General features: G+C 38.5%; 1 pseudogene; it reads right to left on the bottom strand.

Moving 5' to 3' along the window:
* Positions 1–19,299: 19,299 nt before the first annotated feature.
* Positions 19,300–71,085, bottom strand: LOC132481479 (heat shock-related 70 kDa protein 2-like; annotated as a pseudogene).
* Between the last annotated feature and the right edge of the window lie 1,004 nt (positions 71,086–72,089).

The raw sequence follows: 72,089 nt of genomic DNA, 5'->3' as shown, positions 1-72,089 counted from the left end.
GACAAGGACACTGGCAGCAGAAGTTCTGGGAAGTACTCCTTGGTGTGAGCCCTCCCAGAGTCTGCCATTAGTCCCAGCAAAGAGCCCAGTTATGCTCCAGTGTTGGGTTACCTCAGACCAAACAACCAACAGGGAGGGAACCCAGCCCCACCCATCAGCAGTCAAGTGGATTAAAGTTTTACTGAGCTCTGCCCACCAGAGCAACAGTCAGCTCTACCCACCACCAGTCCCTCCCATCAAGCTGCTTAGATAACCTCATCCACCAGAGGGCAGACAGCAGAAGCAAGAAGAACTACAATCCTGCAGCCTGTGGAACAAAAACCACATTCACAGAAGGAAAGACAAGATGAAAAGGCAGAGGGCTATGTACCAGATGAAGGAACAAGATAAAACCACAGAAAAACAACTAAATGAAGTGGAGATAGGAAACCTTCCAGAAAAAGAATTCAGAATAATGATAGTGAAGACAATCTAGGACCTTGGAAAAAGAATGGAGGCAAAGATCGAGAAGATGCAAGAAATGTTTAACAAAGACCTAGAAGAATTAAAGAACAAACAAACAGAGATGAACAATACAATAACTGAAATGAAAACTACACTAGAAGGAATCAATAGCAGAATAACTGAGGCAGAAGAACGGATAAGTGACCTGGAAGACAGAATGGTGGAATTCACTGCTGAGGAACAGAATAAAGAAAAAAGAATGAAAATAAATCAAGACAGCCTAAGAGACCTCTGAGTCAACATTAAACACAACAACATTCGCATTATAGGGGTCCCAGAAGGAGAAGAGAGAGGGAAAGGACCAGAGGAAATATTTGAAGAGATTATAGTTGAAAACTTCCCTAACATGGGAAAGGAAATAGCCACCCAAGTCCAGGAAGTGCAGTGAGTCCCATACAGGATAAACCCAAGGAGAAACACGCCGAGACACATAGTAATCAAATTGGCAAAACTTAAAGACAAAGAAAAATTATTGAAAGCAGTAAGGGAAAAATGAAAAATAACATACAAGGGAACTCCCATAAGGTTAACAGCTGATTTCTCAGCAGAAACTCTACAAGCCAGAAGGGAGTGGCATGATATACTTAAAGTGATGAAAGGGAAGAACCTACAACCAAGATTACTCTAACCAGCAAGGATCTCATTCAGATTTGATGGAGAAATCAAAAGCTTTACAGACAAGCAAAGGCTAAGAGAATTCAGCATCACCAAACCAGTTCTACAACAAATGCTAAAGGAACTTCTCTAAGTGGGAAAAACAAGAGAAGAAAAAGACCTACAAAAACAAACCCAAAACAATTAAGAAAATGGTCACAGGAACATACATATCAATAATTACCTTAAATGTGAATGGATTAAAAGCTCCAACCAAAAGACACAGGTTTGCTGAATGGATACAAAAACAAGACCCATATATATACTGTCTACAAGAGACCCACTTCAGACCTAGGGACACATACAGACTGAAAGTGAGGGGATGGAAAAAGATATTCCATGCAAATGGAAATCAAAAGAAAGCTGGAGTAGCTATACTTATATCAGATAAAATAGACTTTAAAATAAAGAAAGGTACAAGAGACAAGGAAGGACACTACATAATGACCAAGGGATCAATCCAAGAAGAAGATATAACAATTATAAATATATATGCACCCAACATAGGAGCACCTCAATACATACGGCAACTGCTAACAGCTATAAAAGAGGAAATTGATAGTAACACAATAATAGTGGGCGACTTTAGCACCTCACTTACACTAATGGACAGATCATCCAAAATGAAAATAAATAAGGAAACAGAAGCTTTAAATGACACAATAGACCAGATAGATTTAATTGATATTTATAGGACATTCCATCCAAAAACAGCAGATTACACTTTCTTCTCAAGTGCACACAGAACACTCTCCAGGATAGAGCACATCTTGGGTCATAAATCAAGCCTCGGTAAATTTAAGAAAATTGAAATCATATCAAGCATCTTTTCTGACCACAATGCTATGAGATTAGAAATGAATTACAGGGAAAATAACGTGAAAAACACAAACACATGGAGGCTAAACAATACGTTACTGAATAACCAAGAGATCACTGAAGAAATCAAAAAATACTCAGAGACAAATGACAATGAAAACATGACGATCCAAAACCTATGGGATGCAGCAAAAGCAGTTCTAAGAGGGAAGTTTATAGCTATACAAGCCTACCTCAAGAAACAAGAAAAATCTCAAGTAAACAATCTAACCTTACACCTAAAGGAACTAGAGAAAGAAGAACAAACAGAGCCCAAAGTTAGCAGAAGGAAAGAAATCATAAAGATCAGAGCAGAAATATATGAAATAGAAACAAAGAAAACAATAGCAAGAATCAATAAAACTAAAAGCTGGTCCTTTGAGAAGATAAACAAAATTGATAAACCATTAGCCAGACTCATCAAGAGGTTGTTTGCTTTTTGTATTTGGTTTGTATTAGAAATCTATGACTATTCCCACTGCCACCCTTAAGTAAAATAAACCACCCTTAATAAAATAAAATAAATCTCATAAGTAAAAAAAAAAAAAAAAAAAATCAGGTGAAGACTGGGAGTGAGTGAAAGTATAGATGAAACAAGAATGGTAGAATGTCGATAATTGTTGAAGCTAGGAGATGGATATACCAGGGCTCATTATATTATTCTGTTTACTTTGTATATGCTTGAAAATCCCAAACTTAGAAGCTGAAAAACTAAAATCAAACTGTTTTGTGTAATAAGCTTCCAATTCCTTTGTGTAAAAGTTTATCGCTTCTTTTGTTTTACAGTGCTAATTATAAGAGCATTTGTGTCGTGTGAAGGCTGCATTATGAATTGCACACTAAGTCATCTTAGCAACCCTGATTATAACTGGGAACACAAAAATCTGGTTGTGGGAGGTGGGCAGTGAGAAAAATATTCCAGGAGTAAATTTTAACCTGTCATTATGTAAAAATTGGTGAGAGCCATCCAGTTCTTAAGGAAAGTGGGACAGCAAGTATGACACAAACATGGCTCAAAGATATTTCCTGTCAAGCCAGTTGATTTTTCTCTTCTTCTACCAGATGGAAGCCCAGCAGAGACCATGGTGATCTGGATATTTAGACAGTGCCTCCTACTTTTTGTAATAGCTCTTGTTTCTTCCCTCAAAGGCTCTAAAGGTAGGAATTTGGGGGTGGGAATATGAGGTGGAAATTAAGTAAAAGAGTAAAGGAATTTGGAAAGTGGACACAGAGGTTAATTTCCATAATCCTATCACTCAAGGATCTAATTTATCATGTGGAAGTACATATGTCTTCTCACAGATGCCAGTGAACTTCCTGCCAGAACAGAAGCAAGAACCCTCTAGTAAGAATGTGTGGAATAACATGGAGATATCAAAAAGCATAAGATATATTCTGGGACTATTAATAGTCCAGATGGCCCAGATGCATGAAGCATGAGTAGGGAAATAACCGTTAATAAGTCTAAACAGCATAGGGAGACTTGTACTTACTATTAGGCACCCATTATCTCATTAGGAGAAAAATCATCCCAAAAGTTTAAGAATGAGGTTTTGGTTAATAGATTTTGATGTAAAAAAGCATACTTTTCTTCTCTCTTGCAAAATGAATTACGTAAACCCAGTCCAGTCATATAATATTGGGAGTTATCTTTTTCATAGAATAATAACAATAATACCAAATATAAAAGTAGAAGCAACTTGCATTTGCATGGCACTTTAGATGTGTCAAATAGTAATGGTAACATTTATGGACTGCATATTATATGCTAGGGACTGTGCTAGGTATGTCAGAAGACTGAACTCATTTGATCCTCACAGCAACGAAAGCCCCATTTTATGGATGAAGAATCTGAGACACAGAGAGGTTAAGTAAACAGCATCATGCAGCTAGTGAGTGGCAGAGCTAGGATTTGAACCCAGGCAGTCTAGCTCCGAGCCTGTGCTGCATTATGCTGTCTTTCAAAGCTGACACGGTCTATTAGTTCTGTGGCTGCTGAAAAAATTATCACAAACTTAATGACTTAAAACAACACAGATTTATTACCTTACGGTTCCGAAGGTCAGAAGTACTAAAATCAAGGCGTCAGCAGGGCTACATTCCTTTCTGGAGGCTCTAGGGAAGAACACGTTCCCTTGCCTTTTCCAGCTTCTAGAGGCTGCCCACATTCCTTGGCTTGTGGCCCACTTCATCCATCTTCAAAACCAGCATCTCTCTGACCCTTCTTCTGTTGTTACATCTCTTTCTTTGATCACAGCCAGGCAAGGTTTTCCACTTTTGAGGACGCCTGTGAGAAGATTGGATCCACCTGGATAATCCAGGATAATCTCCTGCCCTCAAGGCTCCTAAGCTTAATCACGTCTGCAAGCCTCCTTTGCCAGGTATGGTTGTCACAAACTCCAAAGATTGGGACATGGACATCTTCTGGGGACCATTATTCTGCCTACAACACATGGTTTCTTCAAAGGTTTTTCACTTACATTGACTGATTTGATATCAACTATATGTGAAAGTATGTATATTAACCCCATTTTCCATACAGAAAGACTATGTTTTGCCCCAAGGTCATAGAGCTAGCATTAGGGCCCTCTACAAATGGATCTCAAACTACCTTTCTAGTCTCATTTCATACAACTTCCCTCTACCTAATCTCTAGTCACAGTGAACTTTATTTTCCCCTCAAAAATGTCACACCCTTTGCAATTCAGTATTTGGATGTCTTGTCATACCCTCTGGGAGGGAGTCCCCACCATCTTGACTTGGCAAACTTTTACTCATCTTGTCATGTCCCACTTAGTGTTCTCTGCCAGGTGTTCCCACATCACCCAAGCAGTTAGTGGCAGGATTCTCACTGCCTTTGTCATACTCTTGCTATACACTAGCCACACATCATAACATATGTGAACACATGGCGTTAGGATGCAAATGATTCTAACTGCCTGATTTTGATGCAGATGCTACTAGGATTGACATCAGGAGACTAAAATGAGGATAACACACACACCCGTCCATAGAGAACCTGAGAACCTGTTGCATAACTCCTAGACTCCTCAGCCAGACCAGAGTTATAAAATGGGGCCAGAGAAGAGAAAGCTTCTATGAGGAGAGTAGTGAAAAGTTTCTTTAGAGGGAGTGGTAGCCGGGCTGTGAGTCCCCAACCTGGGGACGAAACTCCAAGTGCACCTTTGTGTTTTTTTTTTTTTTTTTTGCGGTACGCGGGCCTCTCACTGTTGTGGCCTTTCCCATTGCGGAGCACAGGCTCCAGACGTGCAGGCTCAGCAACCAAGGCTCACGGGCCTAGCCGCTCTACGGCATGTGGGATCTTCCCAGACCGGGGCACGAACCCGTGTCCCCTGCATCGGCAGGCGGACTCTCAACCACTGCGCCACCAGGGAAGCCCCCAAGTGCACCTTTGGACAGTGTTTCCTTTAGTTGAGAGAGAGAGAGAGAGAGATGGCCCGTGCCTGACTCATGCCTGAGAAAGTTAAAGCCAACATTCATCCTGGGGACTGACTCCTGCCTGGGACTCCAGGGGGCAAGAAAGTGCCTGACTCCTCTTTGATGGTAAAGCCAGAGATTGCACTGGGATTGGCTAGCACTTTTAGGGGTTGTCAAAGCAAGGGGATTTTCCCCATGAAGCACATGAAGTTCACCTGGTGAAACCTTATCATGACGTTGTCTTGAACCCTATCCAATACGGTTACCTGAGAGGTGAGAACACCATAGCGGAAAGAGGCTAGATGACCAGGACCTGAAAAGTAACAGTGGTAGTTTGTTAGAATAATGGCCCCCAATGCATCACATCTGTCACCTTTCTCCTTTACAGTGTGACTCTACTACTCTTTCCATGATGAGGTGGAGTACATTTCCCCACCCCTTGAATCTAAGTAGCCTTTTAATTTTTTGGACCAATAATTGCAGCAGAAATGATATCATGAGACTTCTAAGGCTAGGCCTTGAGAGAACTTGCATCTCCTACTTTATCTTTCTTGGAACGCCTGTGTCATCAAGTAAAGAAGCCTACTGGAGGATGACAGATGGGTCATGTAAGCCCAGCCAAGAGTCAGCATCAAAGTGCCAGTCATACAAATGAGGCCATCAAAACTAGCCCCCCAGCTGACCTGTCAACTGACTGCAAACATGGGTGAGTGAGCCCAGCTGACATCACTTAAAATCGAATTGCCCAGCTGAGCCCAACCCAAACAGCCAGCCACAAACTGTGAGAAAATAAATGGTTTTTGCTGTAAGCCACTAAGTTTTGGGGTGGTCTGTGTTAATAGATAACTGATGCAAGCAACCATTTGAACTAGAGGTGCATCTGCTGGTGTAAGAAGAACTGTAAAAGAGGGGCTCAGCAGGAAACCTCCAAATAGCCCACAAAAGCACCCCCCAAGCTAATACCAATTTTAACCTTCTATACCAGACTCATCCAATAACACCAGCTTTTGCCATCTGCCATGCCTGGACAGCCAAGAGTATCATTACAGATTTATCTTCTTCCTGCCTCTATCTCCCTTCCCACTTCTACAGCAGTGTCTTAGTCTGTTCCAACTGCTATAACAAAAATACCAGAGACTGGGTGACTTATAAGCAACAGAAATTTATTCCTCACAGTTCTGGAGGCTAGAAGTCCAAGATCAGGGTGCTAGCAAGGTCAGATTCTGTGAGGGCCCTCTTCTGGGTTGCAGATGGCCATTGTCTCAAGTGTCCTCACATGGTGGAGAGGACAAGCGAGCTCTCTGGGGTTCCTTTTTTTTTTTTTTTTTTTGCGGTATGCGGGCCTCTCACTGCTGTGGCCTCTCCTGCCGCAGAGCACAGGCTCCGGACGTGTAGGCTCAGCAGCCATGGCTCACGGGCCCAGCCGCTCCGCGGCATGTGGGATCTTCCCGGACTGGGGCACGAACCTGTGTCCCCTGCATCGGCAGGCAGACTCTCAACCACTGCACCACCAGGGAAGCCCTTTGGGGTTTCTTTTATAAAGCACTGATCCCATTCATGAGGGCTCCACCTCATGACCTAATCACCTCCCAAAGGTCCCCATCTCCTAACACCATCACATTGGGGGGTTAGGATTTCAACATATGAATTTTGGGGGCAAACAGTCAACCAGCATCAGCAAAATTTTAGTTTATTAAGAGTCTCAATTCAGCATTTAGAATAGACAAACCTGGGTTAAAAAACAAAAGCCAAAAAAACCCAAACCCAAAACCAAAAAAACCCCAATTCCCAACCCTCAACTTGGACGTGCTTTAGCTGGAAGCCTGCAGTGGGAAAGAGGAACACGCTTCTCTGCTCTTTCACAGTTCACCTACTCTCCTACCTGTTTCTAAGAATAAGAAGAAATGTTCACGGCTTGCTGGAGATTTTATACAAGGTTATGGGAAGTTTAAAGGGCCAGTAGAAGACAAAAATAAAGTCAGTTTAAAAAAAAACAAAAAACAATGTACAGGCTACTTAAAGAGACATGTTACAAGTAAAACAACACAAAGTTTGAAGATAAAGCAAAACTATGAAAAGGAAATACCAAAAAAGCTGCAAAAATATAAATACCAAATGCAAATAATTTATAGAAACAAAGACACAACATAATGATAAAAGGAACAATTCACTAAGAATTAATAGATTCATGCATGTTTATGTCCCTGACAGAATAGCCTAGTTTCCTAAAGATGGCCTGGTCTCTGTTTTCTGATAACATCACGTACTCTCTGTGACTCTCCAGACCTAGAGATCACACAGCTCCTGCCAATCTCTCAACTATTTCACCTTCCCATTTGGTTTCCTGGCATTAATATCACCTGTTAACTAATTCTCTGTATTAAATTTGCTCTTTGTGAAAGACTTCAAGTGATTTCTGTTTTCCTAGTTATACCATGACTGATACAATATATTGTTTTTTGAGCAAAAATAGAACACATACAAATTATGTCATGTCATGTCTCACAAAATGTTCTGGTTCTGTTCCATTTCCTCCCCCTCACCATTCATTCTCTGCTTTTCTCTCCTTTGTTCCATGTCCTAAGTGGTTAACCCCTACAAATTGCATTATCTGGACTCCTTAGACTCTGCCTTCCAGTTAGGTATGGCTAATGGGAGGGTCTACAGGAGACTGGAGAGCACAAAGAAGGAGAGGTCAAGGTAGTTTCCTCTTGCTCCCTCCCTGGCTGGATGGGTGCCATGGTTCTGGCATTAGCAGGGCCCTTCTATAACTTCAGCTTCTGCATCTGCATCTTCATACAGAGCATCCTTGTTTCCATAGCTCTACATCTCACTGGGTTCCCATAATACTGTTTCCTCTCTTTTTTCCTTAAAGCTTGGAGATCGTAATAGTCCTTTCTCACTGTTGACAGTCCCCAGCTGTTGTAACCTCCCCCAACATATTTGTAAATAAATTTTCATCACAATTCCAACTGAGTGTGCCTTCTCTTTCCTAGATCTTGAGTGCTGCTGAAGCTGATACACAAACTGAAACTGATACCTAAAGGAAGCTTTCACAATTTTCAAAAAATTAATATCAGACAGATGAAAATCTCATAAAACAATTAGATTAGAAATCAACAATAAAAGTTAAGTATATATATATATGCAAAAACATACTCCTAAATAACTATTGAGATAAAGGAGAAAGCATAATGCAACTTATGACTAAATGGTAATAAAATTATTATGTATCAAATATTTTATAGTTATATTTGATGGTGTTTTATACAGATACCTTTTAGTTAGTTTTATCTATTTGTCTAATTATTTCTATTTGTCTAAACCATTCTTTCCTGCATCTCAGACCTTTCTTCAGGAGTCTATCTTTCTTCTTCCTGAATAATTTATTTAGAAGTTTCTTCAATGAAGGCCATTTTTAAGTATGTACTCTCAGTTTTGTTTATCTTAAATGTCTTAATTTTTCCCACACTCAAGACAGTTTGGCTAGGTATACATAATTCTATGTTGATGATTATTTTCTTTTAACTTTCTGAGAAATATTCCATATCATTTTCTTGGTAGTTGATTTTGAGTTCATTGTCTTTGGTTCTGTAGGTTCACAACAATGTGAATATTTCTTTTTATATCTCCTGCTGTATATACCTGGTATCTCCTATATTCAAGGATTCTAGACTTTCATCAGTTCTGAAAAATGTTCAGGCCTTATAATCCTCAAAAATTACTCCTCTCTTCTCTTTATCCCATACTTCTTGGTCCTTGATTTGATAACATTAAAATATTTCTCTCATATAACAAAATGACAGCAGGTTAAATCTGCATGATAGGTAGATGGGTATTTCAGTATATTTGAACTATTTGATAATAAAAAAGAATAGCTGCCCATGGCTAAGGATTATCAAGTGCTTAAATGTTTCTGAACTGATGAACATAACACAAGAGCAGAAAATGTAAACAAACTTATTAAAAAGATAAAACCTAAACACTTTTCTTCCAAATCATTACAAGCATTTGAACTACTTCTGAAGACAAATTCAGCTCTATTAAAAAGCTATACACACGGAAACAAATGTTTGCTTTAGATGCTAAGGAAAGATTCCCATGTTTCCCTGGAAAATTCTGGAATATATCTTGATTTTTAGTATTGGAGTCATGGAACACCTAGCAGTAAAGCATTACATCCTAGCTGACAATTTCATCCCCTTGTGGCTTGCCTCTCATACAGGAGGTTTTCATTTAGGTGTTATTGTTCGGCCAGCAGGGGTTGAAACTATACCTCATTCAACTCAACTCTATATTTCCAGTGTCCAACACAGAAGCTGACAGCAAAGAGGCACCTGATAAATGTTTAATGCAGTGCTTCTTAAGCTTTAATGAGCATTAAGAATTCCCTTGGAGAGACGGTTAAAACAGTTTCTTGGATCCCATCACAAGAAATTTGGATTCAGTGGTTCAGGTTGGGGAGCGTGAATTTGTATTTCTAATATGCTCCCAAGTGAAGCCTATGCTGCTGGTCTGAGGACCACACTATGAGTAATACTGGTTTAATGAATGAAAAATGTATGTGAAGATATGTTGATTGGGGAAAACACTGAAATTTACTCATGGTATTATCTGATTCTTTTTTTGAGTGATTTATATAACGAGTATTCTGCTTTTCCTTCTTATGGAGAGGCCCTTAAGGTGATGAAGCTCTCACAATCTTGCTCATGACTGACTTTTCAAGCCACACCAACCTACTCTACTTTCACCTAACTCACATGCACCTCCACACCCAAGTGCCATCATGTATGCTTTTTACCCTCTGTCTTGAAAGTCCTACTTTCAATCAAACCTTCATCCTTCAAGGCTTAGCTCAAACATTTCAAGTCTTTCATAATCCTCCCTCCTCCATCCCAAATTTGAATCACAATTTTTCACCTCTGCTATACCCCCAGAGAACTCATATCTTTGCTACCATCCAAATTATAGTAGGAGTGCTCACTGATGTCCCTGTCCATCCAGTTTTGTGCTTATCCTCCAGTACTGAACCCATCCTCCAATACTGTACACAACATACATCACAGAACCTAGCACAAGGTAGATGGTTAATAAATGCTGGTTGAACTAGAACAAAGAGAAATGGCAATTTCTAGTACATGTTAATTTAGCATTAAAATTCTGATATAGCAAACAGTATTTTCATGGTGATGTCCATGAGACAGTGTGATCCTATGTTCACGTTCATGCCTGCTATACCAGCATCATTATTAAGACATACTGCTTTCACTCTCAAAAGGATCTAGGAGGGTAAATTATATGGTTACTTTATCATTAGCCCAGGTATACTTCTTAAGGTTCATTTATAGCAGGATCTGGCAAAATGTTGCCTCTGGCTTTCATTTTACCCCACTGGTCTCATCATATAGCCAGTCAGATGTCATTTGATACACATCAGATTCAAATGGACAAATTACAAAGTTCATTTTCCCATTTAAAAAACCATTTCTCACTTACCTTCTTAATGTGAAAAAGATGGAGCTTATGAGGAAGAGGTTTCACAAGATCAATCCAAGCAACTATGTGCCACATATCCTTGAACAACTTAGCAGACTTGCAAAATAAAAAGTGCTATTCATGAGAGGGAAAAAAATGGTACCTGACATCCAGAAAGGGATTAAGCCAACCATTCATTTTTAATACAGATTTCTAAAAGCAGACATGAGAATTACTATTTATTTTATCAGCTAAAAAGAGCACCATATGGAAAAATATTAACAAAATATGTGACAAGGCATGGTGTTTGACAACTTTGAAATAATCTATAGTTATGTAATTTTAAATGATAAGCATATTAGCTTGGCTACTAATTGAGTTTTTTTGCACAACAAAATAATGAATAAAGCGGCATAATATAATGTGGCATAATAAAAATAATACATCCTTAGAGTCAAGCAGATTTAGGTTTAAATTTCAGTTTTGCCACTTACTAGCTGTGTGGCCTCTGAGCCCTACTTTCTTCATCTATAAATATAGAATAACAGTACCTAACAAACAGCGTGGCTGAAAAGAATAAATGAGATTATATTTACTTGGAATATAGCACGTAGGAAGTATTCAGTGAATACCTATTATTTTATTGATTTTCAAAAACACAGAGTATTGTACAGATGCACAGAATTAAAACAAAGTTTTAAAATTCATACCAATTTTTTAAAATATAGTAACTTATGGTGTTTTCAATAGTCTCCTAGCTGTTCTTGGTGGGAGACAATGATAATGGAATAATTAAGCTTATTATAATTTCTAGTTTTATTTCACAACAGCCACAACCACCCAGTAAAAATGCAACTTGAAACGTTGATGAATTGTGTTGACTTGAAACAAACAGACTGCCAGACATTTCTCTAACAAAGATAAGTTTATTCGGGGTCAGCAGAGAATGACAATTTGGGGTCTGCAATCATGATAAGCCACATACAAGACCCCACATAGCAACGGAAGGGGAGTACGTTTTTTATTATTATTGAAGTGCAGTTGATTTTCAATGTTGTGTTAATTTCTGCTGTACAGCAAAGTGATTCAGTTGTAAATATATATACATTCTTTTTTATATTCTTTTCTGTCATGGTTTATCACAGGATATTGAATATAGTTCCCTGTACTATACAGTAGAACCTTGTTTATCCATTCTATATATAAGTTTTCATCTGCTAGCCCCCAAACTCCCAAGCCATCCCTCCCCCCTCTCCCCCTTGGCAACCACAAGTCTACTCTCTATGTCAGTGAGACTGTTTCTGTTTCATAGATACATTCATTTGTGCCATATTTTAGATTCCGCATGTAAGTGATATCATATGGTATTTGTCTTTCTCTTTCTGACTTATTTCACCTAGTATGATAATCTCTAGGTTCATCCATGTTTCTGCAAATGGCATTGTTTCTTTGCTGAGTGAGAATACTTTGGTAGAGAGGAAAAGGAAGTTAGCAAGGCTATAGTAAACAAGGAATCTATGGCTTTTCCTTGGCTGGGTCATTGCCAGGAAAGAAGAGGAGTCTTTCTTCTTCTTGTTGAGCTTTGCTGTCATTGCAGGACAAGAGACCTCCCTCTTCTGGTCTCCCAATTCTATTTAATTGAGGTTTCTGTTTATTAAATTTTTACATGTCCCCCTTTTGATCAAGATCTTTCTTTGAAACCATCACTGATCTAGTTAGGTTTTCTAGTTGCAGTGGCTTTTTATCCCTCAATGTTAGAGGTCTTTCCTTTCCTGGGTGCAGTATCTCACATCGTAGGGAAAGTGCACAGATTGGAAACCTATCAAGGTCACATTTGAGTAACAAGGAGGGGTAGGATGGAGAATTTTTAGGCACTTTTTATCTAAAGTCCATATGTTGTCAAGATCATAGACATTGGAAATCATGTGAAGTGTTATGTCATCATCAAAGGTTTGGCAACAAACTTCCACAGGTCTTGTCCAAAAATCTTGGGAAAGCTGTCTCAACAGATGACATCAGCTTCAATTCCAGGAAATCTTTACTTTCAAGTCACCAGGTGATGTGCATGTCCAGTCAGAGTTTAGCACTTTCTTTAGGTGTGTCACATGAATCCAAGATCTATTTCTTGGAGTTTGACAGCTCAAAGGTTGATTAGCAGTACTTGTTGGGGGCCTTTCCAGCTGAGGTGAAGAGAGTTCTTCTGGAGGTGTCTTTTCCAATAGATGAAATCACCAGGTTGTCAGGTGTGATGCTTAAGGTCTATGTCTCCCAAGGGTACACTGTGAAGACTGCTCTACCAAAACATGATTATTTTTAATGGAAGCAATTAGGCCTTTGCAATATTGTAGTATATCTCCTTTTATCAGTTGTGGGTCAAAAGAAGTAGAACCCAAGTGCGTCGGGTATCCTGTCACTACCTCAAAGGGTGAGAGTCTATAAGTTCCAAAAGGGGTGGATCTGAGATTTAGAAAAACCAATGGCAATGCTTTTCGCCAAGGTATTTGGAGAGCCTCTACAAATTTTGCCAATTGAGTCTTAATACTGCTGTTAGTACATTCAACTAAACAGAGGATTGAGGATGGTAAGCACAGTGAAAGTGTTGTAAAACCAGTCAAACAGCACAGACTTGTCGAAGAACCTAACCAGTAAAATGGGTGCCCAATAACTATGAAGTTCAAGAGGAGTTTCCCAGGTAGGGATAATCTTTTCCAAAAGAACTTTAACCAGCATTGGTAGTATAGTGGTAAGCATAGCTGCCTTCCAAAAGAACTTTAGCCACAGAAGAGGCAGTAGCCTGTCTGTAAGGGAGGGCTTCAGTCCAGTGTAAAAACATAAAGACCATGACTAAAAAATATTTATATCAGTTAAACAGAGGAAGTTGTATGGAATGCATTTGCCAGACCTCAAATGGTCCATTAGGCAGTTTAAAATGTCCAGGAGCAGTACAAACAGGCTTCCCTGGATTGTACTTTGGACAAGTGGGACAAGTGAGATTGGTACTTTTGCAGTCTTATTAATGTTTCCCCACCAATATTGATCCACGAAGCCTATCATTTTGTCAGGAGCCCAATGTTTTGATGCATATACAGTGGCCAGGAGTGGGAATTTTGGAGTCTCTGGTAGGACAGAGTTGTTATTTGGTCCAAACCAGAGCTTTCTCTTTTTATAAAACCAACAGTTGTTGAATTTCCAATCTTGCGTTTCCTTTTCTAAGGCCAATTGTTGGGCCTCTCTAGACAGTTTTTCTATATTATCATTTGGAGAAATATTCCTTTGGACCATAACAGAGGTTTGGCTACTGTTGGTCCCTTTAAGGGCAGCATTCCTTGCAGTAATATCAGTTAGGTGATTTCCCCTAGCTTCCAGAGAATCAAGTTTAGAATGCCCCAGAATCTTAATAATAGCTAAAGTGGCCGATAAAAGTATTGTATTCAATAATTCCTGTACATAGGAGCCAATTTTAATTTCATTTCCACTGGAAGTACGGAAGCCACGTGGCTTTCACAATATTCCAAAATCATGAGCTACTCCAAAAGCATATCTACTCTCAGTACAAATATTGGCAGTTTTGTCTTTAGCTAAACCACAAGCCCATGTAAGAGCATATAATTCAGCCTGTTGGGCCAAAGTACCCATAGGTAAAGATGCTGCCTCAACATCAAAAGGAGTTGTAATAGCATACCCAGGACAATATTTGCCATTGTTACCTTTTAAGTGTGAACCTCGAGAAGTCAACGTTACCCAATGGAATATCCTGTAGATCATTATGAGGAGACAGGTGGTGGCCCATCAGTCTTAAGCAGTCATGAGGGACTTTGTCAGCAATGGAGCAGAGAAAAGTAGCTGGGTTAAGGTTATTACAACATAAAGAGTTATGTGAGAGGCAGCTGGCCAAAGGACTTCATAGGAGGTGAGGCAGATGGTTGAGAAATGTTGAGTGTGATGAGAATTCACGAGAGCTTGTACTGCATGAGGTACCAAAGTGGTTAAAGGAGATCCCACAAAAACTTTCCTAGTGGTTCTAATGGAAGGGCAGTGACCATGATGGCTCTAAGGCAAGGCGCATTTCCCCACACCACAGGGTCAAGTTGCTAGCTATAATACCTTATGCATTGATATTGGTTCCTGTGTTTTGGGGTGAGTACCCCAAGAACATGCCCGTCCTTTTCATATACAAAAGGAAAAAAGGGAATCTGATAACAGGGATGTCCAAGGGCAGGTAGGTTCATCAAACTCTCCCTAAGTTCTTGAAAGCTAGGTTGTCCAGATCTTCCCATAAAACTGGGTCCAAGTTGTTATTGTTTAGTAAAACATACAGAAGTTTGGCCGTAAGAGACAAATTTGGAATCCTATTTCAGCAATAACCAATTAGCCTGAGAAAACCTCGCAGTTAGCACTTAGTTTTGGGTTTTGGGAAACTTAGGACACCATGAAGTATATCTGGATCTATGTTCTGATATCAGGTGCCCTAAATATCGAACCTGAATTTGGGCAAACTGCAAATTTTCTTTGGTGACCTTTTGTCCCTTTAAGGCTAAAAGCTTTAGCAACTGGATGCTGTCTTCCTGTGAGGAGGCTTGAGGGGAGCAAAGAAGCAAATCATCCACATAGTGCAACACATTCATACCTCTAGGGAACTTTATGTCATCCAGATCAGCCTTCAGGGTTTGAAAGAAATAAGAAGGACTCTTAGAAAACTCTGAGGTATTGCTGTCCAGGTGAATCGTTTTTCTTCCCAAGTGAAGGCAAAAATGTATTGGCTAGCTTCATCAATTGGAATGCACTACATGTGTCAATTATAGTAAAGAATTTGCTTCCAGTAGAAATGGATGTTAGTAAAGTATGAGGATTAGGAACAAGGGATGTTGAGGGATAACAATGTTGTTTATTGCTTGGAGGTCCTGGACAAACCTCCACCCTTGGCCCTTAGCTTCTTCACCAGTAAAGGGGGAGTGTTACAGGGGCTACTACAAAGGATAATGAAGCCTTGAGCCTTGTAATCTACTATGGGCTTTATGCCTTGAAGGGCTTCTTTACTTACAGGGTATTGATTAATTCTGGGAAGAGGTTTCGAGGGAGCTACTGGGTTGGCCAAAAAGTTCATTTGGGTTTTTCTGTAACCGCTGGAAAAACCGAAAGGAACTTTTTTGCCAACCCAATATTTGAATCCTGATGGGAGGTGCACTGTGAATTTTGCCAGTATCAGTTGAAGATCTTGGCCATAAGGAAAGTGGTGGCTGATTCAATAGGAAAAATGACCAGTGTTTCCGGAATTAGCTCTAGTACCGTCAGAGATGGAACAAATAAGAGATGTCAAAGGGTTACTTAATTTACCTGCTTGGTTACTTTGATGACTACTGTCAAATTCTAGGATTATTTCCCCCTTTTGGGAGAAAAAAATTCTGGCATGATATTTCTCTGAGAAGTCTCAGCCTACAAGATGGATAGGGTCAGAGGAATAAGAAAAGAGTGTGTATCCCTCAAAAGGTCTAAAAAAAAGGAAACAGGTTCAGAGACATGAACATCTTGAGACACATTAGAGATGCCCACTATTTCAACTGTTTTAGTACTGTGAGGTGGCTGCTGCTTCACAGTAGTAAGGTTGAGTACCAAGGGTATGGTTCTGGTGTGAATTAGGACTGGGAGAGATTCAGCCCCAAGTTGGGGAAATGTTTCACCAAGCCAATTAAGAGGGAGGATTGGGAAAAAGCCCTTGTATTTCCTCAGAACCTTGTCATTGAGAATTGAGAGGACATCAGAGAGGCAATTAGAAGGCTGAAGATGCCTAAAATGCTTAAATTTGTAACAATCTATTTCCCAATGTCTTAGCTCTTTGCAATAATAGAAGAAACTAGGAGGGGTTTGGTTTCATTTAGGAGCCTTCAGTTGCTGGATTGAATGTTAAGAATTTTGATGGTCTTCCATGGAAGAGACTCATCTAAAGTGTAAGACAACCTAAATGTAAGACTGGATACTATAAAACTCTTAGAGGAAAACATAGGCAGAACACTCTTTGACATAAATCACAGCAAGATCTTTTTTGACCCACCTCCTAGAGTAATAAAAATAAAAACAAAAAAAAAAACAAATGGGACCTAATTAAACTTAAAAGCTTTTGCGCAGCAAAGGATACCATAGACAAGATGAAAAGACAACCCTCAGAATGGGAGAAAATATTTGCAAACAAAGCAACGGACAAAGGATTAATCTCCAAAATATACAAGCAGCTCATGCGGCTCAATATCAAAAAAACAAACAACCCAATCCAAAAATGGGCAGAAGACGTAAATAGACATTTCTCCAAAGAAGACATACAGATGGCCAACAAACACATGAAAAGATGTTCAACATCACTAATTATTAGAGAAATGAAAATCAAAACTACAATGAGCTATCACCTCACACCAGTCAGAATGGTCATCATCAAAAAATGTACAAACAATAAATGCTGGAGAGGGTGTGGAGAAAAGGGAACCCTCTTGCACTGTTAGTGGGAATGTAAATTGATACAGCCACTATGGAGAACAGTATGGAGGTTCCTTAAAAAACTACAAATAGAACTACCATACAACCCAGCAATCCCACTACTGGGCATATACCCTGAGAAAACCATAATTCAAAAAGAGACATGTACCAGAATGTTCATAGCAGCCCTATTTACAGTAGCCAGGACATGGAAGCAACCTAATTGTCCATCGACAGATGAATGGATAAAGAAGCTGTGGCATATATATACAATGGAATATTACTCAGCCATACTCACTTCATCCCAGCTTACCCTTCCCCTTCCCCATGTCCTCAGGTTCATTCTCTACGTCTGTGTCTTTATTCCTGTCCTGCCCCTAGGTTCTTCAGAACCATTTTTTTTTAGATTCCATATATATGTGTTAGCATACGGTATTTGTTTTTCTCTTTCTGACTTACTTCACTCTGTAAGACAGACTCTAGGTCCATCCACCTCACTACAAATAACTCAATTTCGTTTCTTTTCATGGCTGAGTAATATTCCATTGTATATATGTGCCACATATGATGTCTTCTTTCATGGTATGTCCCCTCTTCTCAAAGGCACTGCACTCTTCAGAAGGCCTCCTTGGTACCTCCTGATGGAATTTGTTCTCAACTTATAGGAAGTGACAAGGGCTCAATATTCTTTATTAACTAGGAGCTCAGTGAACGCAATGTTTATAATGTAAAACCAACAATGATATTGACACAGTTGTCCTCCGTCTCTGGCTTTCCTGAAACCAATGTTAAGGCAACTTTCCATCTCAGAAGTCGGTCCATCAAGTGTATGGGGAAGAGACTAAGTGGGGAGGTCAGGCAGCCCCAAAGCACAAGCAGGCCATTGTGAGTCACAATGACAATAATCCACGTCACGCTGAATCCCATGTAATTCTACAGAGTTGGCCTGAATGCTGAAAACAACAATTCTTCTCCCTTAGGTCTCAACCTACCCTTAAGAACGACAGTAAAACTATGGTACCATAACTGTGATACACAAAGAAATATTTCTTTTCTAAAACTCACAAATACTATAAGATTCAGTGATAAGTTGTGATTCCAACCATAGTTTCATGGAAATTGTGTTGAGTTTATGAAGGGTGAGAAACAGATCTCTTCCTCCTTAAATCAACAGAATATGTCTTCTATGTTTTTACATAGAAGTCAATGTATGAACCATCAGCAGCAACACAGAACATTCCAGCCCTTGTTAGGCAATGTACAATGAGAAGACTTAAAACGTCAAAGGGCAACTTGGACCTGAGAAGGACTGTAGTTTTTCTGTAGATTGAGAGACACAGACACCAGTGGGTTATGAAGCCCTTTTGAAGAAATACACAGAAAATGTGACTACAAGTAGTAAACTCTACTGTAGTACACAGATGAGTAGGGCACAGTGTTTATACAAGTTTACAGACACAATATTTGCTTATAAGTGGTCATTGTTATTAAAGTGGTGAGACTGTGATATGGTAATACAACCTCTTCCTTACTACCAAAGTTAAGTGTTTAAATATTTTATAAGTGCTAATTTCCAAACTAGTCACCAGACACAAACAGCAAGAGTGAAAATATGTGATGAAGTTCATAACCCACAAGATGCAGAAGCATTAATATTAAAATGTTGAATAAACTTACAAATATTTATCATTAAGTTTTGAATCTGTCCTTTTTCAAACATACACATTGATGCTGCAAACTAAGCATGAAATATTGAAACTGTATAAATGACTGTGGAGACCAGGAAAGTTTCTCCAAAGAATGACTGTTAGCCCACTTCCCTGATACTAACCCGAGGCTCGGCTGTGCTGGGGAAGCCCCAGCGGCCAGATCCCACTGCGGAGTGAAGCCCGCTTACACTCACACTCAGCTCTGGTTACATTTGAGGCAGTTTAACAGTTCCTGGCACTTTTCAAGAACCTTCCTTTTATCTTCTTGACTGAAATGGAATCTCCCAGTAGGATTTCCAACCATCCGCATGCCACTGAAGGTGCAGAATTCTGCGGTGCTTCTGGCTGCTACCCGATCTTTATTGACATCACCTTCTACTTCATCATTTTCTGCTTCTTTTACAATCTGGTCAATATCATCTTTTACTGAAACAGCCTTCGTCATTAGTAATGTGGATTTTGTTCTTCTTGCCAGCATTTTTGTCTACAGCAGGTACCCTGAGGATGGTATTGGTGACCCTGTCAAAGGTCACCTGGATGTCAGGAACACCACAGTAAGCTAGAGGATCCCAGAAAGTACGAACTTGCCAAGCAGTTTCTTTTCATTAAAGCCCTTTCTCCCTCATACACTTTTGCTAAGACAGTGGTCTTGTTGTCAAAGTAAGCTGGGAACATCTGAGTCTGCTTTGGATGTACTGAGGTCTTTCTCTTGATAAGGGATGTCACATCCTCCCTGCTGTCTCAGTGCCTGTTGGGAAACGGGTAACATTAACGAGCTTCTCTGCACATGCTCTGATTTGTCGCCTGTGAGAAGAGCTGCCTGTGCAGCTGCGCCACACGCCGTGGCCTCATCATGGTGGGTGGTCTTGTTGAGCTCCTCTCCATTCAAGACATCTTTCAGCAATTTCTGGAACTCTGGGATACAAGTGGAATCACCCACTAGCACAATTCCATTAACCTGCCTCTTGTCAAGTTGGGCATACTTCAGAGATTTCTGTACGTGCTTCAAGGTACCACGGGGGAGATAAGCACTGAGCTGCTCAAAGTGGGCTCAGGAAATGGAAGGGTAGAAATCCACACCCTTATAGAACCAGTCAATTTCAAACCCGGGGTGACCAAAGAAGTTCAAAATACATGTTGCCTTCTTACACGCAGCCTCGGTGTGGCACATTGCCTGCTTGTTGGAGGCTGTATGCTTCTTGCACTTGCATTTGAAGTCATCAACCAGGTGATTCACCATACAGTTATCAAAATTTTCCCCAGCCAGATGTGTGTCACCAGCTGTGGATTTTCCTTCAAAGATGCCATCCTGGATGTTTAGGATAGATACATCAAAGGTACCACTACCTAAGTCAAAGATCAGCACGTTTCTCTGTTTTAAAGCTTCAGGTGTTTGGGGATTTTTTTTCTTTTTAAATCCAAGCCATGGAGTATGGTGCTGCAATAAATAAGCTCATTAATGATTCCCAGGATATTAAGATCAGTGATGATCCCTGCATCCTTGGTGGTCTGACACTGTGAATCATTTAAGTAGGTTGGAACAGTAATTACTGCATTTCTACTTTTTTTCCCCCTAAATAGGCTTCAGCAAACTCTTTCATCTTGCTTAGAACCATGAAAGAGATCTCCTCTAGGGGAAAAAATATTATTTCCTCTATATTCTACAATTACTTTGGGCTTTCCCTTTCCACAAATCACTTGGAAAGGCCAGTGCTTCCTTCTGACTGAACGTGGCATCATCAAACTTGCATCCAATCAGCTTCTTGGCATCAAAGATGGTTCATTGCCTCTTGGTTCTTAGCAACCTCATCAATGAGGTGTTCACTTTGTGAGAGCCACTTGGACTGGTACATTTGCCGTGGTGACTGGCAATGATCTCTACTTTTCCATGCTGGAAAACCCCTACTCGCGAATAAGCAGTACCCAGTTCAATACCAAAGGGAGACGTCTTGAGTAAAGAAAGAGAAGGGGGTAAGTGAGGCTGAAATAGTTTAAAAGAAATCAGTGTCAACTATAGCCTCTACATGAGACCTGTATTCTCTATTTTCTCCAGCACCTCCTGTCTGCTGTATTGTGGTCCTTATGTGGGTCAAACTCAAATATAAATGCATTCAGTTTTATAATTCATTCAGATGGTAATGTGTTCCAATTGTCTTCTATTGTTTGCAGCCCTCCCCTGCATTTGTCAATAGATGCCTGATTACAAGATGACCACCAGAATTCTGAGGATGATATCAAGCCATCAATGGCAACCAACAAGGCTTCAAAAGCCCTTGGAGCCATTTTGGTGTCTCTCGTGCCCATATTTAATTTGTTTCTAGGTCCAGTCAATTTTTCCTCTTTGCATGTGTCCTGTCCCACTGCCACCACTCTGGTTCAAATTTTTATTACTTCATATCTAGATTATCGCGGTAGCATTACCACTAGTATTTTTCCTTTCTCTCATTTCATGACTTATGTATGCATCACCATCATTCATCCATCCATCTCTCCATTCAATAAACATCAATTATGTAACTGCCATTTGCTAAACACTGTGTTAGATACTGAAAGTAAAGGGAGAAATTAAATACGGCTGCTATCCTCTAGGAACACCATCACGCTGACCTTTTAAAATTATGCCTTTAAACACACGAACCCTTGCTTAAAAACTTGTTCCCTATCACCTACCAAATACAATAAATAAAATAAAACACATCCAACTAACCTTTCCAGCTAGTATGGCTTATGGAATCAGACAGACACAGATTCAAGTCCTGACTGTGCCATCTGCAGCTTTGTTAGTTATTTAATGATTAGGCATGCTTTTTAACCACTCTGCTCCTCACTTACCTTACCTTTAAAGTATACCTACCATCTTGACATACAGTAGGTGCTCATTAAAAGTTCTTCTGACTTTTCTTGTCTTTAAATAACTGGCAACCCTAAAACACAGATTTATAAAGAATCAGAATATAATGGATTCTAGATATAACCAAATAAAGGTCTCTAATTAGACATCTGGGGAAACTGAGGTGCAAGTTGGGAAGAGACTGACCCTTGGTGACACAGGGATTTGATGGCAGATGGAGATCTGGTAGCTGGTCCTCATGACTCCCCATCAAAGCACTAAATGGAAGCAGCCAGGAAACTTGAGGGCAGGAAGGCAAGGGCCACTCCCAACCAGAAGAATATTTCACTTGATGATCCAGATCGCAAATATGTAGCAACATTCTCAGTTTACAGGGAAAAGCTATTTTTATTTTTCTCCAAATGGCAATGTAGAAGTTGGTGATAAATCTGAAAAATGGCAAGCACAGCAAATACTTAACTCTAGGACATTAAGGTAAGTCATAGGGCAGTGTCTTCAGTGGAGGGAAAGATGGATCTGAGATCGTAGGCAGGATGAGAGGGGAGGGACATGGAACTAGAGAAGGTTAATCCTGGGCTGGTCTTCAGAAACCACTGGGTCTAAGTCATCTGGATGACGGGTAAGAAAACTGAGACCCAGAGAGGTCAAGGGATGGCCCTAGATTGTACAGATACTTACAGACAGAACTGGGATGCCTGACTTTTTCAAATCTTGCAATTGCTTCATTTGATTACACTGGCTGCTCAAACAGAAATATTTGCATCACTTAGCATTTGCTGACTACCTCCTACGTGCAGATCACTGATCAGTTGATGGGAAAAGTTGCTAAGTTATACCGGGGCTGAACACAGGTAGAGAGTAGAGGGAAGGAAAGCCGTTGAGTTGTCCATGTATGCAGCCCCTCTGCACAGGCAAAATATGTGAATGTCTGCAGTCACAGCCAGCCTAAGCAGGATGACTCCCAAAGAGGTTATTACAACGTCATTTAAAATTAGAATTTAATAAGTCATATTCAACACGAGTTGAAAACTTCCATAAATTTAATGAATCATCTAATTAAATATTGTATATGCAACAGTATGGAGCAGACTGAAAGAAAACCTTAAGAGTTATTTTTATGCTTAAATGCAATTAGTAAGTAATGTTTTAAAAACAAAACCCTCTTGAATTTCATAAAGCTTTTTTTCTAAAGCAGAAAATGTTTATTTCATAAACCATCCCTTGTTTTCAGGAATTACATGTTTATTTTTTACTTTCAATGCTAAGTAGTTAGCTAAGCTACAGTTTATAGCAGCCACCGTGTTGTCAGTCCAGACTCAGCCAAGCCCGATTTCCTGCAGAATGATTACATGGCAATGTTTTCAAGAATTTTGTTGGGTTATGACGCCAAAATAATCCCATGTTACTGGGCCGGGGGTGGGTGGGGAGAGGGACTACATTTTCTTAATCAGGACATGACACCTAGTTTCATTTATAATCTTTCCTTAATTTGCTTTCCTTATCCTATATTGTGTGGTAAATATATTAGTCTATATTTATTAGTTTATATTTATATTATAAAAATATTTAGTCTCTTTGGGCAGCTGTTAGTGAAATATCTTCTAAGTTAATATGTCAGCTAGCTTTCAGCCCAATATTCAACCTAAAGTGGAAAGCTCAATTTGAAATCTGACAAGTAAGTTGCTAGAGAAGCTTGGAAGTCTCTAAGCCACAGCAGCCTGGGTTGGGAATACTGCTCTCCCAGTCCTCTTTCTTGAGAGCCTTCTACTTCCTCTGGAACTTGGGAGATCCCCAGAGGATTAAACCCCACCTTCACAAGTGGCATGCTAACTGTGGAACAAATCATCTCCTTCATAGCCCCCACTGCCTGAGAGCGTTTAGTTCAAAGGAAAGATTTTCAGACTTCTGAAGGGCAGAAATGGTGAGTGAAAGCCATGAACTATAAGGAATGTTTTATTTCTTCAGCTGGCTGACATGCACACAGGTAGTCACTGTATTATTCCTTTCGCCAGTTGGGTATTTCTTAACTAACAGATCCATCTCTTTGAGGTTCATGGATATAGCCAGTTCTCTAAAAAATCATAATTACCATAAGTATTGCATTTGGTAATGTAAGAAATCCATGCAACAAAAAAAGATTATTTGTATGCCTTCATCCGGGACCTGTCATTACTTCCTACACTGCCAAGAGTGAATTCTCTCGTGAGACCCACAGGAATTTGCTAATAAATAAGGTTGGATCACCCCCACTCCCAGGGCTAGTTTGGGGCTACAACCCTATAGCATTCATTTCCTGGCATTACTTAGTATACACCAACTGGTCAAGGGTTAACTTTGCTTTTCTTCCAATTTGACTATTCCTCAGTCCTTTATGCAATCCCCCAGCAGCTGTGTTATCCCTAATATAAAAATGATGATTTAGCCTTAGGGATAAAAATCAGGTTAAAGATAATAAATTGCTTTGGAAGATGAGAATAACGGCCTGAAATATATTATAGAAAATTACTGCACCCATTCTGAGTCTGAGGAAGAAAATCAGTTGACTCTTCTCTCCCCTTCCCAGAGCAAAATGTGGCTCTGGAAAAGCTAAGGAATGAAACAGAGGGAGATAATTCATCCAGCTTGATCTAACCAGAAATAGGAAAGGAACCATAGGAGAAAATCTGATTTGTGAGAACTGTCAGTAAACAATATCGAGAGGTTCCAAGAAACCTGCAGGTGTTGCACCTAAGTCAGATATATGTCAACTTTTTATGTCTATAATAATGTCATGAATTAAAATGTATTTATGCATATAGATGGTGCATTTGGTTACAACTCAAAAGTGGAATAATACCCCATTGCTTCACATTAATGACTACTCAGAACTGAGAATTCTGAAGCATTATTCTCTAGCATTTGCACAAGGGTTAGGATATGGGAATATCTAAAGCAGTTATGTTGCACTACCCAGCCTCACACATGTATATCTATCCGACTTTCAGAGACTTTGCAGGTTCCAAAGACTAAGGCACACATGTCAATTAGTAAAAGTAAAATGCGATGAGATATTTCAAAGTACTTTGGAAATGTAAATTGCTATGGAAATGCAATATATTATTGTTGATCTTAATTATAATTTCAGAAGCATCAAGCATACATTTATATACATATATGCACTTATATACATATATGCACACACATACATATATATGAATATACATATACGTGTGATTAGTCTTAGACACAAACTAAACTGTTAATATATAAAAGAGTGGTCATTTAAAAATTATACTAAAAGTGCAGTATAGCCTATAAAGGCAGAGAAGAAAATGGGATCAGGCAGGGCACATCAAAGGCTCTAACTGTAATGTTTTATTTCTTCAGCTGGGCAGTATGTACACAGGTCAGCACTGTATTATTCCTTTCCCTTAAGTTTGGTATTCATAAGTAATAGATAATATTATTTTAAAGACAAAGAATGCTCTATTCTAAACCTGCATGGGTATTTGCAAGAGAGAAAAAAATTAAAAGGAAAATATCTGTAACTGCTGTTCAGCTACAGAAGAGGATATAAACACAAACTTTCACACAAGCACACCTACACGTGTGTGTGCACATGCACACACACACACACACACAGCCACACACACACATCCCGCCACGTGGAGTAATGGGATCAGAAAAATTGAAATTCTGGCTTTGGCTCCACCACATCTGAGAGGCCTGAGCTTATACAAGTCACTTAACTTTGCTGAGGTCCAGCTGACTTGCCCAAAGATGGGATTTTTAATCTGTAGACAGGGCCACTGTGAAAATTATTAATATCATAATGAATATAATTATTAATATACAGACAAGAGCACTCTGCCAAGTGAAACACCATTATATCAGAGCACGTGCTGAAGTGGGGATGCAGGCCCTTTGTGCCCATCCACTCACTGCACCAAACACTCACCTGGAGCCTGAAATCAAAGGAGAAGCTGCCTATGTACACACAGAAGCGAAAGGAAAGTCATATTTGATGTGGTCTTGAGGCAGGAGATAGATGGGTCCCAGGCTGAGCAGCTGGAGTCTGTCCCCTGTGGACAGATACTCCAAGACGAAGATAATAGTGGGGGCAGAGAGGGAAGCCTGACGTGGGGCTCAGAACCTTCACTCCAGTGGGCGGACTTCTGTCGTATAATTGTTCTCCAGTCTGTGAGTCACCCACCCACCAGTTATGGGATTTGATTTTACTGTGATTGCACCCCTCCTACCATCTCATTGTGGCTTCTCCTTTGTCTTTGGATGTGAGGTATCTTTTTTGGTGAGTTCCAGTGTCTTCCTGTCCATGGTTGTTCAGCAGTTAGTTGTGATTCTGGTGTTCTCGCAAGAGGGAGTGAGAGCATGTCCTTCTACTCCGCCATCTTGAACCAATTTCCTCTACTGGATTTAAATGAACATTGAAGAACACTCGTACTGGAAAGACTGGAAGGAAATATAACAAAATGTTAACCATGGTTAACTCTGAATTATAATATTATATATTATATGGAAGAAAAACTAATTTTCCTTCTACCATTCTAGGTTCTTGGCTGAGACAACCCCTGTAATAAAAGACAGATTAACAAGAGGAAAAGAAACAGAAGTTTAATAACATGTATCTCTCCTTACACATGGGAGAGACCCAGGAAAAGTTCAAGCCTTCTCCATTGATAAGCCTTTCTAGAATTTCAGAGTCACCCTCTTCTTCCTAGTAGAGAGGGGCATACCCTTACAATTGGAGATTTCCCTTATAAATGGAAGAGTTCCTTACCAAAGGGTAACCACTACTACTGATTTTCAGACCTTTTCCTAAATCTGCTGGTGCTTAAAAAATAATCTGCTCAAAATAATCCTTATGCTAAAGAGGCATATTTTGGATTGGGGGTGACATATTCTGCTCCCCTTCAAGGTAATTTTTTGATTTTGCTTCCTTCATATGTTTCTGTCCTCCAAATTTTCTACTGTGAAAATATATTACTATCAAAATCATAAAAATTAAGTATCATTTAAAATACCAATGAAAAATGCTATCAATTACAAAAGCCTTTAAAATTACAAATTACATATCATTAATATGAAAAAGACATCTTAAAATTTGTCACATAAAACTTACAAAACAAGAAAGAAACACTTTTGGTATGCCAGCATTGGCTTTTATCCTGAACCAACCACTGTTTGTATGTGTGTGTGTGTGTGTGTGTGTTTAACTAAAAAAAGAGCCTAAAAAATATTAACTAAAAAGTTAATTTTAAAAACTTTGAAAACTGAGAAAATTGAGGGTGTTAATGTCATAGATTTCCAAGGTAAGTCCAACAAGCAGTATCAGAAAGGGCATCTTAAAATCTGTCTTTTTAAAACTTAAAAAAATAAAGAAACACTGACTTTTGATATATCAATTTTAGCTTTTATCCTGAACTAATCAGTATTGTCAAAATCCTAAAGTTAGATGAAGAATTGCTGAAATAGACCAGTATGGATTTTGTAGGTTGTGATACACTTAAAAATTGTTAAAACTCTGGAAGCTGGGAGAAATGTGGGCACGTTAATAACTTCATAGTTTGCAAGGTTAGCCCAATTTGCAATTTCATGACCAAGTTTTCTCACAACTAGATATAAACTCACTAAAGGAACACATTAGAGAACTCTCTAATTACTTACTGATCACTAATGAACAAACTTTTAGGTCAACAAGCAAATGTCTTCTTCTAAAGGCATTACAAAGTACTCTTCTCTATTACCTATATTCTCTCTCATGCTCTTGATGTTGATATCTTTAAGAATCTCCAAAAGATCTCAACATTTATGAGGAAGCTAAGGTTTTCAGGATAATAAGAAATTCTTATCATTTCACATAAATGTCAAGTTGGATAAGGACCCAACTTGTTGGTTTACACCATTTATCATAATAAATTTAATATCACTTCCAGCAGTGAGGCACAGCACTGCATCCACAATACGACAGGTAACTGGAATTCCTCTGCTCCTTAAATTAGTAAGCAAGTTACAGTGCATATCAATCACGCATAATGAGTCTGAAGCATGGCTTGATTATATTTCATTTGCATAAGACTTTTCTGTAATTTTTAAAAACTGATCATTTTTAATTCAGAATAGATTTAAATGCCACACAACTGCTGCTCTCCTCCTGAAATGCTAAGCCATCTTCTTACATAATACAAAAATGCTAATCAATTTTTTTAATGCAGCTCCTAGCTTGGTAATGAGTTTTCACCTTTCTACATGCTGTCAAATCTCATTACACTGTCACCTTTCTAGGGTTCACAATTGGAGTACACATTTATATGGTTCATTTCTAATTGCTACATTATTTCATTGCATTTACAAGGGAAACATCTTTTAAATAATCCTTGGATTGTCCAATTTTAAGGATAATTTGCTCTCTCTGCATTCTGTAGTTTGTAAAACTCCTACCATTAATTTATGGAAATACTGATTCAAACATTCTCTGATAAGCCAAAAAAAGTCTGAAGACTAAAAAATGAAACAAACAGGAACCAACAGATAAATGTAGATCCAGAAGTTAATTACAATGAGATAAAATGTACAAATAAAAATAGCTTATTAAATATAATAATTTAGAAACATGGAATTCATTTGGGAATTATTATTTTAAAATAACTATTCATAAGATATTCAGAGGCTAAGCATTTTCTTGAATTTCATATATATTTCTTACAGTAGTCAAAGATCTTGAAAGATTTTGCTGGGGAGGAGGAAGAAATTTCCCTCTACTCTTCTAGGTTCTTCTGGCTGGTCTAAGAATTAAATTCACATGAGACAGATTAATAAGAAAATCAAAGTTTAACAACATGTATACTTGGGAGAGACCCAGGAGAACTGAGTAACTTGCCAAAAATGGCCCAAGCCACCACCTTAAATACCATCTCCAGCTAAAGACAAAAGAAGAAGTTGGGGGTGAGGGAGCCAGTTATGAGAGGTGACCAGGAAAAGCACAGTAAACAAGGGTAAGGTTGTTATGCAGATTTCAGTCCATGCCTTCTCCACTGATAAATTTCCAGAGATTTAGTCATTTTCTTCTTGGTATAGAGAGGAAAACACCCTTACAAACAGAGATTTCCCTTGTAAATGTAGGTGTTTCTTTCAAAAGGGTGACTCCTACTTGGTTTTCAAAGTTTCTCCCTTGTCTGCTGTTTCTTAGAACTTAACCAGATTAAAATAATTAATATCCCAAAGAGACATACTTTGGGGTGGCAAATTCTGCTCCCCTATAATCTCCATGTGAATTGCATTGAAATCTTTTAATAGAACACTTTGAAGAGTGCATCTTAGAAACCAAGACAAGGGGTGAGACAAGTGACTCGTTTTTTGTTTTTTTTTTGTTTTTTTTTTTTTTAAAACAAGGGTGTGTTGTCGCGAGGCGAAGAGCCACTTTATTTATTTATTTATTTTTTACTTTTTTTTTTTCTTTTTTATACGCGGGCCTCTCACTGTTGTGGCCTCTCCCGTTGCGGAGCACAGGCTCCGGACGCGCAGGCTCAGCGGCCACGGCTCACGGGCCCAGCCGCTCCACGGCATGTGGGATCTTCCCGGACCGGGGCACGAACCCGCGTCCCCTGCATCGGCAGGCGGACTCTCAACCACTGCGCCACCAGGGAAGCCCAAGTGACTCGTTTTTAAAACACACTACATACTGGCAATAACTTTTTAAAAAATGTTTAATAGGAAAGGAAAAAAGGATAGGTTATATGGGAGAAGCAAGCCCTTGGTAGGAAAAAAAATGAATTTAACTTGCTAAGTCAACTCTTAGATGCAAGTCCTTAAGCAATGCCAAGCATCAACCCACTGGCTAGAGGTAACGGTTCCTGATAGATCTCATTACTACACATTGAATGTTCTATTCTTTGCAAGGAATATATATATATATATATTCTCCAGCAAGGTAAATTTCTTTCCCTCTAAAGAAACTGAAATTTCCATGGAGAAAAATCTGCATGGTAAAAGGATTTATGGAATCATCCTGAGGCGTTTTTCCCATCTGTAAATTCCTAGTTTAGTTGGCACCAAGAATACACATTTGTTTAGGGGAAAAAAAATTCTCTTTTGTTCACTTCAAGTGCACAACTAATTCCTAAAACCTATTGATTCACTTTTATTCATTCATCATATACAGCTTCTAAAAACAGAATATGTAATATTCTTTGAAAAGGAGCTAATATAAAATTTTAATAAGCTGTTCCACATTTCAAAAATCACAAGATTACTGTCATTTCCTAGACAAGACATTTATCCTTAGTTCAAGATCCAAAATCACTTGTTTAATTTAGCACATGCAGCAAAGACAAACCAGCTCTGTTGCCTTCCCTAAAGAGCAATATTGCTTGCCATTAAAATAGAATTTAAATAAATGACCACTGAGACATTCGTTTGATAATGGGGTTATAGGTGATTTTCAACAATAAGCCTGCTGAAAATCTGGAAAACAAACTAAACAGAAAAATTTTAAATGCAATGACAAAGAAAGACTTCACCCAATAGTAAACTAGCGCAAGGCATGGGGAAGGCAACAGACCAGACAACGAATATGGAGTTTCCGGAGCCCTTAGGTGCTCAAGGGAAGGGCCCTCCCCTAGTGACAGTAGACCTGTGGCATCCAAAGTAACCCTGTCTATGTCAGAAGAGTGCTTCCCATTTCAGGACAGCAAGTGATGAGGCCATATGGACTGTTACAAAGTAAAAGCCTCTTCTCCTCCAGATTAGCCAAAATAGCACAAACAAAATCCAACCTCGAGGTAAAGGTAAAGACAAGGGGCTCTGAAAGCCCAAATCGCGAGATCTAGAGGTTAGCCAAATAAATTATAACAAATTCAATTTCAGAGTAGAGGAAACAAATGGTTAAACACTCCCCTGTATCGCAAAGGTAAAATCACTGAACTCCAGGGCACTGGTCAATTTCACCCCCTCTGCCTTGTCTCTCCCATTACGTTCTGAATGTTCTAGAGCCTCTGCAGCATCCTGCCCCACTGCCTCTCTGACCTGACTCAGGGAGGTTTGACATCTGGCCCCGCTCTCGGCTCCAGGCTCTGGGGGTCCTGGCTCCAGGGTTCCAGCTCTCGGCCTTGGACCCCTACTCATGTCACCACGTGGCAGGTGCACACCAGCCGCTTGTAGATTCCTGTGTTCTGCCAGTGTCAGTATCTGTGCCTACGCTGTTTCCCAAATCTGCCTCAGTCCCGCCTTCCATTCTCCCACATGGCTCATATGCTCACAATTCAGCCAACTCTAAAAAATGTTATGATTTGTGTATTTTCTCATTCTCGTTTTTCATGTTTCAATTTCGTCGAACTTCTCATTCTTTTATGTTTGTCCCATTTTTCTTCCATTGTAGTTTCTCATTCTTGCTCCTATTCTTTTATTATCTGGCACTATTTTCTCACTGCCAGGCTTCTTACTTTACTTCATCTTCTACTCATTTCCTCATTTTTACCCCATAAATGTCCTTGTCCTTTATTTCACTTTCCTCTCATGTTTAAACTCATATTTTCTACATTTGTATTATTCTCTCACATTTTTTTCATTCTCAAATTTCATTTTAGTGTCTCATCTTTTCCATATTAAACTTCTTCTCCTATTCTTTCATTTTCACATATTATCTTTTGCCCTTTCTCATGTTTATAAATTTCTATTTTCTCAAAGTCTTGTTTTTTCACTCCCTCTTACTTTCTACAGTATCACAGATTATACTTTATTCCTTTATTTTCGATTTCCTCCTTCCCTGCTTTATGTTCCTTTACTAACTTTCATTCTCTCCCTATTTTTACCCACATTCTCTCCCATATTCTTTTCCATCACTTTTCCCTCACATACATTTTCACAGTTTTCTCTGCCACACTTCTCCCTCTCATTTTTAAAAATCATTATTAAGCCTAACAGAGTTAAGTAAGAAAAGGTTTCCTCTAGTGCTCAGATGCCTGCTGGTAGGTGAACTTACCAGTTAGTGATCCATGCAGGTGAATGGTGAAACCAAGGGTGTGCAAGTCCAGATGAAATGAGGGTGAAGACTAGCCCATCTAGGGACAATAACTATGTTTTATAATAGGGTGTGGCCTAGCAAGAGCCTCTCATTAGTTGTCCACAATCACACCACTCAGTTACAGAAATTTCTGGAAACACCAAGGGGCCAAGGAAGTCTCACTTCAAAGTTCTTAACCAATCCTTCTTTAGGCACATTGTTTCCTCACAGGACAGACTAATCTCACTGAGGCTTGTCATTATCCGATTATAGGACAATTATTAGCCCCAACTAGCCCCAACTCCTTCCCTGTACATCCAGTTGAAAAATCCAGACAGATGGGAAAATAGAAATATACTGCTTGGGGATGGGAAATAATTGCAAGCATCCTTTAAGCCACGGGAGTAACTAAATGTAGAAAGAAAAGTTTAAAACAGAGCCCTTAGATACATATAATTCAAATTACAAGAACCAGGTGAGGGGAAAAGAATGAGCAAACAGATCCTGAAAAAATTAGTTAAAGGCTCTCATGAGAAGAATGTTTCAGAAGTATCACCGTTTTAGATATAATAAAGAGAACATAAGGTTTAGACTCAATTCTATGTTTGACCACAAGGAAGACAAAATATTCAAAGCAGGGTTTGAGTGAGGTCAAAGAATAGAGGCCACAAAAAGCGAAATTCAAACAGAGGCATAGACCCGGCATAGCTTCACCTTTATGCTTAATTGTATGAATTGGCAAAGTGTAACTGGGAAGATCAGTCTGCCTGCCCAGTGTCAAATAGGAACAAACCTGGACTTAGCTAAGGAGAAACTTTATTCAAAAAGACTGTTACAATAAGGAGGAGACTCCAACCTCAGGATCTGCAAGTGCCTCAAAATCAAACAGAGAAAGGCTTTTCTTACATATGAAGGGGGAAGCAGGGCTAGCAGGAACTCTGTGGGAAAGAGGGGCAAGTGGTGGGAGTGAGCAGCTTGGTAAAACCAGAGCTCTTCAACAGGAAGTGTTTCTCTGTGTGGTCAACCGGTTCTCCATTCTTGGAATGAACTGTTAAGGGGGATATTATGCACCTTGGTGCTTGCTTAAGCTTCAGGTGACCCAAATGTCAGGGGCCTGTGGGGAGGACAGAAGCCTGACTAAAGTTTGTCAAGCCAAGTCAGAGGGTAAATAATGGACAGCGGGTTGGGGGGGGGACTTGGTCACCAGTAAGTTAACAGTCCTACCTGGAAGTCTCTACTGGCAAACCAGTTGTGAGCAGAGTACTTAGGCGAACCACTCCATTTTCAACATTTATTTCTATTTCAATCAACAAATATTTTTGGAACCTCTTCTCTATCAAAGCTGTGTCTAATTTGTTTTTCTGTTCCAGTCACCTATGGAAATTGAGATTAAGGTACCCAATAAAATACACAAATGGAAACAGCATTAATGATTAGAAAGGCCAAATTCGTTATATTGCAGATGACAAAAAGGAGGCCTAGAACTGAACTGTAGGTAATCGTAATCCTCAAACACACACACACAAGCACGCACACACACACACACATACACTCACACTCACATACACATTTGATTATACCTCTGAAAAACTATCTTGGTCACTGAGAATGGATCTCCATTTGATGAAGAAAAGCAATTTGGCTTGGCTGTATAGTTATATTTAATTTAACTTTGCTTATACATTTTATTTGAATTATTTTCGAAAATGTAAAGTCAATCTTTCTATCTTGGGACATATATACCCACAAGAAAAAATATATCACTCTTTTTTCCCAGTACAGAAAATTACATTAGAGAAAGTCCAGGGAAATAGCAGGAGAACAGTAAATCATGCTGAGGTCAGAGTTATGTTTTGGGTTTTAATTAGTCATAATATAACACAATCAAAGAATAATTTGCTGTTACTATCATTTTAACAAGATAGTTTTTCATAATGAATAGTGCTCAATAATAACCTAAGGTGAATCTGCTCAGATGAATTTGTTTTGCTATTAATATTTATCCAAGGATACTGCAGAATTCACACTTTCCACATCTGCAATCTGAAGTGAACAGAAAGTAGTAGCAGGCAAGATAAGATGATGAATTAGGTAGAAAACGATCAAATCTAAAAGCAGACATTAGCTGTGATTAAACATATTATTTGCTATGCCTATTTCAGGGAAAACAAGAATTCAAGAAACTGTAACGTCTATTTATAACATGAAATATGGGAAAAGGTATGATAAAAGTAATATGTCATTGAAACCTGCCACTAGTATGGTCTCTTGCCTGTTTATCTTTTATTTGGTTTACATTTTCATACTCTTAGAAACCATTTATTTCTAGAGCTTCTAATGATATTATACTACATTATACATATGGTGATCTAGATATCAAGTTTGAATGAATATAAAATAGCTATTCCAAAGGTGTATGAATACGGCAAAAAGCAAACTCATCTCCTTATAGCAAAGAGCAATTGCCTAGAGATAAGATAACATTGCTAACTACGGACAATAAATAATAAGATAGAAATCACAATGGAATAATAAAATGCACCATTTTAACCATCAAACATGTATTACCCTTAATGGGTGCCATATGTTGTGGATTTACAACTATTCTTTTCATAACTACATTTTAAAAATAAGGAATGTGTTTCAGACTTGTAAGGAAGATGTCATGTTGTATTTTCACTCTAATGCCCCCTCCTACCACCACTACTATAACTTAACAAGGTTAAACCAGAAAAGTATACACTTTCCCTTTGATTAAGGACCTTTTGGCAAATAGATAAATACATACATATATTTGTACACACACACACGCACACATATATATACATACACACACACAGATTTAGTTTAAAAAGGCAAACAGCAATTTTATGTACACAAATCAATTTAATATTTTTAAGTGATTTAACTATTTAAATAATTCAGAATAAGGTTAAAAATCTTTTTTTTTTTAATATAGCTACCACCGTGTGTATATTAAAGGTGAAGGAAGAAGTGAGCACCAGACAGTAAGAATATATGCCTTTTAGAGCCAGAAGATTTGAGTTTGAGTCCTGGCTTCTAAATGACTCTCCGCAAAGAAGTGAATCTCTCTGAGCCTCACTTCATCCAACTGGAAAATGGAACTTATACCTGCCAGTATAATAAGAATCCAATGAGATAACATGTGAAAAAATGCTTCTGAAACTAAAGATCAATATAAATGGGAAAACATTTAGCTTCCCTAGCTACCTTCTCCACATGCCCCTCAGTGGACTGATTGGATGGTCAGGTCTACAAGGAAGAATGTGGGGTTCTAGGTGTGAAACTGTGATTCTATAATTTTTTTTACAGTTCTAAATATTCTCAGTTTCCTTAGGTCTCAATGATGTAGATGAAAGTGCCTAGTTTTTGGATCCAGACCCCTGGGTTGGAATCCCAGCTACACCTCTTTTCATGTGAATGTGATCATGTGTCGCTTCAGCTTTCTGAGCTGCAAGTTACTTATTAATATGGTGATACAAATGGTACCTACTTCCCAGACTTGTTTGATGATTGCATGAGATAAGGCTGCTTAATTCCTAGCACAATATTTGGCATATAGTGGGCACTCAGCAAAAAGTAGTGATGTTGTCAATATTGATATTTATTGCCCTCATTTGACAATTATGCTTCCTGCTCTAAATGGCAAGATTCAAGCCCCAGGCATTTTTGCCTGAGATGCTTTTACAACTGCTCAACACAAGCTAAGGTGCATGTGCTCAGGATTCACACTTTCTACATCTGGTGGGGATTGCTCTGCTTCAGATCCTTTTTTCTTCGACTGCCACTTATAATAAGGAATTTTTTCATATCTCAGTGACCAGTATCTGTAGATAGGTGTCACACCAGTGAACTTATATATTAACAAAACAATATGTTTAAGGGTTTAAGTTTCCAAGCAACCCCTAAATGAAACTGATATTTGAATAACAACGTAGTAGCATCCTCAACTAATGTTAACTTTTCCTTTACTAGATGACCCAGCATTCTAACCCTAGTGATGAAAGTCCTAACCAGGGATTAGTGATTACCTATGACCTTGATTCAGCCAACTTGCAGTAGTGGAAATTTGCATTTTCAGACTCCCTGTTCTCTAACCAACTGCTTGCTTCCCTAAAATGGACTAGAGAAGAAAGAAGAACTTGTCACATTCATTTCTGGGGGAGCAGTGATTTGGAAGCCACTTGATTTGAGGACTGTATTTATTCACTCCTCTGTCTCCACTTACTGCTAGCGAAGGCTTTAGCCCACAAATCATCTCAGGTAATTTCTAGGGCTTTTAGTATCTATTTCACAAACTTAATAATTATGGGGGAACAACATAAATTTTGAATAGATGTTGATGAGTAAAAATACTATGAAAACAAAATTAAAAGAAGAAAGTGAGATAGCAGATGCTGAGATGGGACTAATTGAAATTGGGTGGTCAGGGAAGGGCACACTAATACAGCAACACATGATCAGAAACCTGAAAGAGGTGAGGATGTGGTCCATGCAGTTATCTGCAGGAAGGGCATTCCAGGAAGAGGAGCCAGCAAGGGCCAACGTCCTGGGGTAGGGGTGTGCTTGAGGAGCAGCAAGGAGAGTGGTATAGTGATGATAGTGTAGACAAGGGGATGAGGGAAGTGGCTAATAGGTCTTGTAGACAGCTTTTTACATGAACAATGTATTGCAAGACTTTCATGGAAAAAAATGGTAAAACACACACACAAAAGAAGAACAAAGTAAATGAAAGAGGTACCATGTTTTCTACCTCAAGAAACTATCAGAAAGATAAAACAATAACACATTTTCCCAAAGTGATATATAGTTTCAATGTAATGCCAATCAAATTTCTACAGGCTTTTCTAGGAACTTGGTAAGTTAATTTTAAAATTTTTTAGAGAAACAGTGATACAAGGATAATTAAGTTGCCAAGATACTCCTATAGGAAAATAGGTAGATTTGATCTACAAAATACCAAGACTTTTCATAAAACTTTAGTAATTAAAACAGTGTGGTATAATAATTGTTCTTGCCTACTGTAATCTTTCTGATTTTGTCTCCTCTTTGTTCATTCCACTCCTGGCTACACTGGCCTCCTTGCATGATTGTCCCCTTTGGACTTTTGTATTTGCTGTTCCATCTGCCTGGTATGTGCTACCTTCAGATATCTGTGTGACTCACCCCGTGATGTCCATCAGGCCTCTGCTAAGATCAGTGAGGCCTTCCCTGTCTATCTTATTTAAACAGCAATCCTCAACCCATCTGGTATGCCCTATCCTCCATCTCTGCTTTATTTTTCTTCATAGAACTTCTCAACATTTGATATTTTACATATTTTAATTATTTATAACTTTATTGCTGCTTCCTCCCACTAGACTATAAGCTCTAGAAGGGCAGGTGTTGTTCTTTTTTGTTCATTGATGGATTCTAATAAGCTAGAAAAGTGCTTGGCACATAGCAGATGCTCAATGTTCGTTGAAGGGATGATAAGTGAATGAATGATATTGGTACAATGATAATATTTAACTGAAACATAAAAGACAAGTCCAGACATAGACCCAAAGATATATAAAAATTTGGTAGATGACAAAGTTGACATTGCAGTTCAATGGGAAAAGAACAAAAATAAATATAATAAAAATCCATGTAAGATATATGAAATGCCTAAATATGAAATGCAAAATTCTAAATATCTTTGAATTAAATCCAATTAATTTTATAACATGGGTAGGGAAATTTTTCTAAAACCAGACCCCCCCAAAAAAACCCCACAATATTCATAAAGAAAGTTTGCTAAATTAAATTACATTAAAATTAAGAATCTATGTTTTCCAAATAAAACCATAAAATAACTGAAAGGATAAATCACAAATTGGAATAATATATTTGCTACACATATAACAGGCAAAAAGTTAGTTTCCAGAATATTTTTTTTAATATCTTAAAAATAAAAATAGCAACCAAGTTTAAAATGAGCAAAAATATGAAGACACTTTATATAAGACAACATTCAAATTGCTTGTGACATATTCATCTATACTAAACATAATTAAGAATTATGGACATGCAAATATAAATTCACAACAGGACACCATTTTATATTCACTAGATTGAGAAAAAGTTAAGAAATCTGACAGTTCCAAGTTCTAGGGAGGATTGTGAATGTACTCTCCTACACTGCTGGTGCAAGAAATTGGTATAAGCACGTTGAAAAGCAACCTGGCGTTATCTTTAAAATTATATTGGCCAATACCTAACAATCCAGTAATTTTGCTCATAGGATATAGCCTAGAGAAAGTCTTGCACATGTAAAACAGAAGATAAAGTTGTCCCTTGGTATTCAAACATATTGCTCAAGGCCATTATACAAAATGGCATGGTATTTGCATATAACGAATGCACATCCTTCCATATACTTTAAATCATCTCTAGATTACTTATAATACCTAATACAATGTAAATACCATGTAAATAGTTACAAATACAATGTAAATGCTATGTAAATAGTGGCTGGCGAGGCAAATTCAAGTTTTGCTTTTGGGGACTTTCTGGAATTTTTTCCCCGAATACTTTCTATTTGCAGTTAGTTGAATTTGCAGATTTGGAACACACAGATATGGAGCAAAGACTGTATGTTCATAGGAGCATCATACATTATTCCTTACCTTCCTCCCACAACAATAAAAACTAGAAGTAACCAAATACCCATTGACGGGAGAATACAGAAATAAATTGTGGTAAATTTTCAGAATGAAATACCACACAACAGGGACTTCCCTGGTGGCACAGTGGTTAAGAATCCGCTGGCCAATGCAGGGGACATGGGTTTGATCCCTGGTCTGGGAAGATCCCACATGCCACGGAGCAACTAAGCCCATGTGCCACAACTACTGAGCCTGCGCTCTAGAGCCCTCAAGCCACAACTACTGAGCCCGTGTGCTACAACTACTGAAGCCTTCACGCCTAGAGACCATGCTCTGCAACAAGAGAAGCCGTCGCATTGAGAAGCTTGCGCACCACAACAAAGAGTAGCCCCCACTTGCCACAACTAAAGAAAGCCCACGTGCAGCAATGAAGACCCAATGCAGCCAAAAAAAAAAAAAACATAGCACACAACAGTGAAAATGAATGAGCTGCAGCTTCACACACTGACACGGATGAATCTTAGAAACATGAGGTCAAATGAAAAAACAAAGTCAGAAGAATATATACAGACTGATACCATTTCATTAAGTTTTAAAACAGGAAAAAATTAACAATACATTGTTTAGGGATGCATACAAAAACTGGTTAAAATTGAGCATGCAAGAGAATACAAAAAAATTTTTAAATGATGGTTACCTCTGGTAGGTATGGGGCAGAGGTAACTATGGGGCAGAATTGGTGTGGAGGACAAAGATATATTAAACACTATTGGTAATTTCTTGTTCTTAAATTGTGTGGTGGATTCAAGTGAGGTACATTTTTCGTCATGTTTCATGGTTTGCATAAGCATAACAAATTATTGTGTGTTTCGAATAGTTCCGAGTGATGCATTTTTGTTTGACAAAAATGGCTCAAAACAAAGGTTTCTGTTCAGCAAAAGACACACAAAGTTAACAAATAGGTGACAGATTGGAAGATGAAATGTTCAGTTAAAATCTGATAAGGGATTAATATCTAGACTCCACAAGTTTGATTACCAGCAACAGAAAATCAGAGATATTGATAGGAAAAATGGACAAAAATATGAATAGTCAAGTCATGGAAATGGAAAACCGAATATGTAACACTAGTAATCAAAGAAATGCAAATTAAACTGTGAACTAACACTTGTGCTCCATACTATGGTCAAAAATGTGAAAATCTGATAGCAAATGTTGGTGAGAACCATGTATTCTCATGTATATCAAAGTGTAATCTGGTACAGCCATTTTGGAGAGCAGTCTGGCAAGACTTAGTGAAATTAATTAAGTATATAGATACTGTATGATCCAGCAAATCCTACTCCTGCAATATTATTCTAAAGAAGCTCATTTCAGGACTGTAATAGGGTATGTACAAAAATATTCACCACAGAGTTGTTTGTGGTAGCTGAAGTTGGACACAACCAAGGTGTTCATCACCAAAAGAGTGGATAAAGAAAATGTGGATACATACTATGGAATAGTCTGCAGCAGTAGAAGCAATAAACTAGATTTCCTTATGGTCATCTGGGTAGATCTTGGAAACAGCACTGGGTGAAAACATCAGAAACCATGATACCTATAGCACAATACAATTTATATAAATTTTTAAAAACACAAAAATACTACATTCTTGACAAAGACACAGGGTCTTGAAAAGTAAAACAATGAAATCTTGCCTCTTCTTTCTCTTTCTCAATAGTAGTTACTGTTATGAGTTTTGGTTTCAGAATCATGTTTGTTTCTGCTTTAAGCCCAAGGGTATTCTACCTAAGAAATCCACCTCTTCGCAAGAAATGGACTGATCTCTGACATTGGCTTAGTCAGTAAAGGACAATGTGTAAATCACTCTACGGTTGGCACTTGGCCGAGGGAGAAGGCAGAAAAGAGGTTGATGTAAGTTTGTGTTCAAAGGTCACTGTTCTCAGAAGAGTGAAGAAATACTTAGTTTCTGACCTTTTCCATAAATAGATTTTTGTATCAATTTGGTTAAAAGAAAAAAAGAGTAAAACAACTTCTTTGAAGTTGCAAAGAAACAGTTCATAAAATACCATTGATGTGGCTGCTGTTGGATTTAGTAAGCTTAAAAAAATAAGATGCTGCATATGAAAGTGATCTGTGAACTTTACTAATTGGCCAATATATTAATAATAACAATCATATTGTAAATTCAAAGCTCTGTTGCAGGGCTTCCCTGATGGCGCAGTGGTTGGGAGTCTGCCCGCTGATGCGGGGGGTGCGGGTTCGTGCCCCGGTCTGGGAAGATCCCACGTGCCGCGGAGCGGCTGGTCCCGTGGGCCGGGGCCGCTGGGCCTGTGCGTCCGGAGCCTGTGTTCCGCGACGGGAGAGGCCGCAGCAGTAGGAGGCCCGCGTGCTGCAAAAAAAAAAAAAAAAAAAAAAAAAAAAAAGCTCTATGGCACCTTATCTAACAATTTTACAAGTACTTTCACCTGCATGGATTGTGAGGCCCCCCTAAAAAAATCACTCTAAGTTAGGCAGCTATTATCAGTCCCAACTTACAGAATTAAAAACTGTGTCCCAGAGAAGTTGTCATTTCATTAGTAAATTACAGAAGAGGTACTGAAGACGTCTATCTTCTGACTGGATCATGGAATAATTCAAGAAAGTACTGAATCAGAGAACAGGTTTTTGTTTCTTTGCATAATGTATTTTCAAGACAAAAGAAGTAGCAGAAACTAAACATAAGTGTTACACTAAGCACAGAATTCCCCTAATGTTAAATTCTAAATTTACTGCTATATATTCGGGAATTAAAGTGACTGAATTAAGTACTTGAAAACTCAGTAAAGTTACCAACTAGTAAAGGTAATTAGCAAAAATGATCTGCTATTTTAATATTACCATCACATATCCTGAGTAGGTTCTGAAATATTAAATTAAGAATGATGATATTCTTCAAGAAGATATTGAAAACAGAAAAAAAGTTCTACTTTGTGTGGTAAAATTTCCACTTAGTTCATGTTTTATTAATGAAAATTAGCTAACTATGGCACTCAAATACTTCTAAAAATACCACTCTAGAAAGACTTGACAAAGCAATGCCACACATGCTCAGTAAGTGACTATTTACCATAGATGAAAAGATAGCACTTACATTTCCTTTAGTAATTTTAAGATAATTAGCTATTGAAAAGGGTTATATATTTTTTCAGAACCATTCCAACATGTAATTCAGATGCTCTCGTTTTTAAATTCTTCCTCACAAATAAACCCAGATGGCTTTTTAAAATATTTATTTAAAGTTCTAAATTTACATGTAAATTCATTTTTAACAATTTTTGTCAAGTTTGGTTACATGCAAGTTTTGGCAGGTACCTATTTTCTCAAAGGCTGCCACAACAAAAGATGTTTCTTTTAAGCTGGAACACAATTCCAAGTTGTGTTATCATCAGTACATTATTCAACAAGAATCAGTATGCAATAGATAGTTGTTTTTATTTTTATTTTTTCATTTTAGTTGGCAGAAAGTGGCCTGCCTTATCACTTCACAATATTGCTATGATAGTCCACTACATGTAGGCTGCTTAATTTCTGTTGAAGACTGACTTGCTTCTTGAAATATATCCTAGATTCATTTGAATTTTATCAACCTGCAATCCCAAGTGTTTTGTCATACCATTTATTTGGTTATAGTATGAATTAGAAGGAAGACCACATGGTGTTCACAGCTAGGGAATTGCATTCAATGATATTTCCAACTCTAGCTGATAATGGTGTCTTTAATATGGATAAATCAAGATATTAGAAAAGAAGTGATTGCATCATGTTCACTTGATTTCCTTGTGCAGAGGGTGAGCACTCTACATAGGTCTTAAAATATCAGCCTGAACTGCCTTCTCAATCTGCCTTCATGATAAAGCTCTGAAGAATAAGGGGCTAGATAGCCTAATTGTCATTTATTGACCCTAAACCTTGGAAGGTTTGCACTTCATTCAAGCCATGAATGTGACTATGTCGGGCTGCATGTTTATTGCATAATTTTTTTTTTTTTTTTTTTTTTTGTGGTACGCGGGCCTCTCACTGCTGTGGCCTCTCCCGTGGCAGAGCACAGGCTCCAGACGTGCAGGCTCAGTGGCCATGGCTCACGGGTCCAGCCGCTCTGCGGCATGTGGGATCTTCCCGGACCGGGGCACGAACCCGCGTCCCCTGCATTGGCAGGCGGACTCTCAACCACTGTGCCACTGGGGAAGCCCTATTGCATAATTTTAAATACACTTCTCCCAAGATATTCCTTTTTGGTGGAGATGCTTGAATTTTACATAAAATATTCATGATTATAGTTCCTATCCAAAACAAGCTAAAGTCTGGTGGTAACAAGGGAGTAGAGCAAAATCCAATTACCTAAGGTGAATAGACTACCTCCAGGACTGCATAATTCAAAGGGGTGTCACTCCCATAGTTTATGATGTGAATGATGCTCCTTGTGTCTGTGCACACCTCCTAAAATAATGGAAATAAAACCAAAATTAAACAAATGGAACCTAATGAAACTTAAAAGCTTTTGCAAAGCAAAGGAAACTACAAACAAGATGAAAAGTCAATCCTCAGAATGGGAGAAAATATTTGCAAACGAGTCAACAGACAGAGGATTAATCTCCAAAATATATAAACAGCTCATGCAGGTCAATATTAAAAAAACAAACAACTGAATCCCAAAATGGGCAGAAGATCTAAATAGACATTTCTCCAAAGAGGACATACAGACGGCCAAGAAGCACATGAAAAGCAGCTCAACATCACTAATTATTAGAGAAATGCAAATCAAAACTACAATGAGGTGTCACTTCACACCAGTTAGAACGGGCATCATCAGAAAATCTACAAACAAGAAATGCTGGAGAGGGTGTAGAGAAAAGGGAACCCTCTTGCACTGTTGTGGGAATGTAAATGGATACAGCCACTATGGAGAACAGTATGGAGGTTCCTTAAAAAACTAAAAATAGAATTACCATATGACCCAGCAATCCCACTACTGGGCATATACCAAGACAAAACCATAATTCAAGAAGACACATGCACCCCAATGTTCATTGCAGCTCTAATTACAATAGCCAGGTCATGGAAGCAACCTAGATGCCCCTGGACAGACGAATGGATAAGGAAGATGTGGTACATATATACAATGGAATATTACTCAGCCATAAAAAGGAACGAAATTGGGTCATTTGTAGAGATGTGGATGGATCTAGAGACTGTCATACAGAATGAAGTAAGTCATAAGGAGAAAAACAAATATCGTATATTAACGCCTATAAGTGGAACCTAGAAAAATGGTACAGATGAACCGGTTTGCAGGGCAAAAATTGAGACAAAGATGTAGAGAACAAACGTATGGACACCAAGGGGGGAAAGCGGCACGGGGTGGGGATGGTGGTGTGATGAACTGGGCGAGTGGGACTGACATGTATACACTGATGTGTATAAAATGGATGACTATTAAGAACCTGCCGTATAAAAAAATAAATAAAATAAAAAAAAAACCCAAAACAATTCCTTTCCTCTAACAACTAAGGCTAAGCCACTGGGTCAAGCTTGTTTATACCTGTGTCCTTCTTCCATTTCCGTGTGTTTTTGCTCAGGAATTTCTTCAGTTTAACCATGCACAGAGTTATTATGACAGTGTATAACTAACTACTCAAGCCATGGGTGGGCACTGCTTTAGGCTACATGGGCCGGGAGTCCAAGCACACGTATAGGCCATACCTTAGAGGTTACAGTATGTTTTCACACACATTCTGTCATTCAATCTTCACAGCAACCCCGTGAATTAGACTACATTTCCCTGTGAGGGACATCAAAATACAGAGAGGAAATGTTATTTGCTCAAGGTCACTTAAAACAGCTTGATAACATTATTTTCTTGATTCTGCCTAGTCAGAGTGCTTATTTCATTTCATTTAGAAAACTTCCTGCTTAATTAGGGCAACAAAGTAAGAGACACTAAAAGAACGCAATGTGTAGACTCTATCAACCGACTCACAGTATCATGTACATGGACAAGCCATAAGAGCAGTAATGATCACACAGCCTGATGCAATAGACCATACTTAACGCAGGTAAAGAGACTAACCTCACAGAGAGTGGTTTCAGTAGATTGGTGGGGAAAGAAAACAGTTTGCAAAGATTTGAGGAGAAAAGAGGGACAAAAGCTGAGAAAATAGGACTAGATTATTTTGATAAACTTGAGCTATTTATTTCAAGTAGCTTAGACTATTTGAAGAATAAAGGACATACACGAGGATGCATATAGGGCAAGAAATCTTTCCTACTTGGGAAAGGAAATGTCTGACCATACTTGATGGCAGAGAAGAAGTAGTTAATGGAGAAAAATTGAAAGTACAATAGAGAAAGAAGACATTCTTAGTGGAATGAGGGCCCAAAGAAGGCAGAAGGGAATGGATCAAATATATACTGTCCTGGGGTTAGCCTAGGAGTAAAGATATCATAGAACAGAAGGAAAGGAGAAATGAAAAGGCAAAAGGAAATTTCGACTTTAATAGTTGATGAAGTTTTCAATAGTCTGCTAAACCTGTTTTCACTTTAATTAATTTAATGAATATTCATAAGGAAAAATGTGAAGTGGGCTTCCCCCCCCCATGTTGGGCGTCATTTATGGAAAAGTAGAAATCGCCACAAGAGTGGGTTTAAAGTTCAAGTCCAAATTTTGATGCATGTTTTAACCACAACAACATGATGCTATCTTGAGGTCCAAATGAGATAAGGGACATGTATATGCTTTGTAAATTACAGTGGTAAATATTAGTTATTTTTATTAACCACACTTTTTTTTCCTGAAGCTTTTTAAAACTGCATAAATGCCTTTATGCAGGAAGAAGTCTTATAAAGATAAGGAAAGAAGGAATAAAAGACAGAAACTGGGATAGGACGAGACAGAGAGAGAGAGAGGGGCTGAGAGAGACTGAGAGAAACAGCCAAGAGAACCAATATCAATGCCAAGCAGACAGGATTCTAACTGCCATAAATTATCAGAGGAATGGACACTTCTCCAAACTGACATACAAAATACTAGACAGGATTTCTCCCAAAATGCAGTAATGCCGCAATTTGATTAAACACTCAATACACAAGATATATGCAAGTTTCTTCAATTAGTTAAGAATATGATACCAAAATCACCAAAGTGTGATTCTTTTTTTTTTTTTTTATATACATAAAACCCTAAGAGTGCTCATATTTTATTTATTTATTTATTTATTTTTTTGCAGTACACGGGCCTGTCACTGCCGTGGCCTCTCCCGTTGCGGAGCACAGGCTCCGGACGCGCAGGCTCAGCGGCCATGGCTCACGGGCCCAGCTGCTCCGCGGCATGTGGGATCTTCCCGGACCGGGGCACGAACCTGTGTCGCCTGCATCGGCAGGCGGACTCTCAACCACTGCGCCACCAGGGAAGCCCCAAAGTGTGATTCTTGAACGAGATATTTCATATCTGTTTCTGGTAGAATGTTCGGTTGTTCATCATTAAATCTACCACAGGGACTAGCACAGAATAGGCACTCATAGAATATTTGTTTAGAGAAAGAATCTGTTGCCTACAGCAAGCAGCCTTACCACCACTCGCAGCAAAGCAGTGTTTGGAGAAGATCACAGGAACAGCAAAAGAAAGAAGAGCCATAAATATTTATAATCAGAGTCTATTTTGCATTACCTTCATCACCCGCTGTATCTGTCAGTGTCGCTGGATAAGACAAAGATCCAGACTACAGCTGTTTCCTGTTACTTACTTGCTCCGCACCCCACCCCACCCCGGACTCCAGTCCCTAGCACTGTACTGAGGCCGTAGTATGTGTACCATAAGAGCACATCATGTTGAATTAAGGGGAACTTCCCTTTTATTGGGCTCAAATATTTTATTTGCTGTTTTGATTACTGTTTAAAACACATAATAAATGTAACAAAGCAGGCCAGTTTACTGCTGGCACATTTCTGGGTCTTATAGAATAATCTCTGCTAACAACAGCAGCAATGGAAATAATATCACCACCCATTCCTTGATGGCCAAACACTGTATAAGCATTATCCCTGATCCTCGTAATTCAACAAAATAGGTATCATTAGCCCTATATTAAAGATGAAAAAATGAGATGCAGAAAGGTTAAGTGCCTTTCCCCTGGCCACACCTGTATAAATGGCAGACCTGTGCTCTAACCTAGGTGTGTGTATATGGTTCTGAAGTCCATTCTCTTTCCACTCTGCCATGCTTTCTACCCCAAATAGTTGAAGCTTAAAAGAACTGATGGCAGCTTCATATTTACATTTTTATTAAAATTAGTCAACAAGCTGTGTCTGCACTGAGGCATTGATTTGAGTGCCCCCCAAGTGGCATGGTAGCAGAGGCAACTAGGGCAACACAACTGAAAGAGAACATACTGGCAAGACTCAGGTCCCAAATTCCTCAGAGACTCCCCACATCCCTGTTAGTGGAATCTCAAATGAAAAGAGTAGCATTAATCGTATTTTTCAATTCATGAAACATTGTAATTATTAGTCTTTGTAAATCCTTTCTCGATTTTACATATATTCATGCCTTCTTATCCCCAGTTTGCCCTCCTGTTCTCCTCCCACCATAGATAACCATTGGAATGGGGTTAACATACATCCCTTTATTCATATGCCTGTAAACTGTGTATCTTTCTGTGTATGTCATGTATTTTTAAATTTATGTAAGTGGTATTGGGTTAATAGATCTCATCCTCTTTCTTACATTTTTCACTCAACATTTTGCTCTATGTAGACTTAGTCCATTCCGTCTCTCTGGCACACCCACCATAATGAACAAGATTGCAGCCAAATCCCTCCCACAGCAAAAAAATAAAATGAAAATTGCAACAAATAACTTTGTATACATCCATACATGGACCTGTGTGTATCTCTATTGTACTTTGACTAAATGCCAACAGTTTGCCTTCTAGAATGACTGCACCGGTCTAGACACCCACTAGGAGGACATGGGGGTTCCCATCTCCCCACATTCCCACAAACACTTGGTATGATCATGCTCTATACCTTTCAACAGTCTAATAGAAGAAAAATATGTCATTGTTTTTAGTTTTCATTTCTCTGATTCATAGTCTTGGTAGCCTTTGTGTTTCCACTTCTGTAGAAAGGCAGTTCATATCCTTTGCCAATCTTTCAATCAAGGTTACTGTTTTATATTCTTGTTGGTTTGGAATAGTTCTTTGAATAATCTATATATTCATCTTTGTTTTCGACATTGCAAGTATTGACTCATTCTGTCACCTTTTTGTTAATATTGTCCATGGTGTCTTTTGTTAAAGAGAAATCCTTCATTTTAATATAATTATATTCATCAGGTTTTTGCCTTGTACTTGGTGCTTTTGGAGTTTTGTTTAAAAACTCTGTCTTAGTCAGTTTGGACTGCTATAACAAAATACCATAGGCCTCATGGTTTATAAACAACAGAAATGTATTTCTTACAATTCTGGAAGCTGGAAGTCTGAGATCAGGTTCTGCTTAGGGCCCTCTTCCACAGTCACACTGCTGACTTCCTTTTGTAGCCTCACACAGCGGAAACAGAGCTAGAGCTCTCTGGGTTTTCTTTTATAAGGGCAATAATTCCATTCATGAGGGTTTCATTCTCATGACCTAAGCACCTCCCAAAGAACCCACATCCAAATATCGTCACTTTGGGGATTAGACTTCAACACAGGGAATTTTGAGGGGACACAGACATTCAGTCCATAGCAAATTCCTCCTCCAACCCTAGATAATAAGAATAATCTATAAATTCTTCTTTTAACTTTGTAGTATTACCTTTCACGTTTAGGTCATTAATTCATCCAGAGTCCCACATTATATATGGCAGTGGACAAGAAATCAGCTCTACTTTTCTCCATATAAAAAGCTTATTTTCCTAATATTTACTAAACCATCCTCCTTTACCCATGATTAATGGTTTCCCCTTTATAACATATTGAGCTCACATTTAGATTCCATTTCATTCCATTTAGAAGCATGATAACAGTTTTATTGTAAGGATTTACAATACTTACAATATATTAAGAATTAAACGTTTTACAACTGTGTAAACTCATAAAGCTAAATTTAAAAAATCAACTTATAATACATGAGAGGGTATATCATACTTCAAAATTCAGTTAGCAGACATTTGGTCCTGTCCAAAACGTCCATGAGGTTTTGTTTTATTTTTATTTATTTATTTATTTTGCAGTACGCGGGCCTCTCACTGTTGTGGCCTCTCCCGTCGCGGAGCACAGGCTCCGGACATGCAGGCTCAACGGCCATGGCTCACGGGCCTAGCCTCTCCGCGGCATGTGGGATCTTCCCGGATCGGGGCACGAACCCGCGTACCCTGCATCGGCAGGCGGACTCTGAACCACTGTGCCACCAGGGAAGCCCCCGTCCATAAGGTTTTGGATAGGACCAGATATCAAGGACCTTTTGGTGTGTACCAAATGTCTCCATGGACATTTTGTACAGGACCAAATATGACCAAATATCAAAGACCTTTTGGCTTGGACCAAATGTCTTACGGACCAAATGTCTTGCGGACCAAATGTAGCATGGTCATTTTAGATAGGACCAAAAGTCTTGCAAGGAAAAATTGTATCAGTGGGTTTGAGAAGAAAAAGTTCATATTGATCATGGTTGAAACACCTGTTTCCCCTCCCTTCCATGGATTCTCTGAGGTACATTTTGTAGGAGTGAGCCAGAAGCCTTTGCTAGTATCTCATCTTGTCAAGTTTCCTGGTTTTTATAACTGCATTTTCATCCTCCTGACTACTAAGTTCCTAGAGAACTGAGCAGTAGGTGGTTAATAATATGCCCAAGGAGGCCTCACCAACAAACTAACCAAATGCTGGGGTGTTAAAAGAAAAAAAAAATAGAAAGAGCCTCACTTCACATGCTCTGCACCCTCAGTGCTTGGAAGAAAGATGTTGGCTGCATGCATCTATTGTGTTCTAATTCACACGTCAAGTATATTCACAGGGGAACCATCCAAAAGCACTTTACTGCCTTTGTTTACATCTCTCTATCATGGTTTCAACGATGCAAAGCCTTTTAAAAGTGTCCATGAAGGAGAATTTCATGTGATGATATTAATGATTTCATGTATCTTTAGGCTACATCTATACAAGCCACCATTAATCACTTCCTTCATCTACTGTGGCTTTAGTTGTCAATATAATAGGTGTTTGAAGGATATGTCCTAATTAAAAATCAAGTTTCAACTCAAAGAGGTTTTCCTATCAGTTTGGAGGAGGCATGACCAAGTTTTCGCTTTGCATTTTATTTTGGATACTCCTGTTGCTCACTGCTCTTCCTATACTTTCAGGCCATAAAATTGCACGCTGTCTGATATGAGAAGCATTTATGTATAGCTCCCTGCTAGCATAAACCAAGACTCAGGGGTTTTCCATAAACCAAGACTCAGGGGTTGAACTTCCCTATTAGGGAGTGTTGCTTATTCCATAAGGATGTAACTCCTTAAGAGTCATGTACACTATTATATACCAGTGCTTCAAATTCTGAGTAAGTAGTATTGAATGAATTATTTTTCATTCAGCCTAACTAATGGAACATCCTCCATAAACAATAGTCACCCTTCCAAAGGCATTGCGGTTTTGCACAATGAAGTCTTAAGCAAGACAAATTCAGGCTAGAAGATAGCAGATTCTGGAATGATAGTCTGATCTGATTCCAGCCCCTTCACCCAAATCTCAGTGCTCCCCAGTAGAACAAATAGAAATGGAATAAGATTACAGTTCCAAAAATCTGGTGTTTTTGACTCAAATGTCTTTATATGTTTCCCAAAGCCTAACTAAAAAACTTCCATTCTGCTTTATCTTACTCCTTTCTCCCCTTTGCAATACCTATATTTTGTTCTAAAACTCAAATAATCCTAATTATTAGGAGAAATAATTATATGTGAAAGAAGAAATGAAAAATATTTACTGAAGAAGATATGAAAAGTGATTTAAAAGAGCAAGGGGAAAAATGCTTAGAGAAATCTTGTCCATTTAAATCACTGTATATAGTACTTGGCCCAATACCACATGATGACACTTCTTATTTTTAACAGAAAAGAAGACTGCATCAGGTAGATGAGTATAAACAAACACACACACACACACACACACACACATATTTACATCCACATACTTTTTTTTATCAAATAAAGCCACATGCCACACCCAAGTATATCTAAGGAGAAGAAGAATGGGTTGCGGGACTTCCCTGGTGGTCCAGTGGGTAAGACTCTGCGCCCCCAATGCAGGGGGCCCGGGTTCGACCCCTGGTCAGGCAACTAGATCCCGCATGCATGCTGCAACTAAGAGCCCACATGCCGCAAATAAAAAGTCTGCATGCCACAACTAAGAAACCCTCATGCTGCAACTAAGAAGTGCTCATGCTGAAACTAAAAGATCCCGTATGCCGCAACAAAGACCCAGTGCAGCCAAAATAAATAAATAGTAAAAAAAAGAATGTGTTGTAATAACAGTATTACCTTTGAGATCTCAGTTTCCCCATCTGTGAAATTAAAGCATTTTGTAATTTCCGAGGATACTTACAATTTCTGGTTCTCAGTCTTTTTGCTGACATTAATGCTGTATATAAAAATATAAATTTCTGGTTATGCTTAAAGTTCCAAAAAAGCAAACTACAATCTGTATCTGATTCAAATAAAAAAGTACTTGAAGATTAAACATTAGCTGCTATGACATTTCCCAGCATTATTAGAGTTAGGTTATAAGCTGTGTAAGAAAAATCATAGGACGCTGATTAATAAGCTGGAGTGGAAAGCTCTGTGGGAGCTTGTACTGTGTGAAATATTATTAGATTTTAAAGGCACTGGGGAAATTCACCTGAGAATTTAGACCGATGCCCTTGAATTCATGTGCTTAATATTAATTTTCATTCCTAAGTAGCTAGATACTGTGCTGTAGAGCAGAGGTCGTTGAAAAGGTCCACCATCATGTACCACAGTCTTTAGAGATTAAAAATGTGCCTTACCTAATACCACTGAATGCATGTGAATCAAGAAAACAAAAAGTAGGGATGGATAATAAATTCCTTATAAGGAATTAATCTTTTTTTTTTTTTTTTTTTCGGTATGCGGGCCTCTCACTGTTGTGGCCTCCCCCGTTGCGGAGCACAGGCTCCGGACGCGCAGGCTCCGGACGCGCAGGCTCAGCGGCCATGGCTCACGGGCCCAGCCGCTCCGCGGCATATGGGATCCTCCCAGACCGGGGCACGAACCCGTATCCCCTGCATCGGCAGGCGGACTCTCAACCACTTGTGCCACCAGGGAGGCCCAGGAATTAATCTTTTAAGCAAAATACATGTCTTACAGACGACTATACCAAAAGTAGAAAATTATTTTACTTCCTTATAGTCAGTCCCCTTCCTTCGCAGGAATTACAAAGTTCTCACTAATATAACCACCCCTTAGCTCCCACTATCTGCTGAAACACACTCTGGATTTCACAAATGAAGCAGTCTACCAATTTGAACTGTTTGGGTATCTCAGTTAAGTTAATATGGCAACCAGAGACCCCTGATGAGACATAGCTCATCAAGAGATACTCATGAGTAAAAGTATACATTGAATACACTGATCTTGACAAACCGTGCAGAGGTGTTATCAGGCCTGATGTGTGACTTAGTCACCTGATTTTGAAGGTCCAGGGTTGAGGCAGACAAAAGAGTGTAAGCCTTAGTATGTCTATGCTATAAACCAAGAAAGGCCAGGGTTAGCGAAAGGTGAGGGAGGCACTCCCTTTAAATGCAAAATTAAGGGAGGATGCCTCAAAACTCAGTAAGCAAGATAAACAATATTTTAATGTAATATTTAAAAAAATCAAAATTAATCATAAACATGATTTTTTTTAAATGCTAAGCTTTTAAATATAGGTACAACTCTGGCACCATTTTAAATTCTGCATCTTAGGTAAATGCCTGCCTTGCCTCACCCAGCTTCCAGCCCCAAAATCATGCCTGAAGTGAGTGTCTAATGCAAACTGAAGTCTGAGACTCAAGCCCTTCCCCTCATCTGACACTAATCTATATAGATATGGCACTTGCATAAAATATTCATCAAAATTGCCTCTTGATAAAATGAGTCTACATACTCTATGGGAATTAATTTAATCCTAATTTCATTGAAATTGTTACAGAGTCAGTAGGCGACATTCAGGAGCATCGATGAGGAAAGAAGGATGATCAATTACAGCACTGCTTCATCCTATAGGTGTGATAGCTTCGACATGACCAATCAGAAGAAAGAGATGTGGAATAACCATCAAATGGACAAGGCTTAATGTGCCTGCATATTGGCATCACTCATGGATTTGATGACGCTTTCACAAAAGACATCAATTGTGGTATCTTTGCATGTCTGGAAAGAGCCCATGCTTTCAGATTCCATACTGTTGTTCTTTATTGTCAGAATTTGACTTGAAGTAAAAAAAAAAAAAAGGAGTAACACGCATGAACTGAACTCTACAATTTAATTAACATTTTAGGAGTAATGGAATGAACAAAATGCTATAGCTGCACCAGGGTGGGTGAGAATTTTTCTATGGTGGGAAAAAGGAAATCAGAAAAGACATTGGAGACATAATAAATGAAATAGGCTTTAAAAGGTGTACAGGGCTTCTCCAGATGAAAGAGGAGGATTCCAGGCAGAGGCAACCACATAAAAAATAGAGTTTACGACGATAAGATCCCCTTTCCTCTCTGTCATTGAGCTTAGATGAGGGATCACGACACACAACACAAGGTAGAAGATTCAAGGAATATAAGACAGGCATAGACAAAATAGCATGAAGAGGGTGGAGGAAGGAGAGAAGACATCCAGCTTGAATTTTACCCGGTGGATCAAGAAAAGCATCATGGGGGAGCAAACACCCGAGCTGGGCCCTGAGAGATGATAGAAGGTGAATGTGCGCACGTGACAAGGACATTCCTGACAACCGTGGTCAGAAGCACACAGGATGTTAAAGCAGCAAAGAGTTGTTTAGTTTGGATGTAACATGTATGAAAAGGAATAATGAGAGATAATGTGAGAACCTTAGCTGGGCATCAGACAGGTGAGGACAGGAAAATCCAGATTTGTATTTTTAGGCGGTGGTTAAATGGTGATGTGAGTCAATGGTGGTTTTGTAACAAGGACATGATCACAGTTGTGCTTTGATAGATAAATCAGATCACAGAGTGTAAATGGAGTTAAGGGAAGAAAGACCAAAGGCAAGGAGATAAGGAAAGAGACTTTAAAAAGTCCTACTAGGGAACTTCACCTTAATTCAGGACATGATCCTTTAAGACAAATAGAATCTGTCTTCAGGCAACTCTGAATTGCAAGAAGTGCTGACACAAAAACCTTAACCAGAAGAAATCCCGGCCCTTAAATCTACCCTCAACTCCCTGCCTTAAGTCAGAGCCATTGCTCTAGCCCCTAGTTTATACAATTGCTTGACGGGTACTTTTATTATTTCCCTTATCAATTATACTGATGCTTTAGTAAGCTTTGTAAGATGCCTAGCACTATCTACACGTGGAATTCAAAATGGTTTCCTACTCCGTGGGTATCCCTCCAGCTACTGGTCCATCTGACTCAAATGTCAGCATTACTTTCGAAGGTTCTCCGTTGGCTTACAGGTTGAAATCCAAGCTTCTTGGCTAGAAACACAAAAGGCTCTGTTACCCGGCCCTTGGTGGGCTCTCCAGCTTCAATTTTTACCAGCCTCTGCCCCACAGTTTATGTTCCAGCAACAGGAAAATAGGTGTAGTTCTCTCCTCACAAGCTGCTTCTCACCTGGCCCATCAGTCTTATCATTGTCTTCGCTTGATAACTCACATTGTGCAACACCCAATTCCCCCTTCCCCTGATGAAGTGACACTCTTGGAGTATTTCCTCGGGGAAGTCTTCCCCTATAGGTGACTTCAGATTCATGTGCCGATATGTGCATTGGATGCAATGTCATCGATGGTCTGATAGAAGACTGGTCATAATGCCAATGAAGAAAACAGACTGTGAGCTTGCTTCCTCCCGAGATTAGTAGAAAAGAGAAATTGGATATATCCTCTGAATTTCCTTATGCCTGCCTGCTCCTTTGAGACACTGAGTCAATCCTGCTATTGATCTGTAGTGCTGTCATGAGCAAAGGTTGCTTCATCTCACCTGCTACCCTAGGGGACAGTCTTAGCCTTCTTATTAAGGCTTCAGCAAAGAATCACAGCAAGTTTTTTCTAGGAAGTTGGGTTGATTAAACCATTCCAGCCTCTGCACCTTACACTGCATCACTGTGACATGAAGAGTAAAAAACATTTTTCACCCAGTGCTAACCTTTTTTTCTCTCATTTATCTTCCCTCCCCTGGATCCCAATTCAGTGTCTATAGTACTAGTATTTAAATGTGGACCAGGAGTCTATTTGAATTTAACATAAACATTTTAATCATAGAAAATTTGGCAAACACAATACTATGCAATGAATGTCTATGTCTTCTGAGTGTCTGAGTGTTGCATGAGTGTGCAAATACTTACATGGAGTTACAGTCACATAAATCCATTCTCAGAGCAATACACTCTGTACTTTATCTTAAATTTGTAATTTGAGTTTTTATGAACACTTATCTCAGTCTTATAAATACTTGAAATTTACTAGTCCATATATACTAGTTCTCAATTTTCACTTCTACAGTGTTGTCAAAACATAGACTTAAGGAAATTTAGAATGGCAAGAGACCCTTAGAAATCTAGTCCAAACTTCACATTTTATATATATGGAAATTGATGCACAGATCAAAGATGCGACTAGCCCAAAGTCACACAGTTAGTTGTTTAGCAACGACAAAACACATTATCTCCTGATATGTAGCCTCCTCATTGTGTCCAAACCACTACTGCCACCAATTAAGCAAGCACTGTGCTACCCAAATGGGACTGAAACCACAAATCATTTCCCCCAAAGGGCTGGTTCTCATATCCCATAAAATTGGTTTGCAAATCTGTTACTTTTATGTACTAATTTTCCAAGACAGAGCTCCAATATCACCTCTCCTCTAGGATGACTTTCTCAGACCTCACAGGGCCAGTCAGTCACCTTTAGCAACATATTATAATTTTCTCTGTTTATATCTTACCCTACCCTCCTAGCCTATGAAATCTTTATAGCCAGGGGCCATGTTTCATGCATGTCACTAAGACCATGTATTCAATTCCTCTGGATGTTGTAACAAATTATCACAAACTAGTAGCTTAAAACAACAGAACTTTATTCTCTCACAGTTCTGGAGGTCAGAAGTCTGAACTCAGTCTCACTGGACCAAAATCAAAGTGTTGGCCAGGCCCTACTCCTTCCAGAGGCTCTTCCGTTCCTTGCTGCTGCCAGCATCACTTGGCTTGTGTTCATGTCACTCCAGTCTCTGCCCCTGTGGTCACATTGTCGTCTCTTCTTCTGTTTGTGTCTAATCTCTGCCCAATTCCCACTTACAAGGATATTTATGATTGGAATTAGGACCCCATCTCAATATACTTGACTTAATCTCATCTACACAGTAGGGTTTTTTTGGTTTCTTTGTTTTGGTCACATAAAGTGATACAGTTTCCAGAGATTAGGACATGGAAAATATCTTTGGGGAGGGGTCATTATTCAGCTTACTGAAACCCCCACTTCAAGACCAGTTTGGCTACTTAGCATATTTTTTAAAATATAAATTTATTTATTTATTTTTGGCTGTGTTGGGTCTTCGTTGCTGTGTGTGGGCTTTCTCTAGTTGCTGCAAGCAGGGGCTACTCCTGGTTGTGATGCACGGGCTTCTCATTTCAGTGGCTTCCCTTGTTGCAGAAGACGGTCTCTAGGTGCACGGGCTTCAGTAGTTGTGGCGCGCGGGCTCTAGAGTGCAGGCTCAATAGTTGTGGCGCATGGGCTTAGTTGCTCCACGGCATGTGGGATCTTCCTGGACCAGGGCTCAAACCCATGTCCCCTGCATTGGCAGGCGGATTCTTAACCACTGCGCCACCAGGGAAGCCCCTACTTAGCATATTTTTAAACCACATTTTACAGAATCAAGCTTCTCCATTTGGCCATACCAGTCTAAGGAAACCATTTGCACTCAAGATGAAATGCAGTCAGAGATTCAGATCTCAACTACCTAGGTAATGAACTGATTTCACAGCTCAAACACAATTAACTTTGGTTATGATAACTGTTTGGAATAAAGAATGCTTATTTTCTACTGATTATAAAACCACTGCTTGCATATTGTAGAACATAAAGGGGAAAAAGAAAAATATTTATAAACTAAAAAAAAATCACCTGTAATTCCTTTACCTATAGATAATCACTGTTAACATCATGTTTATTTCCAATACATTATATATATTTATACACATATATGCATGCTTAAACAAATACATTTTACATTTGGTATATGTGTCCCTAATATTGTAAATTATACTATTTTATATATAGTAACGGACATATCTATCATATTTTCTTAGATGGTTTTATACCATATTATGTGGAATATTTCTGTAGCCCATTTTTTTCTGTAGCCTATTTTCACTAGGCATTATATCATTAGCACTTTCCCACGTCATTAAAAACTCTTTGTAAACATCATTTTAATAGCTGCACAATGGTCCATCATGTGGGTATACCATCATTTACTTTACCATTCCCTTGATGTTATGCAACTGGGCTGTTTGTAAATGACTTTTTATAGCACTGAATTATAACACAATGAGAGACATCTATCAGGGTCAATTCAGTATTGGTGGAAGTTGATGAATCTATTTTCACAGACTGGGAAATGTGTGCTTCCATATCGCCACACTTAACAGAGAGTATTGAAGTACTGATGTTTAGACTGTGTGCCAAGATGGCTTTGCTCCCCTATCTGATAGCTCAGTACCTATGGCCCAGTGTAGCACACGTTTATCAAGAGGCAGAGAGCATGGGTTGGGCAAGTAGGGAAGGGTTTAGAGAGGGACAACCCAAAATACTTACCTGGAGGATAAAGTCCAATCCAGGTCCTGATGTGAGCCAGAAAAGGCATGGGACATCCAGGAGGCAAGTGAAGTTAGATGAGGAGGTTGCCACTGAGTGGCCTAGTTGCCTCCAGCAGGCCTGGGAAGATGCAGGAATATTGAGAGCTGGAGGGAGAGAAGAGAGAATGACTGGGGTTCCCATTTTTATACCTGGAGAGCCAGAGTATAGTAGCCGCCCCCCACCCCCACCGCTTACCCGTGATTTCACTTTCTATGGTTTCAGTTTCAACTGTGGCCTGAAAATATTAAAGGGAAAACTCCAGAAATAACCATTCATTAGTTTTAAATTGCATGCCATTCTGAGCAGCTTCATGAAATCTCATGCCAACTGGCTCCATCCACCTGGGACATGAATATCCCCCTTTGTCCAGTGGTTCCTGCCCATTAATCACTTAGTAGCTGGCTCAGGTATCAGATTGACTGGAGCAGCATCAGCAGTGCTTGTGTCCAAGTAACCCTTATTTTACTTAATAATTGTCCCAAAGCACAAAGGTAGTGATGCGTGCAATTCAGATATTCTCTTACTGTGCCTAATTTATAAATTAAACTTTATCATAGGTATGTATTTATAGGAAAAATTATAGTCTATGAGTATGGGGTTTGGTTTCAGGCATCCACTGAGGGCAGGGTCTTGTAAGGTGTCCCCCACCGACAAGGGGAGACCACTGTAATTCTGCCAGGCATGGAGATATGGTTTGTGCTTTCTTTTATGCACAAGACCTCCTATCCCGTCCCGTTTCCCAAGTCTTAAAGGGACTGACCTGACTTCTCATAATTCAAATATTTAAGAGCTTACTATGTGCGAGGCTCCATGCAAATGCTTCTTTATACATCGTGTCTTAGCATCCTCCATCAGCCCTATGGCAGCATTATTATCCTCATGTTACAGATAAAGATAATCGATGCTCAGCAAGTTTAAGCACATACTCAAGATTGTTCAGTCAAGATGTGCATATCCTGGACTCCCCTGGTGGTCCAGTGGTTAGGACTCGGCGTTTTCACTGCCGAGGGCCTGGGTTGGATCCCTGGTCTGTGAGGGAACTAAGATCCCACAAGCTGCGCTGCACGCCCCCCCGCCCCCCCCGCCAAAAGACGTGCAGATCCTAAAAACTGTGCTCTTGTCTTAGGTCCTCTACCTTCATTCGTAGCCTAGGTCTCTGGGTTCATTTTAAGACTTTCTGGTTCTGTGATTCCAGCTGGTACCTAAACAAAGCACTTCATAAATGTGTGTCTTTGGGTACACAGAAAGAGCTAGGGCTGGAAAAACAACACAAAGCCTATGCCTCCCTCCCAGTGAATTAATTTTCTCACAGGCACTCAGGGGGTCATTTTCTTTCAATCTCCTCAGTATTTACTTAGGATCTTTAAAATACACAGAACGGTCACTGTGAGTGTTATTGCTAACAGAACTCTGTAATTATTTGAAAGGAAAATGAAATTTAAGAGATATAAAATTAGATATGAAGGTGTCTTTAAATAACATAACTCAACATTGGAGTATTGGGAAAGAACTCAATTTCAGAGCCTTAACAAACACACTTGCTCATATTAAGTCAGGAAGGATACTTTGCTTTAAAGTTTAAATGATTTCTATTGTTGGGGCCCAGGACAGGCTGCCCCAAAATATGCCTCAATGGCATATTGCTTATTTTAAGTTAATGTTACTTAAGAAAAGACCTATGCAAGAGGGACATTCTGACCCTCCTCGCTGTCTCCCTGAAAGCAGGAGATAAACCTTCCATGTGAAAGGTGCGCTCCCTGTATCTGGAAGCAGAAGGACACTCTTAGCACCAGAGACATCCTTCTACAAGCCTGTAGAAACAAACTTTGTCACTTTTTAATTGACTACCCCAAGTCCAAACTCTGTTTAGAGTCTTCACTAATTTAGCACCCCAAATCTACATTTCTTTGTCCTGTCAATTCCTCTCAAATTCATTGTTTCTTTGTCTAAAAAGTATAAAAACTGCCTGCTTTGGCCACTTCGTAGGACCAATTTCTATTAGACCTCTGTGTATCCAAATTAAAAACTGTTTCTTTTTCTCCTATTAATCTGTTTTGTGTCAATTTTCTTGTTAGTCCAGCCACAAGAACTCAAGAGGGGGGGAGGGGGAAAACTCCTCTCCCCGACACTATCTTTTTCACAACCATTGGCCACCCACGCATAACATTATATTTAATACCTACTACAATGACATTGATTATTCATTTTATTAAAATTATATAAATTGGGATTGACATATATACACTACTATGTATAAAATACATAACTAATAAGAACCTAAAACAAACAAATAAAACAAAACAAAACAAAACTGAGTAGGAGGAATCTGAATTAATTTCCTTTGGTCCTGAACCAGTTTTGCCTAGACATCCCAAAACTTAGCTAAATTTTTATATTTTCTTCACACTTAAACTTGCTTTCCCATAATTCTTACTTTGTAGGCATGTGATTTCAATTCTGTTCATACGATACCCCATCACAGTTTAAGAAAGTCCTTCTATTTTTGCCTGGTCAAAATTGTAGAGTCATTAAAAACTAGGGTCAGTTGACACCGATTTTTCTGCCTTTCTGATGCATTCATGTTCTCTGATTACAGTGTTGGGATTGTAAAATATCAGATTTTAAAAAGTGCTTCAATGTTCATTCAATGCATTTAGTCTTTTACTACCAGGAATGCCTTCTAACAGTGCCACAAAATTGTTCAAAAACATTCTCTTGAACATTTCCATTGACAGGAAACTCATTAAATCTTGATATGGTCTATTCCATCTTTGGGCACTTAGAATGTTTGGAAAAGCCCTTCTTTTCCTTATTTTGATAAAAATTCATCTCCTCAAAGCTTCCTTTGTTTAGTTGTAGTCTTATTAATGAGGTCACAGAGAAAAGTCTAATTCTTCTTCCACAAGTTTTAAAACACTATGATTGTAATATTACAACACTCTGATACTGATACAAAGTAATTAATAATGATAACTAATCATTAGATAGTGCTTATTGTATGACAGGAACTGTTCTAAGTTTTTAACATATATTAACACATTATAATACTCACAACAACCTTACCTAATAGATTCTATTATTATCCTCATTTTACAGAGAGGAAATTGACACAAAGAGAGAATAGGCAACTTGCCAAAGGTCATGTGATTAGTGAGTGGCAGAGCCAAAATTCAAACACAGGCTCTATGTCTGAGGCCACTAGACTATACATACATGGAAACTGATTTATATTATGTTAGGTTAGATTAGATTAGATTATGTTATGATATGTATGATACATTATATTATATTATCATACAGTCTAAATGGATTAAAGAGTTATACATAAAGCATCAAGTCTTTGATAAGAAAACACAGGTAGATATATATTTCTGATCTCCCTCCACCAGCACAGTTCTCAGATTCTAGGCTAGATCCCAAGGGGGAAGATTAGAATATCCATTTCTGGATAAATGACTTACAGGTCCTGACATGTGGGCATCTATCACACTGAAGTCCACCAGTGAATAGCACAATGTATTTGCTCAGAATTTCCAAATATATTTTTATCGCCTGGCTCTCAAATATGCAGACGGCCAAAGGACAACAAACGTTTGAGAAAATTCTCCAAAGGAAAGATAGATACCTTAATAAGTTAACATAAGAAAAAACAAAGAAGAAAGAGAAATAATTTAAGGAGCAAAACTCATCATTGATAATCTCAGATAAATAAGATAAAATATTAAATCCATAAAATTAGGCAAGATAATATTAAAAAAGAAATATTGCCCCCCAAAAGAAAATGGTCTTAGAAAATAAAAATATGATTCCAAATTTTTTAAAACCTTGGTAGAAACTGGGCAATAAGGTTCAGTATATTGGGACTTCCCTGGTGGTCCAGTGGTAAAGAATCCACCTTCCAATGCAGGGCATGAGGGTTTGATCCCTGGTCGGGGAACAAAGATCCCACATGCTGCGGGGCAACTAAGCCCGCACGCCACAACTACTGAGCCCGCATGCCTCAACGACAGAGCCTGCGTGCCACAAACTACAGAGCCCACGTGCCCTGGAGCCTGTGTGCCACAGCCAGAGAGAGAAAACCCACACACCACAACTAGAGAAGCCTGTGTGCAGCAATGAAAGATCCTGCGTGCTGCAACTAAGACCTGATGTAGCCAAAAATATAAAGAAAATAAAGAAATAAAAATAAATTAAAAAATAAAAGGATCAGTATATCATGCAGAAAATGGAGCTTAAAAGAAAGATCGGGAACATAGTAGACAAAAAAACCCCAAAGATAAGTAAATTACAGAATCAATTTAAGATATCCAAATTATAATGAGTTACAGAGAGAGAGAAGGAGGGAAGGACAGAGGGAGAAAAGAAAGGGAGGGAGGAAGAAAAAAAGAGGCAGGCCAGACATATTTTAAAAATACAATAACAATTCCTAGAACTGAAAGACAAGAGATTATAATTTGTAGAGTTCTGCCATTTCTCCAGCACATTGAATGATAAAGTCACCATACCAAGGCAGAGCATGAAATTTCAGAATTCCAGGGATAAAGAGAAAAGTCTAAAAGTTTACAGAGGGGTTGGAACAGTAAGTTACCTACAAAGAATCTGGAGTTATAGTGCCATCAAACTTCTAGACAGCATTATTGGAAGCTAATTGATAATGGAGCAATGACTTTGAAATGACAGAAAATGATATTAACTTAGAATTCTACATCAAGAAAAAATATCAATCAACAGTGTGAGGAAAGTAAATATATTTTCAGGTAAGCAGTGCCTTCAAATTTAACTCCCTTGCACTTAAAAAAATAAAGCTATGGAAAATTTGCTGCACCAAAATAAGGGAGGAGACCAAAAAAGAAAAAAATGGGATCCAGCAAACAGGAAATCCAACTCCAGAAAGTTCCAGCATGATGGCATCTTATATGTCACTCAATTCTATCTCCTTAAGTATAAATCAGGTCACTTTTCTCCCCTGATTAACACACTGTAATGTCTTCCTATCACTCTTACAATGAGATAAAAACTTTTTTTTGGCCTATTTCTCCACCATCCTCTGTCTCTCAGTGCTGCAGCCACCTTGACCTCACTAGGGTTTGCAATCCATTTCCCTGGAATGCTTTTCCCTCTGATCTTCACAGAGCTGCATTCTTCTTTTCATCCAGCTCCAATACCAAATACCATGTCCTTAGACTCCCCGTCTGTTTATTTATAATTGTATCAACACCACTCTTTATCGTCCTTACATTGTACATTTTTCTTCACAATGCTTACTATTACTTGTCATTATTTTATTTATTCATTTATTTTATTTAATAATTGTTTTTCTCCCCTTCTAAAATGTAAGCTCCAGGAGAGCAGGGGTTCTGTCTGTTTTATTCCTTGATCTACCTCCATTGCCCAATCAGTTCCTGGCACATGGTAGGTGTTCCATTAAATATTTGTGGCATGAATCAAATTTACCAAGATGTTAATAATATCCTTTGGAGCACAAAGTTATGGATGATCTCTTTATACCTTTTTGCATTTTAGAAATGCTAAAATTTTTATAAGCATTTACTGCTTTCATAATTTAAAAAAATAACCATATTCTAATGTTCTAAACTAGAAAAAATGTAGTGGAAATTGTCCTCAGAAATAGGATCGATTGGGTATTTGGTTGTGGCAGTTTCTATCCATGTAAATCTTACGGAAATTAAACTTCCCTCTAAAATGAAACTTCCATGAGGATTTGTGATGATAATCTGATCCCTTCCACTTCCTATTGGATTTCCAGTAAAAATGTTCTAAGGGATGTAAAAGCAGGGCAGGGGAATCTAGATCCATCACTACAATTGTCTCTGAGAGGATGAACAGCCTCTTTTATGCCCAGCCACCACCACTGCAACCACAGTCACCACTATTTCCAATTCTGTCTAGGTTGGCATGGGAGGTAGAGGTGGGAATTTGAGATATAACTGCATGTCAGACAACTACAAAGCAAAAGAACATGCCCAACTGGAGAAAAAAGTTGGAATATCTCCCACCTCTACCTCCATGCTCCCTGGAGACAAGATTTTTCTATGGGCTCCAGAAAGGTATATCAACAGGTCTAGTGATGCTGTGGTGTTTGTTCCAAAGGGAATACTACTGTGACTTTAGTAATCAAAGATATTATGATTATTCTTTTTAACTTAAACTGAACCATAAATTAATGATGGAAGATGACTTTCTGAGAATTTTATAAAAACCTATTTTGGGTGAAAACATTATTCATAATCATTATCCTAATGAATGAACAGAAAACACATATGAGTAATTGTACACCACATGGTCTTTGTTCACAAATACCTCAACAGTTTGGGTGAGTTAGTGTTATTCATTTGGCAAAAGTAGTCAAGCTAAAAGCAAAGTCTTGAGAATAGTATTAAAGTAAATTTGCATTGAATAGAGAACAGTGGAGGAATAATGATAAATTAAACATAAGGTGAGCTCAGATTTTCATACCAACCTACTCTGCAGTGAGAAATATTTTTGTGTGTGAAATTATAGTATGGTTTCTGAAAATATATCAACCACCAGACATTCCCACCAGTACCATTTTCCCAGAAGTACTTTCCCTAGGAAACTGTAATGTTTGGCATTTCTAAGTACGGACTAGAGCTTTGCTACTTCTTTTGGCCAAATGCACAAGTCTATAAAATTGAAGAGCAAAGGATTAATATCCTAAATATATAGAGAGAGATTATCAAAACCATTAAAGACCCAAGTAGATAAGTGATAGAGGGGTGGAAAACCCCTCTAGGTTCTTTGGCTGGTCTAATAATTAAATTGACATAAGACAAATTAACAGGAGAAAAACAAATTTAACTTCAAATGTATGGGATTCCCAAAGACATGAGACCTGAAGACACGCAGTTGAGGCTTAGATGCTATTCTGAGCTAAGGAGAAGGGAGTAGGTATCTGGAGCTTCGAAGGGGAAGAAGATGTTTCTCTCTACAGTTACCCCCATTTTTATCAAAGATAACCACAATAAGACTAATTTGTTTGCAAATTAAGTCTAGTTTTAATAAAGTTGTCCTGATTATTTACATAAGTACAGCAATAATAGTGTTTAACCTTATAGACTCTTTTAAATCTGCTTTGCTAGAGCTTTTCATAAGGAATCTCATATTGAACTCTTAAAATCATCTCAGGCTAGGAAGCCAAACCAAGCACTCACCGTCACACTTAAGGCCTGAAATACCTATAAGTTTGGGTTAATTCCTCTCTTCACAAGGTCCCCCAAATATCCTGAGGTTCCTGGGCTTGCAGGAAGTGACCTTACTTACTAACCTGGTAAGGCTGCTGGGAACCCTGTAGCAAGTTCCCAGGCCTGATTTTTCCAAAAGGCTTTATTGGCTCCATAAAGTCAATCTTAGTTCCTTAAAGCTGTCAGGTCATACATGAGTATACGCATATCCCTCTCAAATATGATATTCCAGTCAAATCCTTGGTAATATAGCCAATGTTTCCAATTGTATCCTTTCATAAGGAGAACAGATTCTTATTGAACTTATGCAAATAACTGTATTGCCATGAAAATAAGAAGACTCATTATGAGTTTCCAAATTCTGGAGGGATCAGGTAGGGAGAAAAAGATAAATATTTTATCTTTGTTCATAAAGATACATTTCACTAAATTGCTGTAAGTTATAGACAGCTTAAGAGGAAATATTTCCTTTACCTGGAAAACAAAAACCAAAACAAAACATTAAAGAACCAACAATGTTTTAAATAAAAAGTCATAAAAATTATAATCAGTTCATTCAGTTCCATATAATTAACTCTTATTGATCTTGATCTTTTGTTAGCAGGCTATGAAGCCATCATTTTTTTTTCATTAGAGTTCTGTAATTTCTTACCAAATTCAGTGGTATGATCAGAAAGTCATCAGAATACTGTATTTCAGAGTACTTGTCAGAGTCCTTTCCATGAATTTGTCTGAAAATGAAACTCTTTTGCAGGAATACTTTTGCAAAAGCACCAGTGTAAAATAATAACTGTCTGTAAATGACATAAGATTTTTAAATGGCAATGGTTAAAGATCAGATTAGAGTTCATTATAATGCAATTGACAAGGAAGGTTGGTTATTTCTATGGTACAAAACCTTTTAAGATAATAACTAGAATTACAAGTGATAACATACCAGGACATATCAGATTTTTAGGAATTTCATACAATTTTGAGAACAGTTGTATTAACAACATTCACTCATACAATATAACTTAAGAAGATTTATCATCACTTGTTTGACAATGATTCCCATGTAATTTAACACACCAAATAAGCCTAATTAGCATAATGTCTCTATTTTTTAATAAAGAGAGAGAACAAATCTTTAGAGATGTTCCAGGGGCCCTCTGCAAAATCTCAAAGTCACTTCGAGGTAAAAAAGACTTCATTTAGAATTTGAGTTTGGAGAAGTTTGTCAAAAATATCAAAAAGGTTTTAAAACACTTGATTAGACAGGATCATAGTTACTGTGAAACAATATGTAGTTATCCAGTTAACCAAAGTGAAAATTAAAGATTTTGCAGGCAAATACAGAAAGTTACATAGTCATATATATATATATATATATATATATATATATATATATATATATATATATATATATATATATATAACAACTTTAGCTCTTAATAGAGAAGGCTCAGTTTTCTTAGGTAATCGAAGGTCTGAAAAGGGCAACATGAAACTCAGAAAATTATTTTGATAAAACACAGAATCTCTGTTTTCTAGGTAGATTACTTAAAAGGTAAAAACAATCTTTTATAATCTCTTATCAAAAGCAGACCAATAGTCAAAAAATACCCTTGTCCTTTTAGTAGATGAAGGAAAATTACATAAGCACACTATTGATATTAAAGCTTATTTTAAAAACCCTTATAATAGCAATTCAGTTTTAGCCAACTTGACTACACAAGGTAAAATTCTCTCTTTTTCTCTCTCTTCCCAACTTTCTATAGAATTCTGTCCTTTATTATCCTCTTTCCCATTCTGAAATTACTAGTTTTACATTAGGACAAATTAACTTTACTTTCCCTTAACAAAAATACATCGCCATACCTCACACCTTCTTAGTCAAAAATACATCCTACCGGGCTTCCCTGGTGGCACAGTGGTTGAGAGTCCGCCTGCCGATGCAGGGGACACGGGTTCGTGCCCCGGTCCGGGAGGATCCCACATGCCGCGGAGCGGCTAAGCCCGTGAGCCATGGTCGCTGAGCCTGCGCGTCTGGAGCCTGTGCTCCGCAACGGGAGAGGCCACAGCAATGAGAGGCCCGTGTAACACACACACACACACACACACACACACACAGACTTCCTACCTTCCTCATATGCAAACTTGTTTCCATTATTATTTCTAGTCGTTTTAATTATACACATTAATTAAATTTTGAATTAGAATTTTTAAACCTTAGAAACCTTAATTTCTGGTGAAAAGTAAGTAGTAAACAATTGTGAACTGCTTGTTATACCAGCATTCTTTATATTGGCAAGTTCTGTGACTAAGTTTCATAATTTCTAGAAGCATACACCTCCTCATAGTATAAATTTTCAATGTGGCATAACACATGTTTACTATGAGACCCAAATATATTTAGTTTCTCTGTGATAATGTAATAAGAAACCAAAAGTAGATAAACCTATGTTCAATAATTAATGTCTCTGCATTTTATCTTATTAGAAAGTGATCTAAATTCAATGAATTTCCATCATTTAGCTTAACTTAGAAAAATTCTAAGGGTGTAAGTTACCAAAGAGATTTGAGAAACTAAGTAAACGTATCAGAAAACATAATTATTGTTGAAAAGTTCACCTAAAAACTCTCATCCCACTTACATCTATCAAGATCACTTCGTCCCTACATTTATGTTTAGACTACCCATGAAAACTTTATTAGACACTAGTCAAAGTCAGCAATCATCCCAAGCTACTGTTCTTGCAGACAAATTTTATAATACAGATAACATAAACTTATTTCACTAGTAAACTCAGGTAGAATAAAAGTTGTTTATCTGCATATTTAATGCTGATAACTCTGAAGGCATACCTATGTTAATTAAACCAAAACTTAAACTAGCTTTTATTTACCAAAGATTATACTACATGAAGTTGAAAAATATTTGGGTTAGTTTCTATATTTCTGAGTTTTAGGAATACTTAATTCATAAGTGCTTATTGTTAAGCCAATTAAGTAGCAATCTCTTACCAATTAATTTTGAGAATACCTTCCACAGGTAGTAAAATATCACATATATGTAACATACATCCATAGACATGTAAACACACAGATAGACACAAAGACCCTATAGCTTCCATTCCAAAATTTTAGCCATGAATCAGGTACAAATACAAAACTCACTAGTTTATAAACCACAATTAGATCCAAATTATGTTTCTGGCAGTTGGAATAGGTTAAGTTTACCAGCTCAAATTTCTAAAGTGTTTTACAATTTGTAGAGAAGACTTTTAGGATTTGTATTTGCCTTTGACAAGTAATCTTATGGGGTCTGTGGACTAGATCTGGGCAAGGGAGCCTTTACAGCAGTTTGTATTTTAAAAAGCTTCTCTTTCGTTTTTTTTCAGTCTCAGGTAAGTGTGGGCAGTGTTTTAGATACCGCCTGGGGTGTTTATATTTCAAAGACATGGTAAGATTTACACCTTCAAGGGACAAAGAAAGAATACAAGTTTTCTCCTAGGCGTTTTTGGGGTATATTGGTCCACTATCAGAAGTCTAGGGTAATTACTGTTTAAATTTTTCTTTCTTTTTCTTATATGCAGAACAATTGCACTTCTAATGTCCTGATTTTTTACAACACCTGCAAATGTCTGGAGGCAAAAAGGAAAGGATCTGAGGGGTCTTTGAGTTCCTCTGAGTTATGCTTTTGTTCCTCTAAAGATTCAAACTGCAAACCAAGAATTGTTAATTTTAACTCCTTTTTTCCTCCTTCATTTCTGCAAGCTACCTTCAAAGAATTGGGCAGATGCTTCCATTATAATACTTAGAGGTTGACTAGCCCACCCAACTATACTATTTTGAATTTGCCTTTTTATTTCAGGGAGAAAATTTCCTACTAAGGCAGAAATGGAAAGATTTCTATGTTCTGGAACTTTGGGGTTTAATGCAGTATGCGTTGAAAAGTCTATGTAAGCATTCAACAAAGGCCTTTGGATGTTGTCTTTCTTTCTGAGTGTACAATTTAACCTTAGACCAATACACCTTAGATGAGGGGAAGCATTTACTATTGCTCCTATAAGCCCCTGAATATTGCTTTCCAGCTGATCCCTTTCCTGATCATTTGTAGGAGGGCCCGGGAGAATTTCTAGTCATCGGTTTCCTCTGTGAGAGATGTTTTTCCCCAGGAAGCCATCTGGCTTGTCTGTTAACTATAGTGTAATTATGACTGGGAAAAATATCCTTCAGCAACCAATTAAGGTCCTTATGAGTGGGGTTGTGAATGGCCACTAATATTTCTAATTCCTCTCTAAATCTGGTAGGATCTTCTAAAAGTGGAGGTAAAAGGGCTTTACAATTTAAAGGATCTGTTGCTGTCCAGAGGATGTGAATTCTTTGTCGTAGGGAATCCAGGATACATCCACAAAGAACATTGCATAGGAAGGCCTGAAGCTGGCAGAGAGTCTTACTGTCCATCCCCATGTTTTTGCTAAATTTACTTGCTGGCTTTCATGCTTTACATGAGTAAATTGTATACCCTGGGCCTAGAGATTACGCTGGAGTGCTCTCTGTAAATTTGTAGGGAAAGGGAAGCTAAAACAGGCACCTGGGTTTTTAAGGGATTTTCTGGGGAAGGTGGAGGAATTTGGGAACTAAGGGAATTTGTTAGGGAGATGGGGCTGGATTTCAAGAAGGACGATATGCATTGGACGTGGACTTTAGTTTTTGTTCTAATTTCTGTTCTTTCATCTTATTAAGGGAGTCCCTAAGAGTAGCCATTATATTCCTCTGTGTCCACTTTTTTTTTTTTCGATACGCGGGCCTCTCACTGTTGTGGCCTCCCCCGTTGCTGAGCACAGGCTCCGGACGCGCAGGCTCAGTGGCCACGGCTCACAGGCCCAGCCGCTCCGCGGCATGTGGGATCTTCCCGGACCGGGGCACAAACCCGTGTCCCCTGCATCGGCAGGTGGACTCTCAACCACTGTGCCACCAGGGAAGCCCCATGTGTCCACTTTTTAATTCAGCCTTTCCATAGGTACAAATAAGATACTTAGGATGAGAGCTCTCTAAAAACTCTTTTCTTTCAAATATAGCCAATTCAAGGCATCCATATTCTGGCCATTGACAAGTAGGATCTTATATTAATCTCAATAGTGACTCAAATCAATAAGCCTCTATATGGCTTAACATGGACCCAAGAGGCATCTCAAAGGAGAATACAAAAGATACAGCCCTCACAAGATCCAGAAAGTTCATTCCCACGTTAGCCTAAGAAAGCAAAGACTTTTGTTACGTGCTAAGAATGGTGTAGTGCAAATAGTGTCTGCAGCTGCCCATGAGAATGTGAGACACCCCCAATCACAGACCCACTAATCTGTGACATTTGGTGGGTGCTACTGGAATGGGACTTTTCCAGAACTACAAGGCAATGAAGGTTGAGACAACAAAGGTCCCCTGTGGACCAGGACCCCTTATGACAAGTTCTCCTGACAGCTGGCACAGCTGAACAAAGAGAATGCTGCTATGACTTCACATCTCAGAATCCCAGTGTATTCGACTGGCCACCAAAATGGAAGTTGGTACTTGCATCTTCTGGCTCGTGGAAACCAGAGACACTATTCTTACTCGTCATAAGGCCAAGCTCTCAGGACGTAGAACAAGGCGAAAGGAAAATCTCATCTGGTTTTACACAGGGGACCTACTCCAAAGTTTGTCTAAACAGATGTCGATCTGGTGGGAAGCATGAACTTACCAATTTCTGAGGCCAGCTTGAACAACAGGGTTATAGGACCTATGCCTGTGTTCTACCCTACGGTATGACAAATGACACAAAAGACAGAGACAAAGGAAAACAAAGACTTTCTCTGGGAGGAAAGGGAACAATAAAAAACAAGAGGACTCATAACAAATCTTTACCAGAGTTGCTATACCTAAGAAACTAGCTCACACAAATATTTTCTCCTGCTAATCTCAATTTAGAGAGAGAAAGGGACTCTTACCAGTCTCGCTTCCTCCAGACCATGCAGGCAGAGATACAAGAGACTGTCATGGTAAGAATTCTTACCTTCTGTTGGTTCCTGTCAGCAGTCCCAGGATCTCTCAGCTGCAGCAGCCCCAAAGTGAGCAGCGTCCAGCCAGTGTAGAGCCCCACATTGGGCGCCAAAACTGTAGGAGAGGAAAAGTTTTCCATTCTTCCATTATAGGATCTTTGGTTGTTCTAATAATCAAATTGACATAAAACAGGTTAACTAGAGAAAAACAAATTTTGTACTTATGGGATCCCCAAAGACAGGAGACCCAAAGAGTCAAGCAATTGAGGCTGGTAAACAGATATTTCCATTCCATGCAGGTAAGTCTTTATGATATTAAATGTTATCATTGATACTTGCTATCTTCCTGGTATGGGCCCTCTATCTAAATTCTTTTAGGCAATTAAGGGAGAGGTAAAGAGCTTTTACAGTGGAATATTACTCAGCCATAAAAAGGAAATGAAATTAGGTCATTTGTAGAGATGTGGATGGGCCTAGAGACTGTCATACAGAGTGAAGTAAGTCAGAAAGAGAAGAACAAATATCATATATTAATGCATATATGTGCAATCTGAAAAAATTGGTATAGACGATCTTATTTACAAGGCAGAAATAAAGACACAGATGTAGAGAACAAACATATGGACACCATGGGGGAAGCAGGTGGTGGGATTAGTTGGGAGATTGGGATTGACATATATACACTATTGATACTATGTATAAAATAGATAACTAATGAGAACCTACTGTATAGCACAGGGAACTCTACTCAGTGCTCTGTGGTGACCTAAATGGGAAGGAAATCCAAAAAAGAGGGGATATATGTATATCTATAGCTGACTCACTTTGCTGTACAGTAGAAACTAACACAACATTGTAAAGCAATTATACTCCAATAAAAATTAAAAAAAACCCAGAAAACAAATTTTTAAAAATTAAAAAAAAAAAAAGAGCTGTTCCTGAGTCTGCTGGGTCTTAATTGTCTTCAACTCAAAACAATCCACATGCCAAAATGGCACACTTTGGGTCACACATTTTACTTTGCCTCATGGGCAAAGGAAATTAAACAACTTCTAAAAAGCAAAAAATCAAATACCAAACAAACATATATTATGACCCAAAGAATCAGAAAATACACTGAAACAAAGATGAGATACAAGTTATG

The sequence above is a fragment of the Mesoplodon densirostris genome, chromosome X (genome assembly GCF_025265405.1).
Source record: "Mesoplodon densirostris isolate mMesDen1 chromosome X, mMesDen1 primary haplotype, whole genome shotgun sequence".
NCBI lineage: Eukaryota > Metazoa > Chordata > Mammalia > Artiodactyla > Ziphiidae > Mesoplodon > Mesoplodon densirostris.
Note: the sequence above shows the minus strand (reverse complement) of the source record. Positions and strands in the feature narration are given on the sequence as shown.